The sequence below is a fragment of the Rhyacophila brunnea genome, unplaced genomic scaffold, assembly GCF_057557595.1.
Source record: "Rhyacophila brunnea isolate RB1 unplaced genomic scaffold, BYU_Rbru_1.0 scaffold_141, whole genome shotgun sequence".
Taxonomy (NCBI): Eukaryota; Metazoa; Arthropoda; class Insecta; order Trichoptera; family Rhyacophilidae; genus Rhyacophila; species Rhyacophila brunnea.
In genome coordinates this window covers 373,709-445,797 of record NW_028232798.1, presented here as the reverse complement: position 1 = coordinate 445,797, position 72,089 = coordinate 373,709, and positions in this window count along the sequence as shown.

Below are 72,089 nucleotides of genomic sequence, written 5' to 3'. Positions count from 1 at the left end.
ATCCAAAATTCTTGGAGACATAAAAAATATAAACATATTTTTTCCTGAAGGTTAATAGTTTTTTTCATAATGGAAGATTTCTATATATATGAAATTTAGTATTTAAAAATTGTGCATAATTAAACATTGAAACAGAATAATTGCGGAGAGCTAGATCCATCTCTCATTCATTTCGCTGTTTTTATACATGTTAATTACAATCGATTCAAAAAAATTAAAAATAATATATACATTACAAAAATTTGCAAACCCAATTATATTAAATTGCAAGTTTAACTATATATAATCAATTCAATATATGTAAGCTTTTGTATTTTATACTCACGAGCATGAAAAAAACACAGAATAAAAACTAAAATTACCAATACAAATATTTTGACTTGGTTTATAATATACTTGCATCAAAATGTGTAATTTGACGTGACTCTTCTTAAATGAATGGCCTTTTTAAATTTTCATGATCGTCCTCCCAATGTAAGAAGTATCTTCCTTAAAAAGAAATCAATGCATAATTTACAACATTTGAAAAGAATATTGTAGAAAAATATAATAATACTTTATGCAGAAACAATAAATCCAGATGATAGGATATCAAGATAATTAATCACACCTATCCAAAAAGGTGTCATAGGAAAATTTCCGGAAATTTTTTTTGTCATCAAGTGAAAAAATATGCTAATCAAGCTAAAATTATTTAATTAATCTAATAATACATTAAAAGAACATACATGCTATGTTTTACATAAGTTGCGATAACTAATATGTTTTAAACTTTTCAATATCATGGAATTGTATTGATGATATACACTTCCCATGATATTAAAAATCTGTCAATTCCATTATATATATCTAAAAAAATTTCTTCTAAAAATATTCAAAAATTCAATATATATTTTTTTTTGCATTGGAGAAGCGTTATATGAGCTCTTAATTAAACATATACTTATTTATTTACTATATATGAGCAATTTTGACAATTAGAACAAGTATGGGAAAATTATCATTTTAAAAGAATCAAAAATTTAATTTTAGATTACTAAAATAGCTTTTTTGATGTGATATTTCTATATATATCACATTATTTTCAATAACTTATTCCATTTTAAATCATCCATCAATCAAAAATACACTAAAAAATAATTGATCATATTTGATGACAGAAATCACAACCAAATATTTTTCAAAATATTTATCTATATATATGATTCTTTTTTTTGCGCTTAAATAAAGTTTAATACTTTCAAATTAAGAAAATTAACCATCGGGGCGGATTTAATTTTATGAAAATTTTCTCGTTTGTTTTACTTTCCTTGGTATTTTCTGGAAATATCGATACAAATAATGATGATAATGATGGTTGTAAAGAGACACCACCTATACAGCCTCTAGAGTATTCGCCTTTAAAGGTCGATTTCAGTAATGAAATAAACTTGCAAGGATATAATCACTGTACTGGTAAATATGGAGACATAAATGTAGTTACAGATGTGCGTGAAATGAATCTACTTGAAACTAGAAAAAATGAAGCACATATGCAACCGAGCCCGAAATATCCGGAAGTAATAACAACGGATGAATCTAATCGAAAAGAGGAAGATTTTGGCTATTTAAATATGGACGGCAATCATAAAAAGCCTATATCTATAATTTTATGGAATGAAAATAATTTTTTGGAAAAATTTAATGGAAAAGAGGAAGATTTTGGCTATGTAATTATGAATAGTGCCCATAGCAAGCCATTCAACACAATTTCATCAGATGAAAATAACTTTTTGGAAGAATCTAATCGAAAGAAGGAAGATAATGTTTATTTAAATATGAATAGCGCCCATATCAAGCCAATCAATACAATTTCATCAAATGAAAATAATTTTTTTATAGAAACTAATGCGATCAGCGATTCTATTGCAGATATTCAAGGAAGACATAATGTGTCTTGTTCAAATAAAACAATCCGATCGGAGGCTCCCAGTAAATTTAAATCATTTTTAAAAAGAATTAATACTTTTGGCAGAGAAAATACACCAAAAGTTAAAAACTCAAATCACGGGCCTAAAAAACGAACAGAATCCATAGTTATAAGCAAAAAAACAAGTAAATCTGATTATGATAAAGAAGTAGATGTTAAAAAAATCCCAGAAAGGGACATAATTAAAACCGATAATACTTTAAATTATGGTGTTCACAATAAGACATATGGAGAAATGCTTGAAATAAATCAGCCATCCATTAAAACCAGCTCATTAATCAAAAAGAAAAAATTTGAAAACCACACCTATTCTAACCACGAACTATTTTATCCGGAAATGTTTATCCGTAAAAAAGACGGTGTATGGGAAAGCAATTTAACGCGCTTGCCTCATACTTATATAAATTGCGAGGCTATTACTATTAACGAAAGTAAACGTGGGAAAAGTCGAAACGTAGCATTTAATTTAACAGAAGACGATGATAAAATCAATAAAAAACAAAGTGAAACAAATGCAAGTAACACTTTTGGGCTATATAACATAAAATATTTTTCTGCTCTAGGAGGCAACGAAGGTTCTGTGTTTTTTAGCAATATCGGCATTTTTAAAAATCTGATTTTGAAAAAATTTCTAGTCAGCGTTACAAATATGTGCAACAGAATATCTTTTATCGCAAACGAATGTTTCTATCGCAGATGTTCCATTCAAATGCACAAATCTGAGTCTTCTAGGTTAAAATGCATGGTTATCTTAAAGGGGGAGTATCTTGTTGATTTATCATGGGTTACGAACGAGATTTGTCAATTTAATCATCAATTGCGTATATTGCTCGGGATTTCTAAAAGAGAATTGCAACATGAAAATAATTTTACAAGTTTTATGTATGAACAAAATAGCTTTTTAAGAAAGCCGGAAAGTAAAATTGAAGATTCCGGGGAGAGTGGCATATCTATAAACACGAATATTGAACGAGTCTGTTCATTTATAGAGCCCTATCAAGAAAAATTCGAAAATGATAATGAATTTGAAGGTACCTTCTTGCGTGATTCCGAGTCTAAAGTTCAAATAAATTCCGTGGTATTGCCTATGGTTGTTGGGAAGAATTATAAAGCCATGAAAAAATCTGTCTCGGATGACTATGAATCTGGGTGTTTCAAGCATATGAATTGGCCTGTAAGTTTAAATAAGTTAGGCTCTAAACCTATAATATCTCAAAACCCTAATTATTCTTTTGAAGAGGCATGCGATATACCGGAGATTTTTGAGGAATCACATGAAAATGATTTGGAAAATTCAGCAATTTCCCAGCAAATTTGTTCTGTTGATAATACAGAAAAAAAACCAAAAATTTATTGCGAAGAAGCCGAAAAAAAGCAGGATTTATATAAAAAAGTTAATGATACTAAAATATATGATGAAAAATGTGAAATAATTAAAATTAAGAGTAAAATAGAAGAAAATAACAGGAAAGAAAGAAAAATATCGAATGATAGTGGTATTTGTGAAGATTATGGAGATTCTAGATCATCATCTCCTTGCTTTCAAATGAAGATGGGGTGTAAGTTAACCGATTGGAATATGGAGGATTATCTGGGGCTATCATTGGAATATATTGATGCCGATATAAATGATGAATATATTGATTCCGATATAAATGATGAATATATATTGCCTGATATAAAATCTCAAAGAAAGAATAATAATGAAGAGTCTTCCAATAATATTAGCACTGTATTTAAAGATTTTATTCCAAAAAGTGAATTTTCTTGTGATGATTTATCAATGAAAGCCGCTGATTTTGATTATTCCGAAGACCCCGATGATTCTAAACTTGTTAATCCTAAACAAAACACAGATAATTCATTCTTTCCAACAAAACATGAACACCACAATATATATGAGTCTGTACGGAATGTTGGTATAAACATAAATAATTGTGTTAATGACTGTGAATCATCGCAATTCAATCTTGGTATAATCGAAGGTTCCTTCGGGAAGAAAACTGTAAGAAATCACTATCAATATTATAATGATAGGGTGGAAAACATAGATAAGATAATAAAAAACGACTGGATGAAAGAACTTGAAATGAATTTTCGTAAGTTATATGATTCATGTGATTTATGCAATAGTTGTGATTCTGTAAGTAAAAAGAAGTCTGAAGGGGATTTAAAGTTTTCTTTAATAGACATTAATGATGACCTTCACCGAGGTAATACATTTTATCTTGAACTTGAGCTTGAGCTATATAGTGACAGTAGTTAATTTAAAAAAAAACGCTACTCTTCAATAAAAAAGTGTTATTTTATTTTTAAAATGAACGTTAAACGTTTTTTGTGTCTAATCAAGATATAACTTTGTATATTACTTGTGTTTATTTGTCACGGATTCATATTTCAGCCTTTCTTATTTGTTATTTCTGTTAAATTCATTTTTTTTTGGAATCTTTGTTTCATCACTGAAAATGCATTCACTTTAAATCAAAAGAGTAAAGTGAATATTATAATTTGGATACTTCAATCGTGTCTACGCTTCTGGGAGAAATTCTATCATACCAGTTATGGCTTTTGGTTTTTTTTTACTTCTTTCTGCCTTCGATTCAAGTTTTTCATCACCGCAATCAAGCGTATATGCAAAACCGAGTATTTTTTGCCTTAGGTTGGTCAATCAGAGTTTTATACATCCTTGCTGCTGGGTAATATTGCTCTCCCTATATTACGAGTCTTTATAAGAAACAACATCTAAATAGTTATTTAGATTGCAAAATATAGAATAGTATTTTTATTGTGTTAGACAGTAAAAAAGACTATACAATTGCATCAAAGGGGGTGCTCTAAATTGTACCTACGGATAAAAATATACTATAGCGGGGTAAAGTAACAAGTAAATGAGATTTTATTGCTATTTGACTCTGTGTATACTAAAACTTAAATTGATAGTTTGGAGTTCATGCCATGAATTAATATCTTTTATTTCAAAAAGTATGCCGAATTTGAAGAAAAAAATCTCTTTCTGATGATTGTACAAAGTACTTAAGTTTTATGGCAAAGATCGGATAAAACAAAAAAGTAAATGGGGAAATACGGTTTTACACATAGAATATATGATAAAATGGTAAGTTTTCTTGCATATGATATTAAAAAGATAAATTTCTCTATAAAGATAGATCTACCTTGCAAGAAATTTCAGAAAAATAAATAATATGGCACATGTATATAAACTATGTATAATAATCACACTCGGATACGCATATAAAAATCATTAGCGACCCCCACTACAGGCTTTGTATCGATGCAATTTACATGATGAAACTATAAGAACTAATTGTGCATATTTTATATCACTAGTTTAAAATATTATTAAACCAACTTAGAGAGTTTTTACACATTCAACGTAAAAGAAATTCTGTGAAGGCATCCCAAAATTCTTATAAAAACTAATTTCATGTTCTTTAGTATAATTATTTCACTTGATCATAGAAACTTAAGTTTTTTCTAATTGATGCGTATTTTTAGCTGATGTAAATCCAATGTGGCGTCTTTTTGATTGCCAATTTTTTTAATAACCCTTTTAAAAAAATAGGTGATAAGACGTAGCAATTAAAAAGAAAAACAAAGAAATTTTATCTGAAAGACTAAAAAAAAATAAAAATCTAGTTGTGTTAAATTGTATACTAAATCTTAGAATACTACCTTGCAAAAAAAAATGAAGATGGGCGGACGAAATGCCTAAAATATGAAAAAATACTTAATCCAAGGAATTAAATGAATAAAATTTTTGAGTGCAAAGAAACTGTGGTTTTATTTGTGATGATAAAATTGGATGATAAAAATAAACAGGAAATAAAGTACATGGGAATTTTGAGAAAAACATCCTGTAGGATGAAAATAAATATTAAAAGGGAAATAAGAAAGATTTTCTGGGGACGTGAAAATATAATCGGCGATAATAAAACATTCTTAGATGCGTGTATAAATAAATTCGTATGTCATGAATATAATTGAGGGCATAGATGGATGGTATGCATGTTTTAAGTATGATGGAAAGAAATTAAGAGATAGTTCTATTATGTATCGTTAAAAATAGAAAAAAGAAAATATCAGCAAATGTTTTGTAAAAAAAAAGTGTGTGTTGGTTCGTAAGTATGTGCGGATATGTGAGGAGGGTATACAGATTTATGTGAATCGGGTCTCGATCATAGAGTTGAGTAAATAAACCCTGTTAAAAGAGTTCACACTAAAAATATTGAAGGTAATTGGCACTTTTTATAATCATTGATACCAAAAAGATATCGAACAGGCAAAAATATTGGATTCCGTTAAATTTTGGCAAGGATTTCCAGAAATGAAAAATTTAATGTGATGAATATTTTATTAAAAATCCAAATTAATGCAAAATAATTTTTCAATGTGCTTTTTGGTTGGTTTTGTGTGTGTGGTTACCGCTCCAGTGCTTGGTGAGGGATGAAAAATAAGGGTATAAAAAAATATTTTAGGTCTGAGCCAAAAGACGATATGCTAGAGTTACAACCATCTTATTTTTTTTACGATAATAAGCATTTGCCCAGAAAATAATATATATAATCCTTTAACAACTTCAGATCATACTTTTAAAAATATTAACCTTGAAAACAAGCTAAGTGCTGGTACTCGCTTTGCTTTCTCTACGGATAAAAATAAGTTGTATCTTTTAATTTTTTTATTGCACAGCAGGTCCTATTTATAATTATACGTGATTTATTAGTCAATTTATTTTATTTTCTCAAAATTAAAAGTACGTGATATCTGTTTATTTGACAAGTAGAGTTAATTATTACTGTAATAAAGCCAAGTATTCTATGTTTTTAAGTAATTATTATCCAAAAAAAATATACGATATTTTCAAAATAAAATTATCTGAATAAGAAAATATTCCACAAAAAATTTAAGAGACAATTATGTTTTTCTTAATATGATTTATAGCAAAAAAGGGGGGTTTTAAAGTGTAATTAATATATTAAAAAGGGATGTGGCTCAGTTTAACTAAGTTAAATAGTATATTTTGAATTTTATAAAGTACTTTTTATGCCTAGGTTTGCCCTTTTTATCAATTTTTATAAATTAACATAGTAAATGAAAGAAAAGGTGGCGGTCCTTAATATAGAATATCATTAGATTTATAAAACTACATAATCTGCACTTTTATTAAATATTCCTATACTTAAATAACGAAATCAGATTTATATAGTTAACTTACCAATAAATCGCATTAAAAAGATTCGCTATCTGAATTTGGATGTTATAAAAAAATGCATAGTTTCAAGGCAAAAAAAAATTGCTTATACATGCATCAAATAACTTATATATTTCTTTTATGCTGAATGACTTTAGATGGGCAATATTTCTTTCATTCAAAATAGTCATTGATTTACCTATCTGAAAATTTTAAAAATAGCTAGTCCTATTTTCTATAGCAAAATGAATGTGCAAAAATGTGTCTTTTTTCTATCTCAGAAAATGATCTTTACATCCTTTAATACACAGAAAGATACTTTCTTAACCTATTACAGTTACTAAATGATCATTTTTGAACTAGTTTTGGCTAAAATGCTATAATTTGTCTTTTATATTTCATATGCAACAAATTAGATATTGATTTTATAAAACAGACACTTCACAGCATCAAGAGACTTTCATTTGTACATAAATATATCAAGGCTCCTTAAAAAAATGATTTTCATGTACGTCCGTAATGTATAAATCTAAATATAATTCATATTTCTTATTTATCATAATCGCGAACATTTTTAATAGCCCCTTACAAGAATTCAATTTACATAATCAGATCAACATTTTTAAAAGAACATATCTAATGAGCCATCAAAAAGAATTTATAACCAGACTTTACGATCTAAATAGAAGTTCAAAAAAACTTCTTTCGAATCTTATTGAGTTTAATGAATCCATAGATTCTTTAACCAACATAGTTGTAGAGTACGAGAAACTTGGAATTATGTGCAAAGAGACGTTTATTTTATACAGATCCCTACTTTCAGAGTTTAGAGAAAATCTATAAAATTAATGTTCAGCAGAATTATTTTGTTCTTTTGCCTTTTAATGGGATTCGTTGTCTAAGATTATTTATTAAGTACCCGAAATATTTTATAATTAATAAATGTGTATCTGAAAGAAAATTTTATTTATGGGCAAATTCTATCATATATATCTTCAATGATGAATTAGATTGTTTAAATAAATATTATGCGATTTTGTTTGGTAAATATACTTTATTAAAGGAATTCGTGATGTTTTCGTGTGTTAGTATCACCATGTATTGGTTTTTTTATATGAAATATGTTCTTTTTTTTACTGTAAATAATTTTATGAGTAACTTTTAAGTGAAAAAATCTGTACTTTTTATTGTCTACCAAAATAAATTTTATTTTCATTCAAAAATCGAAGCAGGAAACCCTTTTCATCTAAGTAATCCACTGTATTTTTGTTTGAAATATATTGCGAAGTGTTAGAATTATTTTTTAAAAGAAATAAACAAACGTATTTTATATTATATTTGCTGAAAAAAATGTAGAGATAGTCAAAATATTTTTTATATTGTTGGATTTAATGCTAATTTGTTTATAAATAATTTAATAAAGACCGTCATGATGATATTTTTAGCGGCATGCCACTTTTTTTAGCCCACTAAGTCATGAAATCCTTTTTTTCTATCTTTGTATATATATCGAAACAGTTATATTTATCGATTTATGATAGTTCTAACTTTTATTACAGAAATTCATCGTTTTATTTTTTATATTAGCTATATACTTTATTTTTTAAATCATCTCTTGGCCAGATTTTTTTGTTTGGTAATATTTATGGATCTCATAATTTATATGCGTATATTGATTTTGTTTATAACTATAATTTTAGTAAAACACATATTTTTTTTCAGTTCATCAAAGTATTTTTTATTTAGTTTGAACTATATTTTTTTACGAACAAAAAAACACGGCACTTGTTTTCAGTTAATCAACAATATACATATCTTTTTTTGTTTCATGTATTATGTTTTGCGAAATAAAACAAGGCATTTGGAATCGGTTTATATAAATTATGCATATATTTTTTTAGTTTATCATAACCTTTTTTTACGAAAAAAAAACAAGGTATTTGGAATCAGTTAATATAAATTATGCATATATTTTTTTCGTTTATCATAACCTTTTTTTACGAAAAAAAAATTAATTTGGGATCGGTTTATATAAATTATGCATATATTTTTTTAGTTTATCATAACCTTTTTTACGAAAAAAAAAAGTAATTTGAGATCGGTTCATGTAAATTATACAAATATTTTTTCTTTTATCATAACCTTTTTTTACGAAAACAATTAACTTATTATATCGTTTTTCTATACGTAGTAAAACATAAAAATCTTCAAAAAAACCATCATAATTATTATTGATGGCAAATTCATGCATATAATTTTAGAAACGTTACATAAAATTACATTACGCCGCCTATTATTCGCTTTTTACCCGTAATTTTTTATAATTTCCTTTAATTACTAAAATAATACCTAATATTTTTATATCACGCAATGTGCTTAGATGTCAAAAATTTTGTACATCTTAATCAGAAAGACTTGTTGAAAAAAAAACATTGAAAAAACATTTTTTAGTAGTCTATGAATAAAATATATTTATATGACATACATTAGATACGATCACATGTATTTTTTTTTTGAATTTTGTGCATTAATTTTGTATTTTTTTAAGCGTAAGTCTTTGTGATAATGCGACTTTCTTTTCATAGAATTCGATAATATATTCTAGTTGTGTAACAAGAAAATTAAAGCTATTTCTTATTTTTTGTAGTTATTGCGTATTTTTTAATGCATAATCTTTTCATACAGAAATTTTAAATACAAAGCTGTATTTTTTTTATACATAATCAAGTCATTTTTTGTTGATCATCGTGTAATAATTAAAATAAAATTGCGCTCAAATAAGAATATATCCATATAATTTGATTTTTTTAATTCGTCTTATGATGGAATAATTGGGTCATAAATTGAATTTATAGGCATTAGAAGGTCAAACTAAGCAAAAAAAATATGTAAAAACAATATGATTTGGAGATTCGCTTATATATTAATGTCTGAATAGTGAAGAGACATATTTTAAATTATAAATTGAAGAGATTAGAATAATGATGCATCAAATCTGGTCTATAGAGCCATTAATATAAAACTTATAGAATATTAAAATTATAAATTGTTAATTAAATTTTTCCATACTTATAATTTTAATATTCTATAAGATTTATATTAAAGTGATAGGAGTGCCAGAGTGAAGCAGAATATGCGTACAAACAATGGTATTTGATAAAACAAGTCTTGAAAGATCAAGATTTATTGAGAAATGATGCAATATACTGAGGCTGAATGATTTATTGGTCAAATATATCTAAAAAATTGGCTAGAGCTGTGGTTGAAAGACTTTAAATAACATAAAAATCAAAATAAGCCATAAATAGATTAACTGTTAAAGAATATAAACGAAATTCGCACAATATTTTTTTTAGTTTATTCTAAATATTAGGGGTATTCTGAACATCTTTTTTTTCATAAATATAATTGAAATAATTGAAAAATACGTTTGTTTATAATACTTATAAAAGTATATTGCACTCTGAAATAGTTTTTAAAAATAAAAGAATACACGTGGGTGTGGTTAAAACATACCACCAACAACTGATTAGAGGATATAATTGATTATATATTGGAAAATAGAAACTGATGAATATGTTTATCTATAATCGATATTAGTACATAAGTTAGCGTCTTTCTAGCAAAAAAATATTGTATGAAATAAGTTGATTTTCTGTGAAACTTATGATCTGAATTTTTAGTATTGGTTACTCAGTCTTTTATTGATTCTATACCCTATTAAAATAAATCTTGAACAATGCATTTAAGTTATAATATTATTATTTATTTATGGATTAAGTTTCTTTTTATCAATTTATACGTGGTCAGCATATTGGGAATATTGCATGAGTTAATATATAATCTTTTTTTTATATATTTAGCATATGAATGTTTTTTATATGAACAATTCACACAATTTATTGGGTTTAATATACAAATCGGACTTGTTTTATTGTATTTTTAGTATAAAAATGTTGTTTTGTATACTCAATCCCCACGATTTATTTAAATTAATATAGAAATCGGTCTTGTATTATCGTATCTTTAGTATAAAAATGAATATTGTTCCACACATAATTAGACCAGTTCATTCACATTATTATAAAATTAAGAATCCGATATTTTTGTATAAATTATTGCCAAATACTCATTTCCAGCCAAATTTTATTTCTTTTTCAAATTTATGTTGTTTGGATAAATTTTTTATTATGATTATTTAAATTTGCCTCCAAATTATTTGGACTTACTCTTATTATTATTTTATGACAAAAGAAATTTTTTTGGTCGAAATGGATTTTCAGTTCTGAAATGATGTTTCCAAAGATATAGTGAAAATTATTGTTTTCAGATCCTTTACATGTATTTTGTATCATGTGAAGTTTATAATTATGTGTTTCTTTCTTTTAAATTCATTTAAAAAATATAACCCTCAGATTTTTGAAATTCTATCTTTTTCAATAAAGTTTGTTTTTGGCTTCATTGATCCAATTTCCTCCTGTAATTTATATTTTTCCCTCCAAAATTATGATTTTCTTATTATATTTGCTATGTCCACTATTTTAAACAATTAAAGTATTTCCTTTGTTTTTACCTCCGAAATTTACAGATTAGATGATTCTATTTTGTTGTGCCCAACTATTCAAACAATATAAATAACCTCCTTATTTTTATATGTTACCTCCAGAATTTACAGATTAGGTGATTCTATTTTGTTATACCCACCTATTCAAACAATATAAATAACCTCCTTATTTTTATATGTTACCGCCTAAAATTTACAGATTAGGTGATTCTATTTTGTTATACCCCTCTATTCATACAATGTAGATAGCCTCCTTATTTTTCCAGGTTACCTCCAAATTTGAAATTCTCCCTCCCATTTCAGAAAATTACCTCCAAATTTTACATTTTCTATTTATACTATAAATAAGACTGTGGGATTCATGTGAACCTTGAATATATTTACAATTTTACCTATGCTTTAAACAAATATTACCAATGAATATTCAAATGTTCTACTTTCTGGTTAGATTCAACTTCATTTTCAAATTAAAGCGTATCAATAGCCTTTTATTTATAATTCAGCTCATAATATCTGTAGATACTTCTTCAATCACTTTATACACCCTGTTGAAAGCTTTTATACGTTTAAATGAACATGCCAAAGTAAAACTTAACAATAAATTGGTAGATAATTATTTCCGAATTTGTATGTTGTTGTCATCCGTTCATTCAATATTCTTTTAATTTCAAATTCTCAATATAAATCTAGCTTATTAATTATAATCTTCATTTTATTTTAATTTCTTATTTACCCCTTAATATAAAACCACCTTCTTTTTAAAATCTACCTCCATTTTTTGAACTATTCCCTCCATTTTTAATATGATCCCCCAACAAATCCCATATTCCCTCGCAATTAATGATCTTCCCTCCAAAACCATTTCATAATCAACTTTTACCTCTCCATTTACCTCCACCCACATCTATAAATAATCATACCCCATCGATATCATAATGGCACACGGAAAAGGAGGAAAAACAGATCCAGTAAAGACTTCATCAAAGAAGAAAAGCAGTACAACACATCGCACAGTATTTAAGATGTCCCAAATGCGCGAGATAATAAGATCATGTACCCGACTCAGAATTTCATCTTCAGCAGCACGAGCAGCAATTCACGGAATTGATTACCTTCTTAAAGAAATGATTGAAGGGGCACATAATGCAGCTGTTGGTGATCAGAAAAAGAAGATCCAACCAAGACATATTAATGCATGTATTGCTATGGATAATGAGTTTAATCATCTTGGACACAAATGGCTTATTAAGGGTGGAGGTGCAACTGGTTATCTTAAGAATGAAGATACTCAGGTCAGCAAGAAAAGCAAATAAGGATGTACTGATGAACTTACAATGTTGAAATAAATGAACTTTAAAGTGAAAATCAAATATTCATACTGTAATATAATCTTTTAACATTTATAAACTAAATTCTTCGTGATAATATCTATAATGCAAATAATTGAAGTTAAATATAAAATTTATTTGTGATTTTCTACCGATAGGACACCAATATATATTTACTTATGCCGTATATAAAACAAAGTATATACACAGAAATACGCATGACTTTTTAAGTCTTCTGTATAGAAGATTTATTGTGGAAAACCGTAAGCATGATAAAGTCTTGATTTATTGAGAATGCCTAGTAAGTCTTGAGTATAGAAGATTTATTGTGAAAGAAAGACTGTAAGCATGATAAAGTCTTGATTTATTGAGAATGCCTAGTAAGTCTTGAGTATAGAAGATTTATTGTGAAAGAAAGACTGTAAGCATGATGTGCTTGGAAATAGTATACATAAAATCTGTAATATAGAGTAATCTAAGGTTTTGTGCGAGTAAACATAAAAATTAGTCCACAAATAAATATATAATAGCATATAAATTTATCTTTTTCGTTTTGAGCAAAGTATTTAATCGACTAATTTTTAAGCAAAATATATAATTACAGATAGTATATTTAATATATATAAGGCATCACTAAAAAATATTGGGTTTTTCGTTTTAATACACACAAAGCTGTTCAAACGAAAATATTACTATTTGTGTTTATAGTCTGCTTATAAAAGGAATTTAACTTAGATTACTGCTTGATTTTTAGGCTTTAGCAATTGCAAAATTTTTCAATAAAATTTAATGCCGAAGATTTTTATATTCTTCAAACAACTAATACCATTGTTACCAAAAGAAAAATAAAATAATGCGTTGCCTTATTTACAAAGAAAACTTCGATTGAACAACTAATACAATTGTTACCAAAAGAAAAATAAAATAATGCGTTGCCTTATGGACAACTTAACTTCAATGTGTAAATCTGATAGATGAATTCATAAAAATAACACATCATATCTTGGATTTTATAAAATATAAGATTGAATAATTTATAAGATATAAAAAGTCTGTATAGCGAAATATAGAAATTGATATACAATTATTTTTTAATAATAAAGTTCAAAATATCTGACCTTATCGATAAATAAAAATGTTTTTTTGTAGTATAATGATTTTACTTTAATATAGAAAAGTAAGAATGTAAAATCTATGATTTACATAACTAACTGAAGCACAAAATAATCTTTCCAATAACATTGCAACTTATTTAACCAAGATATTTTTCACCAACAACTGCCACCCGATTTCTGTCTTGTGATAAATAATAAACATCGATGCGCAAATTAAGCTCAAAAAGATGTAATTCACGGTTAATCTTATAAATATAGTTAAAAAAATAAATTTTGATTTTTTTTGATTTTTTTAGAATTTATTATATTTAATTTAATTTTTTTAGCAACAAATACGAATAAATTTATATAAAGCAAAGATGGTAAACGTTTGGAATGAATATAAACATTATTTAAAAAATTCATTTATTCAATTATAATATTTAAAATAAACAAAGCTTAGGATCCAAGTAAACTAAAGTTTCTCACGCACATTTTGAATATATTTATAGTTTATTTGTTTTGAAAAATATAAAATTCTGCGAATATAACCAAATTTAAATTTTTTTAAATTAATATTCGTGACCAAAGAAATCATGTCGAAAAAATTAAAATTTATTGCTGATCGTAGTTTTCAACAGCCTCAAAGTGTGAAAAATACATGCACGAGGTAAATATTTCAAAATTTATGTAATTTGTATGTTTTTTATTGAACTATTTTCCTTAAACTTTTTTATGCTTAATTAAAAAAAAATATAATTTTAATTTTTTTTCTATAAATTTTAACTATTCATTAACCTATAAAATAATAAAAAAATTACAAAAAAATATATCGTTTGAATTCAATTGAAATAATGGATAAATAAAGTAAAAAAAAATTGTTGTGATGATTTGAAAAATAATAGCTCCTTGATAGAAAAAAATTATATCTGAAGACACCATAAAAAATTGAATTCATGCCAAAATATCAAGAAGTTTCAAACTAAACCGAGGCATTTATTCAAAAAATAGTAAGAGAATAATTGAGCTACAAATTTTAAAAAGAGGTGTCGTATAGAAGTAATTCAATAGAAGTAGAGATAGCCAAAAACATATAAAAGATGTGTTCGCGGCGAAAAAAAAACAAATTTTAACTGAAATTAGAAAAAAATCAAAAGATATAATACAAAAATTGATCCATAAATACACTATAAAAATAATTAAATTAAAAAAAAATTCGAATAAAACAAGACAAGGAATCTAGAAATGAAATATGTATAATTTTATGGTTAATATTTATATATATGTGGCATAAATCAAAAACTAAACACAATATTAAAGTCATACAGAATCAATCTAACATGTTTCATGACGGTCAAATAAAATATTTCTTGTAGAAAATTTTTGTATCTGATAAATGGATAAATAATGCCTATAAAGATATATTATAATAATTATGGATATATTTTTCAAACTTAAAACACACAACCTAAAAGTTATATTGAAATAATAAGAATAAAGCGTGATTGTCAATGAAAATATTCACAAATTTAAAATATATAAGAACAGAGCACAATAATAATGTAGATAAATATAGTGTATGTATTAAGAACATAAAATTGTGAAATATAAATTATTAAAACCATGTGCAGCACTGATAAATGCAAAGACATAAAAACATTCAAAAAAAACAATCAAAAAAACAATAAAGGTATTTTATTTACTATAAATATTTAATCTGTTATAATTAATTCTTATTAACATATTCAAATTGTTTTTAATATATATTTTTAACTTTTCCAAATCGTAATAAAACATAGTTTTGTAGCGTGTAATTTTATTATAGCATGTTTTCTATCTTCATTGAACGTTTTTTAATCTTTTTATATGTATACCTAGATTCATTTTCTTTTCTAATTTTAAACAACACATGAATCATTACAATTAATCATTTTTTTGATGGATTTCTGCTAGATTACAAATATATGTTTTCTAATTTTAAAAAATTGCCTGTATTCTTTAATTTCTTTATTATTCATTAAATAGGCAATTTATAATTTCAAATTATATCAAGATAAAAAAATATACTTTCTTAATTAAAAGCCCAATTTTTTATACGTAAATCCATTGTGTCGTTATTGGTATCTGAATTTTTTATCTATTTAAATTATTTTTATGATAGTCTTTTTATTAACATTTTAGAGAAGAAGGGTAGGTCAATAAATATAGATCAGGGAAAATATCAAAAAATATATCAAGGAAGATTAAACCTTACTATTTATCCAACTGAATATTATTAGAGAATAAATGGATTAAAAAAACTTAATTCACAAAAAAATAGGTTTTTTATATGTATTAAAAAACATTGTTAATATTTCTTTTTTTTACATTTGAGATGATAAGTGGGTAAACTGATGCTTCAATAATATACACCATTTATGTTTTAGGCTAAAAAAAATTGCACATTATATTGCAATAAATTATTTTAATACATCTAATCGAAATTTAAAAATCAGTTCTCAATTTAGGGGGTCCTTTATTTTAGATTATTAAAAAAATAAAATTATATTGGTATCAAAGAATTTCGATTAAATAGGCTGATATTTATGTATCAAATACGTATTTAAATATATTAAATAGATTTAAATCACATGCGTATCAGAAATTTAGTATTTCGATTCGATTTAATTTTTTTGTAATAAAATTAAAGTTGTGATTATAAGTAATCCCAGAAAAAAATTAAAATAAATTCCGAAAAAAATCAAGAAACTTTACAAAATTATTTTATGACAAATAGAAGTGTAATAAAAACATTAGTTTATAAATCGGATTTTAGCGTAAATTATCGCAAAAAAAAAGGACATATTTAGATAAGTTTAGCGAATTTACATGTAAAGTTAAAATTTGTTGAAAAGTATGTGTTATATACAATATTATCTTAATGTAGGACTATGTTTCAAATATTTAATAAATTATAATTATTTAAAAGAAGTTTACAATTAATAAATATAATGAAATTGCTTTTCGAATTATGGTAAAATATGACAGAGAATTAGATTTAAACAATATAATCATAAATAATTTATTACTGGAATAATTCATGTAAAAACTTCCTAAAATAAAAAATATTTCTTAAAATAAAGGATGTCATAGCAAATTAATATTTAGAGACATGGAAATTGATCAGCATTAAGGTATTCTAGTTTTTATAGACATAGTGAAATTTAATGGATAAATAACTAAATATTTTTTAGATAGATTGGTTTGAAAACCAACACAGTTTTTTATTGTACAAAATAAAGTTTTGAATTTTGGTTCCTTTCACATATAAAACTGTAATTCAATTCTGCACATAGTGGGTATCGTTTGTAGTGCAAATACTTAAGCTAGAATCTTCTCAGCAATCAAAGCCTGAAGGTATGATGAGTGTGTTTCACCCTAGTATGTTAACAAGAAAAGCCGTACAGGTGGTTGTTTTTTCAGCTTTCTACCAAACTCTAGACTCTAGGGATATAGTATCTGGAAGGTTGAGACGTTTATTAAAAGTACTGTTGGTTTTTTTCAAGCTATAATCTTCGATTTAATGGTTATAGGTTTAAATTTCATCTACACAAGTTAATTGTTACTAAACGGTTAATATATTCTGCTAGCCTCAAGGGTTCATTAATCAATGTACGGCGGACCGATGGTAAAATAGAAATTTTAGATTTAAACATACACACTTGATTGTGTCATTTAAATAACTTGACTTCGTTCTAAAATACATGTGCTAATAGTTAAAGTCATTATTGGTATGATAGGAGTGTTTCCTAAAATGGGATATTTAGTTTGGAGGTCAAATGAAAAATATCGAGCCACCTAATAATTATAATCGGACTAATTATAATTCTAGCATAAAAAAATATCAGAAATAGACACAGACACGAAATTGGTTTGGTTTTTCACTTACAAGATATTGAAGATTTTCTTGACTAAATACAAACAGGAAGAAAAATATGATCTTATTAAAATAATGAGAATAAAGACAAGTAGATGGAAATTTAAAATAAATAGATTAGTACATAAAGTAATTAAAGAATTAGATATTCGAATATTGAACCACTAGAAATTAATAATTACAAAAGAGAACAAATAAATACGACTATCAAGCCCACTTACAAACCTTGGGATTGAGAAAAGCCCTTTAAATAAGATTTGAACGGAGGAGAGGTATTATAGAAGACTCAGAGAGGAGAAAATAGCCGAAAGTATATATACGCTATGCGCATAAGAGTACAAGTAAGTTGTGATTGTGAACAAAAACTAAAATTATACCTTTAAATTTTGCCGTTAAATAAATAAATATATTAAACTACACTAATTATTAATAAAGTATTACAATGGATATTTAAGAAGATCAATTTATGACACAAAATAAATACAACTATCAAACTAATCTAAAGATTAATAAAGTATTACAATGAATAGTTAAGCAGATCAATTTATGATACAACTATCAAGCCACACTGATTATTTTAAAAAAACAATGAAGAATACATTATATAATCAACTATAAAGCCATGGTATAACGGTGTTTTAAAAAAATAAGGGCACATTAATTATCAAAAAACACAACAATATATATAGTACACAGGAATAATTTAAAAGTCAAAAAAATAATTAATAGATATATAATAATCAGTAACGTACAACAAAATAATTAATGCTTATCATAAATTATTGAATATAATGCCCGAATATATTAGAAATAATATAGGCCAGATAATAAAACTTATTAATGGCGATAATTTTCTATAGATGAATAATCAGTATAATAAAAAATTATGATCTGAATAAAACATCAAAGATATTAATTCGGGTTTGTTGGGTATTTATTTGGCTTAAACTAGTACACTCAAATTATTTATATATTCTTCTACCATATATCGAAATTTTATAAGTTATTATTTCGTTTTTTGGTTCAAAATATAAAATACCAATCTTCGATATTCCTTTGGAATCAAGAAATTATTCCATGTACAATAATATATCCTAAAGATTATGATAAAGATTGGGTAAATCTAACCTATAACCATCTACAAAAGTTTTTTTATTATAAATTTTGAATTTTTTATAGTGCGAAATTAAAAATTTCATGTGTTTTTACTAGGTTTAATTATTTTTTGTATTTGTAGAATGTCTAGATTTTCAAAAATATAGTAAACTCACAGTTGAAAATTACTAAGTAAATTAAGGTGTTAAAGATGCCAATTGAAGCACACAAAAATAACATTAGCAGTGGGTAAAAACTTGAAATAATGTGTCTTGGAAGAAGAAAATGTATTGTGGAATTTAAAGATGGTTATATTAAAAAGAAAGAACCAAATATGATATATTGTGCAATCTAAATCTAACCAGAACAAATTTCAATTCTGAAAATCAAATTAACCCATAAATGAAAAATCATAGTCCTTGGTTGTATTTTAAATACACCACTGTATTAAACAAAGTGTCTTGGATGTTTATTAGTCTCTGCAGTAATTTACATATGTTATAAAGATTTCAACCCTTATTTATTAATATATATGGTCTCAATTCTATTAAACTTTTAAGGCGTTAAAAATCCAGGACGAAGTAGAAGCATACATGCAAGCTCTCACACTTCGCAAGACACTTGAACCCATCTCATTTGTAAGAAGAAGAACAGTTGATGAAGATAGATCAGAGGAAAGTGTCAATTGATGCATCAAGGTGTTGTGCAATATTTCCAATAGGCTAACCACTTCTAAATTGATACAATTGATAAAAAGAAACTTAAACCATAAACAAATAAAGTCTGAATTCTATAAAGGTTTAATGGTGTTAAAATATATATTAGTGACATATAAAAATAAATCACCTTATTTTATTTAATTTTTTATTTTTACTGGCCGAATTTTTTATATGATTGGAAAAATACTGTGCACAGTTCTGGTTTTTCAAGAAAATTATAAATTTTACAAAAAATATTAGTGCACATTAACTTTATATTATAAAGATACAATTTTTACGAATAATATAACTATAAATAGGATGCGACAAAAAAAATTGTATATATTGCATACATACTGATTCTATATGTTTACTATATATCAATAATCTCCAAAGTTTTAAATTAGAATATTTTTTATGTATAATCTTTAATTAAAACAAAAAGACTTTTTTTAAACTGTAAATTCGCGCTTTATTTTATAAACAACGCTATATTATTTAATTTTCCCTGTCTAAATTGAAAATCAAACCTTTACTTAAATTTTTTCACAAATTAATGATTTAGATGAAAACATTTAATGCGTAATTTTTTATGCTTTTTTTTATTTGCTGAGTATATGTTTAGTTTAAGATAATTTTTTTTCAATAAGCAATAATTTTTAAAATAAAAAAAACAAATTAAGGCTCATTAAAGTATAAAAAGACAGGAATTATTTAAGTTAAACATATATAAAACCTTAAAAATAGTTAAAATAAAATTAGCGGTCATAAAAAAAATATTTTTTAGAGTAAGAATTATGATACATAAACAAAAAAAACCCAATATACTAGACGTAATAGCATTTTTTTATCACAATATTTATTCTTGAATGGTTTAATTTCAATATTCATTGCAGTAAATATATTTTAAAAATAATTTTTTGCATGAAAAATAAAAAAATACCGAGTTTTATTTAATTGATTAAAATATAGCAAAAAATCACCGAATGTTTTGTCCGTACTCCATAAAATAATATTATAATTAGAGAAATTAACTAAGTACTCGAAGATAATCGTTTAAAATTAATTTTTTTAGGAAGATGTTATTGTCTCTTTTGAAAAAAGAATACTAGATTTCTATATTCTGAATGTAAATTTCTACCCGTAAACCTTTTTTATGCTATTAAAAAAAGTTAAATAATTACCTAAAATTTATTTAAAACATAAATTAATAATAAAAATACATAATTTCATATATGAATACCTATTTTTTTCAATTAATTAGTATTTTATGCAGTTTTAATTGGAACTATCATGACTTTTTTTGTAGAAAACATAAAAATAATGTTTTGATTTATTTATTAGGTTTTTAATAGGAATTTTACATCGTGGCATAATTTTATTCTACTTTTAGAGGGTCGAAGTTTGCTTTATATCTGTATTTTTAATCAATCATTCGATCTTTCCTAGAATTTCAAAAAAAAAATCAAAATATAGGGTAGAGATGAACAGAAAAATTTTGTAAAAAAAATATATTGAGTTTTAAATAATATATTGGCACCGGTGCAATATTTTAATGTTTCAAACAATATTTTGTCCACAAAATCCAATATTTTCTTAAAAATCTATTTTATGTAAATGTATCATTTTTTTATCTTTATTTCAAAAAAATTATCTTGCTTGATTTGTATCGAGATAAATATACATATTAAGCGTAAAATATCATGCTTGAAAATTCATGAATTTTTTAAAACAAAAAAATAGCTGTAAGTTAAATTGTATTATATCTAAAAATGCATTTAATTTTGAGGAAAGGTATTCTTAGAATTACTTGGAATATAAATTACATTTAGAGACAAAAATTGGAAAAATACAGATAAATAGCAAAAAAAATGTGAGTTATTATACTTTTTATGATATCGATGCTCAGTTTGCAAAGATATTTATCCTAAACTAAAAATAAGGAGAATATAAACCTTTTAAAATTAATTAAATTTAAGATGTCAGAATGGTAATTATGCCAATTATTGAAATAATAACGAAACTTTTAAGAAAATATATCTTATTACTGATTCTTATGCCTTTTATTCACGACTTTTATTCGTTTTTAAATTATTTAATAGCCTGTGTATTAATTTATCTTAGACGATTTGCAAAAATGTACTTGTCGTCTCCAGTGCAGTGAGTATAATTAAAGCTAATCAAGTTACAATAGATCCCATATGCATCTGTATAGATTATACACCCTGGCATAACCTGGGGCTATTGTAGAAGCTTTTTTTGACGGAAATGGTAATTTGAAAAACACCTAGTAATATATCCAGACGATTCATAGATGCATAAAGAATCTGCTATATTTTTAAGTGACCGTACTTTATGCGATTTGAATTTAAAATTGAGTATCCAGACCACGACCTTTGATCCTGGTACACCCAATTGATTTTTAAAAAAGTTTGTTTGAGGAAGTTGTTATATGTGACGATTGATTAATTTTAAGATTGTATTAAAACAGATCATAATTGATACATTGATCAAGTAAAGAGGTTATCGACATGTACAATTTAAGCCCCTAAAGTATGTTTAAAACTTATAATAATGCCTTCGAAAATAAACGTATCGTAATTGAAATATATTTTTTAAATTTGATCAAGTTCGTATAGCGCACCGCTATTTATATAAATCTATTAATTTTTTATATTTATCAATATTCATTTATTGGACACATTAACTACATTGAAATCATCTTCTAATAAATTTTCATCCATCAAAACTATTATGAGATCATTTTGCCTTTGCGCAATGAAAGGGGTGATATTCCCGCTTCAATAGCATCATTGGCTTTTAGATATCTATAAATTTATTATGCTTTTTCAACATTCTTAAATTATTCTTTTGGATGGAAATATGTTACATTTGTCCCATGGGAGGATATTGGAATTTATAAAAAAATTTGAAGTGTATGTATAAAACAAATGCATCGTTTCAAGCTTATTTACATCGAAATAGTTAAATGAATCAATTTTATATAAAAAGATGATATTATCAAAACCAAAGTAAATAATTTTGTAGATATGTTTGATAAACTTTATTTTGTTATTATATTTGTAAACATAAATATTACTTTATTTATGGGTTAATTTTCTTTTTACCAATTTTATTTATTTAGAAGTGGTCGGTTCATTGGAAATATTGAACAACTCTTTAATGCATCTTTTGACACCTTCCCCTGATCTATCTCCATCAATGCTCTTCTTCTTTCAAATGAGATGAGTTCAAGTATCTTACGGTGTGTGAGAGCTTGCATTTATGCTTCTACTTCGTCTGGGATTTTTAACACCTTAACATATTTTTTATGGAACATAAATATTTGTATTTTAATTTTATAAAATATTATGCGAAATTAGCTGGCTTTTGTGGCCCCTACAGCTCAATTAGATGGCAAAAATACAATCGTTCATAGATATTTATTGAAAGTAAGAACTGATCATAATTTTTTTTTCAAAATATGTAAAACTGAATAGAAAATAAGAAAGAAATAACAATTTATAAAAGCAAGTATATTAATATTGAAAATTCAAATCAGAAGGTTTATTTAAAGAATATAGTAAACAAATATGAAAATTTTTTTGTTTGGATTTTAATTCTTAGATTCAATTAAAATAGCGTTTCAACTTCAAGAATAAATAAAAATTATATTAAATATAAATTCTCACAATTATTTAAAAAAAATAAGCTTAACAATCATGTATATGTTTCAACTATAGTTCAAAAAACCATGTTATTTTAATAAATTTAAACTTTCTATGTGAATCATATATTTTTCAAATATCACTTTCAATATCACAACTGCTTTCAGTACTATCATCTTCTAAATATTTCATTTGGGTAACTTTAAATCCTTTCAAAAATTGTTTTTCTGCTTTTGAAATATCGCTTGATTTTTTTTGCAAAATATCTTTTATTGTAGACTGCTTACTTTGTTCAGTTTTACACGTATTTTTTTGAAACGAAAGATTTTGAGCAGATTTCTTTGATTCATCATCCAAAGTATCTATTTTGTCTTGATCAAAAGTCTTAAACAAACTAGAATCGTCTGCAGACTTTGAGAGATCATCAGAATTCTTATTTATCCCCCTTTTCTCAAGTTCTTCTTCGACTTCTTTGACTAAAAGATAGCGTTTCATATACTCGACTCTTTTTTCCTCATCAGCCATCTCCTGAATCTTAACCTTAAGACAGTACTTAATTTCATGATCCCAAATGTCTTTAAGATTTTCTATAACTCCAGTCTTTGTAAGTCTAACACCTTTAGCCTCTTCTAACGCTTCAATAGCTGCTTTTCCATGTAACTGTTTCAACTTCTTAATTTTTCTTTGTCTTATATTGTATATTCGGATGTATTCATCATAAAACTCACGTACGAATATATAGAACGGAGTAAATCGGACATAATTCGGTTTTTGAGGATTCTTAAATCTACCCTTTTCTACAAGTGTTGCGAGACGCCTATTATATGACTTAGACTTTTCATTCTGGCTAAGACCGTCATAAATAATCGCTATTTGATTATAGAGTTTTCCAAGTGCTTCGTAATGCTTTCGTTTACTTATTGGTTCACGTTCTGCTTGGTACATACTTTTTTTCATGAATGGGCGTTTTAATTAAATCTAAAAGATAGTGAAAAGAAATTTTAGATAGCTGATATTTATAAGACCAGGAAAATTACATAAAAGTACAAATTAAATTTTTTTTCACAAACATGTTTAATCTTTGTTTAAATTTTTTATGTCACCTTTTTAGAAAACCTATATATAAATCAAAAGAAATTAAACAAAACCAATAAAAAAACATAGCACTCTGGTATTTAATTATGCATGTTAAAACAGTAGATAAAGTTTTTTTTAAACTTTATCCATAATATCCATAATATCCATAATATCCATAATATCCATAATATCCAGAAAATTGCATATAATACAAATTAATTTTTTTTCCATTATCAATTATAATATATATTCACATTTTGAACATACATTTTTGGAAAAAATAAGAATTTTTTGCTTATTTTGAGTTTCGAATTCTGAATTTTGATACAGAAACATTTATTTAACCATAAATTTTATTTTTGATTCTTTTCACATGAAGTCAATATTTTGATAATTTTCCTTACCATTAAAATATTAATATTAATATAAGATATATAATTGTATAGAGAAAAAAACGCCCACATGTTATCAAAGCGCACGGGTGTAAGATAGGCGCAATATAAGATTTTGATCTAATAAAACAAAGAACAACTTTTTACTGCTAAACAAAAGTTAAAATCAAAATAAACAGCCATTTTTTTTAGAATAAACCCATAAAAACCAACAAGAAAATTTGGTTTTTGATGAAACTCACAGTATTCTAGGAAAAATTTTTAATTCAAATTTAAATATACATAATAATTAGTAAAACTAGGCGGTAAATATTATTTACAAGAGATTATTTTATATTAAAAAATTATATTTACTGATCATCAGACACGCTTATTAATAAAAAAATTATATTGAACTCTAAATTATACTGATAATATAATAAAATTAAGGTACAGGTTTTCATATTTGTCCACTATCAAGATATATTAGAAACAGCCATGATTTTTTTGTTTCATCTTAATTGGGTTTTTTTCCCATTAATAGGTCACATATTAACAAAGCATCATATAATAGTAAGTAAATAATTATATAACTTAAGCCTTAAAGTTCAAATTACATTCTTAATTACTTTAAATGAATAAAGAAAACTCTGACATTAGATAATAACCTAAAAACGCTTTATAAAAAAATAAAAGTAGTTCTAACTTTCAGAATATTTTTTTCGAAAAATAAAATCACAGGTTTCGAAATTTTTTTCACAATGTGAACATTATTTTATTCATTATAAATATTTTATATATAAATTTTTTCTATAGCTTAAATCAGAAAAAAGCCATGTTGTGACTATTTCAATAGAAATTTATTGTAAAAATGATTATTAAATAAATATTTTTTAAGGTTTGTAAGTCTTTGTAAATCTTTAGATGAGCACACATGAATCGCTTAATATTTTATAAATATTTAAGTTTTCTATTAGAATAATTTTTTCTCACTTAAAAAAATACCATATTAAGAGATTTTAGTCAAAATATATGCTTGTAAAGTCCTCTGTTCCCATTATTATTTCATGTTTTTTTTAAATTTAATGTATTTTAAAAAATATTAATATGATCCTCATAATTAATTTATGATCACCTGGTATAAATATAGATTAAAAACACAAAAAAAACCATTAAAATCAATTTATGCCCTAATATTGGTTAAATATAAAGATTTCATTTTCATCGATATCGATATCGATATCGATATTTTTGTCTGGTTCGTAAATATTTAAAAAATACTTATAAAAACATAATTTATAGGAAGTTAGCCCCTGAAATTTACATTTGGCACATATAAGGAATAAATATATATCAATTTTTATAAATTAACATCAGATTTTTTTGCTAGACTTATATTTTTTTAAATCTAATATTGTTAATATTATTAAAATTAAAATATATAGCGGATCTAATAATTTATTTGCTAGATCATTTAAAAGTATTCAGGTAAGATCATTTAAAAAGTAAAACGGCACGAACGTCAATAAAAACGGCATATAATATCGTAGAATTTATATAGAGACCCAAGAAAAATGCAGCCCACTACTTTATATTCAAGTTTTGCACTTATAGAATTTTAATTAAAAATTCGGTAAATCAGAAGTAACTGCCATTGATTTTATTGGTTTAAAGCGTTTGTTTCAAGATATCTTACCTTGAATATGTGATAAAATACCAGAAATAGATTTAAAAAGCGTAAATAGAATCTAATTCCGATTGAGTTGATGATATAAAAAGTAGTGGTGATTGAGTGAAGCAAAAATTTTACCATAGAATTTTAAATTTATACGAATAAAAGTTCTACCCGCCTCACGCTGAAGCTTCAATAAATTGATAAACTATTAATTAATGTACCTGGGTGAAATGAAATAGCAAACACAATGTGGCCGAATCTACGTAAAAAGCTCAAGGCTTTAAAAATACACTTTATTGTGGCGCTTAAACAACTTGAATTGATTCACGTATGTAAATAAAGCAATAAAAATCCTGCTGATATAATGAGAATGTTCCCCCGTACCGGTGAACTGTTTGGTGTGATCAATTACGTTATTATTTTGTCAATAAAAAACAACAGAAGCTTTATAAACCTTTAATTATTGACACCTAGAAGGTTATTTGATCACATTAACAATGATACAGCTAAAAAAGAGGTTCTAACCATAAAAGTAGATAACATTAATATTTTTTTTTCAAATTTTCATTAAATAATTGATAAAAAAATATTTGTAATTAGGCTTACTAAACATGATTATTTCTTAAGATGAGTAATTTTACTTTTATGCCGGGGTTTATCAAATTTTTCTATTGTAGAATGTTTAACATTTATCATACTGTTTTAAACATATTATATATTTAAGGTATAATTTCATCCATAAATTTTCATGTTTGCACCCGGTAAACTGTATATTGCTCTATATTGCAGATTTTCAGCCTGTTCTTTTTAAATACATCATACTTAAATTCTTCCTAAATACATCATATGCGCTCAACACTTAAAAATTATATTTTTTTCGTAATAATATTATTTCGCTTCTGTTATCATCCCTAATTCTTAATATACGACTTATGGTATCTTGTGGAAACGCTATACCATGTTATGACACATGTTTTTATTCTTGTTTTAAATTCATATTCATGATAATTCATAAGCTAATGGATCTTATTTTCCCTGCCTCTCATTTTAACATTGGTTAGGCTATCGATACTTGTTCTTCCTATTCCAGCAAAGTAATCGGATTTTTCTTTGTTCGATCACAAATAAATTTAATCGATCGTACAAGAATTTTATATTTGTTTTGATCCTATTATCTAATTTTATCACAGTTAGTTCATTTTATATATTTCTCGAACCGAGTGTTTCCTTATTTTCTTTGTTTTTTTCAAGTCCAATTTTCTGCCATGTATAAAGTGTATGGATTAGACTATTTCTTCGTGTGATGTCATGCCCAAGTATCTTTTTGAATCTTATGGCTAAAATATATACGGTTTTAAAGGCACATTCATAGTGCTTGTACTTTACTTCACTTCACTCCGAAGAACATGAATCATCCTACATGAGGCAGAGTTTTGCTTATATTTTCAGCTTCGCGTTTCCAATTTATAACCATTTTTATGAGCCGGGCATATCAAGAAACATTTTAGTTTTTATGCTAAGATGTTTTTGATGTATTGCTTTTCTTTAAATTTACACAATAAATTTTCTTTTTGTAAAAGCTCGATTAAATCTATGCTTATCTTTTTATACTATATTTGACCAAAATAATTCGCAGATCAGCAACAAGTGTGTATTACAATTATTTTTTATTCTATAAATTGCAGCCCGTATTTGTGATATTCTTTATCGTTGCTTAGGAACGTTTTAAATTATAAAGCATTTTTTTTCAATATGTATTTAATGTTGGTGAGCTTTCTACCCAGTTCTTCACGTTTTTAATATAATCTTACTTTCGTGACTGTTCAAGATGTAAATATTTTTCAATCAGAACTTAGTGTCTTTGGTCATCTATTTTTAATAAAACTTTCAGTTCATATTTAAGAAGACCTATGAGTATTACATAGCGAGATCACTGGCTCTTCAAACGATTCAAATAAGTTTATGACATGTTGATCAGTTTTGACAATATTTGATATTCTCGAGACTATTTCGTACATATATTCTCAAAGGTTTGTGGTGAATTTCAAATTATACTGTCTTATAGTATACATATATATTGTATCCCTCTTTACCACCAAAAAGAGTGCGTACTCTCTACACATGGTCTCATTTTTGCAGATTTTGATCTCTACTCTTTTCTCTTATAATATCTTATCTTTTCTTCTATTATCAGTTTTAAGTCTTCTGGACATTTATAAACTGGATTGATATCTTCAATGAATAGGAAATGGTTTGAATTAAGGAAGACTCGATTATTTGTATATTAACGAAGGAAATTTGCCATTTAATAACCAGTTTTAGTGGTATACATATTTAATGAATAGAGATAGAGATAAACCATATATTTATAATATTAACTTCCACACACTTATTGCTGAGATCTTTATTGTTATGCCGCACATATATTCTGATTAGCCTATATCGCATCTATAAATTAAATAATCCATTTTAAGTGATTTCATTTTTCAAGTACAGACTTTAGAAATAAATTGCTGATTGAGCCATACATTTTTTTCATAATCCACGTAATAGTGAATATATTAGAATATATATTTTGAAAGCTGTGTTTATTTGGGCTTGCTCATTAGCTCCTCCTCCTACCTGCCGTACGGTATATAGTTGGTTTTCTGTAAAAATGGAGTGTCTTTCTGCTTATAGCTGTGGTCTCATAGTTTACATAATTATGGAAAGGTTTTAAAGACGCACCAATTTCGATAGGCTTAAACACAGTTCATTTATACATTCTCTTATGGGCGTCAGGTATGTGAATCTTTCGTAGAAATACACCTTTTTTATTTTTCTTCTTAAACATAAATAATTAATAATGTAATAAATAAAAATTTTCATATATTTTTAATTTCTGTATGAAAAAGGTATTTATTCCGTGGAGACTGCATATTTTCAGTTGGCAAATACTACACAATTTTTTCCAAATTCTTCTAGTCACAGGAATGATATTTTTGATTCATCATTCTCTTTGGAATAGTGGAGATAGTTATCGTATTTCACATCAATATTTGTTTTTCCCCATATTTTCTTATAGAAATCTATAATTCGTTTAATATCTGCTCTTATCTTAAAAATTTCCCAAGTGGTCATCGCGTGATGTAATTGTCTTCTGTTATTATAATTAGTTATTCACCTGTGTATATTTGATTTTTTGTAAAATCCTGCTTAATCTAATTCTTTTTATTCATATTTTCTCGTTTTTAAGATGCAAAACCCCTTCAATGTCGGCTTTTTTATCTAAGATTTTATTATGCAGTCTCATTAATTTTAACACCATTTTAATTTTCCTTCGGTGCATTTTATTCTTGAATCTAAACAGCCCAGCCGATCTGAGTTTATTTCTAGCAGAATTTTGCATTTTTCTCTTTTATTTCCATAGCTACTTTTTTCTCGTGTATTTTTTTTTATCATTTTAACATGCTCAGTTGAACAGATTTAAGGTATTACGTAATTTCTATCATATTTTGCACTATTTTTTCTCGTTTAAACTTTATTAATATTTTCTAGAATAATCTTGTTTAATTTGTGAAACGGCATTTTCTTGATTCTTGTAAAATCTCTGATTTATTGCTTCTGTCTGTGCTATAGAATAAATTGATTTGCACTTAAAGTCTTTTTATCATGTACCAAATTTCTGTGGTGGCTCAAAATTTTTATTTCCTCAGAGGCCTCACGATCGAATTTTTGAAGCGGCTTCTGTACTCTATTTTTGTCCAATGAATTTAGTTTCCGATATCTTTTTATTTGCTGTAAAGAAAAGTTGTTATTGAACCTTTCGTTATACTAAGCTGCCAGTTTTTGTCAACCGAGGCGGTATACGCACAAAACGTAGAAAGATTTAAGAATAACACCCTTGAATGTCTATGTATTCGGGCGAATTGAATTTATGAAAGATTGTATCTATGTGTGTATTTTAGAAGTATGCCAATATTTTTTTATAAAGTCATTAACATTTTATTTTTTTCTTATATTATCTGATTTACCGGATTAATTTGGGTGGTTTATATGTCTAGTTCCCTTGTACAGATTTTTCCATAATACCATTAGATATTAGTTAATTTTATTTTATTTTATTTTTTTGGAGGAGGGCTTAATTTATGGTTTAAATTTTGGTTTTTGCTCTCAAGCACAACTTGCTTCATTTCCCACGCGCACAGCGTAGTTATACTTTCGGCCATCTTCTCCTGTACGAAGTCTTTTTTAAGACTTATCTCTTTCGAGATCTATTAATATAAGGTTCTTATATAATCCCAAGCTTTGTATATATGCCTCGATAGATTCATGACCTCTAGCAGCTTCTGGTAGTTTTTATGATACTACGTTACCACACCGTCTCAAGTTACAACATATGGAATAATTCATGTCTTGCACTTGTATATTAATGGCAGCTCAGATGCTAGCAGATCATACTTTCTCAATTTTAGTGTTTTTAATAAAGTACATTTATTAATTTTTCAAAATTTAAAAGATGCGTAAAAGTAAAAAAAATTAATTAAATGCGTATCAATAAAATATTTATAAACTAATATCAAAAAAATGAAATTTAAATGAATATCTATCCCTTAAAAAAAAATCAAAAGGAAAAAAACACATCTATAAACAACAAAAAAGACAATAATTCATTTTACGTCTCACCTAACAATAAAATACTCATTCTCTAAAAATAGCCTTGGATTTTTTATATTCTAAGATTAGTTTGGTCGAATAAACTACGTTTTTAGTGCAGAAATATAACTATAAAATATAATAAAAATATTTTGGGGGTTTTCAGCTTCATAAGTATATAAAAATTATTTTTTAGTATTTTGATTTTTCAGGAAAAGATCCCATGATGATAAAAAAAATTTTAAAGTTGCATACTCTGTATGAATATAGTCAAAAAAATTTTTAAAAGCTAGATTTTAAGTTTTTTTTGGTGCTAAACTCATTTCTATTGCACGATATACATATTATGTATTCTGTGAGTAAATTAGACACAAATACAATTTTTTTTTGAAAAAAGATAATGTTTATGTGTTTATTTTATTCTCATGTACCAATTTAATATTATGTTGTGCATTTAAAATTTAAATCACTAAATGAAAATATGGGTGATAAATTATTATTAGAAGTGAATAAACTTATATGAAGAGATAATAATAAATTTAAAATTTTAGATATGTTGAAAATAAAATATTGAACTATTTGCGGCACAAATAATATGTGAAATGTTATAATTTCCTCAAAACTTAAAAAAAATTAAAATGCCTAGATCGCGAATGGCGTATAAAAGTTCCACCAACATGAAAACGATGAAAATAATCAATAGAAAATTTAAAAATGTTTAATAAAAGAAAAGCATGAACTAATTACGACCCTAAATTACAAAAATACATGGTCACATATTTTAAATAAATTTTGCGGATTTTTATAATGGATAAAGGAATTAAATTACAAGCATTTTATATATTTAGAAATTAATAATTTTTTTTTTGAATTAAAAGCTTCCCACTATGCATTTTGAATTCAATTTTTTTGGAGGGATAAAATAGAAACAAAAAATCGCGATTAAAAGCTATAAGTTCATTTTTTTCGGCCTATATTTGCATCTTGAACCTGGATACTGTAATTATGGCACCAGAACTAGTCAAATTCAACAAAACTTGTCGGATAAAAAAAACATAAAAATTCGAAAACTTTTGCTAAATCATGAGTTACAGAATTTATAGACTACATGACTTAATTAGCCATTTTGATGTATTTAATCTTTAATAATTTTAAATGACACATATCATTTGAATTTTTTTATAAAAATCAATTATAACATCAGAATATTTCATCTATTAGAAAAAAAAACATTTAAATTTAAAGCTATAAATATAAAAAATTGCCAAAATTTAATGATAATTTGCTTATTACGTTTAATAGCTAATTTTCAGTAACTATATATTAAATCTTTTATCAAAGAAATACATTTTTCATAAATAATTTTCCCCCCAATTTTTATTGTAATTTTATTATAAATTGTTGTGTTGCAGTTTTTTCCATAATTTCTTCGCTCTTGTATAAATATATAATCAAAATTTGAAATAAAATTCTCTAACTCTTCAATGAGTTGTTTAATTTTTTTAGAAGACTCCGAATGGTAAGAAACATCAACTATAATATAAAAATATTTCATGAAACACTTAAGTGTTTTTATCAACCTCAACGGTTGACAATAAATATATGAATATTTATTCCTTCTTCTAGAATTTATGTATAAAAAAACATAGGGAATTCCGGGCGGAGCCTCACTATATTCCCTTAAATGTATTTTTTTACACGAAATACCATTATTTGCTGACTTTATACGTTTAACACATTTTAAGGGATTTTTGTTGTTAGTATCATTAAAAATTTCTTCAACTGGAACACAGAATAAAAGTACAAATAAACAAGAGTCAACATGAACGTGATTGTTTAAAGTTATTTTTAAATACATTTCTTCGTAAATTGTTTTCTTAAAAATTTTATTTTTTCTATACACAGTTTCAGCCATTTTATAATATAATTTATAGAACCTTTTCTTCCAAAGAAACTCGGAAGAATCCAATATCAATTTTCTCAAAACGTATTTCAATCTAAAAAAATTTGATAGTTCCTTTTCGCTAGATATCCGTATTTGCATGTTAAGATTATTTTCTATTATATTTTTTACAATCGAGATCCATATTTTAATATAAAAGTAATTTTTAAACGTGATCCTATGTGTTTTTTCGCATGAAAAATAATTTTCTTTGCTTGGATATCGATCAAATATTAAAAACTCGGGCAGTAAATTTACTAGAAAGCGATTATTCTTGATTTCATTTAAGTAAATGGAAATTTCATTGATTATTTCATGCGTGACTGTCATTTCAGTTTTTATTCTAGCCGGATAATTTTTTGATAGTATTTCCTCATAATAGATGTCGAAGTTATTCAGCGTCTCTTCTATTGAAAAGATATAGTTTTTTAAGAATGTATCAATTCCTATTTTATTGAGATTCATTTTTTCATATATATAGTCATTTATTGTAGACAAAATATCCCAGTCGAACCCAGAAGAAGTGTCTACCTCATAACTAATATCAGTATGTAGGTATTTGGGAAAACAAGAATGAATAAAACTACTAATTACAGGAAAGTGATTCCATTTTACTGAAACACTGGAGAAATTCGAAATATTACCATAAGTTTTTTCAAATTCTTGCTTCTCTATAGTTTTTAATTTTTTCGAATTAGAAATCAGCGCGGGTCTTTCAGTTGAAGCACAAGTTTTCACTAAACGTCTTTTTTTTGAATTCTTCATGGTTATGCGATTATTAGGATCAATTATAGTACCTTCAACGTCTCCAGGTGAATATATTTTTATGGGTGTATTTGAATTCGATCTTAAATCCGTGATGTTTTGCATTTTATAACTATTCAATTCTTTTCTTACTATAGGAAAGCCTCTTTGTTGACTATTTATTGCTAAATTATTGTTGGATGAAACAGAGACGCTATGATTAGACGCCGTTTCTTGAAGATTTTCCATAGCGACTTCGCAATTATGTGTGGTTTTTGCTAGTTCTTCGCTACTAGTAACAAATTCCGATGAACATATTTCAATTTGGGAAGATGTTGAATCACTATCAATTTCAGTAACAGGTTGACATCTTTGAGGTGCTGAGTTTTTAGTTGTTCCACCGTCAAATTTCTTATTATGTCCTTCTTCAGCTTCTGTTTCTTGTGGGATATCATATTCATGGGAATTCATTGATTCTTCTGGTGACTGATTGTCAATCGTATCGTTTATATGCGATCCCGAAGTATCGTGAAGTTCTGCAGGTACAGTTTCTATTTTATTTTCAACGGGATTATTTATATTTGTGGTTGAACCACAATGTAGGGATAAATCTTTTTCTAAAATTCCAAAATCCGATATAAACTCTGAAGAGAACAGAAAATCAACATCAAGCTCGCATATATGATCGTCTATAAATTCGCCTAGCAAATTATCGATAGACTCGTCATTTGAATCTTGTAAATGTTCATTAACGTTTGTAATACTTCCAAGACAGGCGCTAAAATAATAGTTCATATAAATCTTACAGAAAACTCTAAACATTTATTTTTATTTATAGGGGTTGTTTATTTTTAATTACCCAATTCATCTTATTTAAAATTTTATATAAGAAAAATATAATTAACATAGAGCTTCCCAAATATTCATATTATTTGTAAAAGTAAATGTTGATAGAGATAAATTACTATATAAAAGAATATATTTTAGCGATTTAATAGGCAGATTAGCCCTCTAATCAATTATGATTTCATGCATCATACAGATTCATTGTGATTTATAAATAGTCCCGAAAGAAGAAAACAAAATAATATTAGTAATTTTAAAATATTTGATTTTCATTCAAACATAAAACAATTAAGCCCGAAATAATATATTTTAATCTCTAATACAGATTTATGACGAAAAAATCACCAAAAATACGTCCAGATTTAATCTTTATATACATAGAACAGGAAATTTTAGAGGTGATTCTGTTTTTATAGTTTCTTAGATCCTGAAATACCATATATATGGTGTTTATACACTACATAAAAAGCCCCAATCATCTATGCTTGGTTTGAAAACCTATCGGCGAGAGTATTTTTAGAAGTATTATGTTTTCTTGCGGGCATATTTTATGTATAAACTTTAAATATAGATTTTTTGCTGATCATTTCTAAAATAATCATCAATCATGGTTTCTTAGTAAAATTCCTATTTAATGGCACTAATTATAAATTTAACAAATTTACATATTAGCAATTATTCATTAGGTTAATATCCACATATTTTATTCAGATCAAAATCTGGTCCTGCAGTGTATTAATTTCAATTTTTGAACATTAAAATATCATTTAATTGAAAAAATTAATTCAATACAATTAGAAAGCTCCAATAGTATAATTATTAGATTTATTTCTTGTAAGAAGTTTTCCGATAAATTATTATCCTTCATTTCGATTAAATATACTATAAAATCATGCCATCTCGAAGCAATATTTATACCTTTTTGAATTACAAAATTTTGTCCCGTAATAGATGCATGATTAAATTATTCAATCACAGTATATTCTAGATATCTATACAGATTTATTTTTTCTGTTTCTCTTTGTTTTTTTCATAAAAATTGGTTTTTTAGTCGTGCGGATATTCGATTTAAAATAATCAATTTAACTGATTGTAGGATCAAATAATCCATACGATTTGGGTTTTTAATGACCAAAATACATATTTATACCGACAACACTGAAAACAAAGCTAGGCAGACCCACAGTAAAAGAAAGCTTTAGGTTTTTAAGATAAACACGATTGTGGCGCTGAAACAACTTGACTCAATTCTCGAACCCAAGTGCAAGTAATCAAATCCATAATGGTATATGGATGTTTTCCTGTAGAGGCGACCCTATTTACATAATTAAATTAAAATTATATATCTATTAAAATCAGTTTTATGACATTAAACTGGTATATCTATCATATGAATTATAAAATTAGCTATAATTTATTTTTGCAAGCCGAGATTTAATGTAAAAATAAAATAAGAAAAGATTATTTTATCATATGTTTCAAAAATAAGCATAAAATTAATCAATAATAAAGGGGAAAAATCAGACTGATCGCCATGTATAATATCAATTTTGTTCTTTTTGTACATCAATTAAAATATATTAAAAATAAGATCAACGTTATTTTCTCCATTTAATTTGTTGTAGAACAACATTTCTCGCAGTACAGGGTTGTGATTAAATCGAAAAATTGCTGAAAAAAGAAAATTTAAATAATTTCATACATGAGAAATGGTTGCTTCAAAATTTTAAATCGATGCAGGAATTTTTTTACAAATTAAAACTGTGTGGATATACATTAAATAGTTGCAAATACGATTCCCGATAATTAGTCTTTTTTCAATATATCTACTTCTTAACAAGTGAATCCTAAAAATACACAACAGGATATATTTTAGGGCATGATTTTGCAAAAACAAATTTTTATATATAATATTCTACAAATAGATATGGTAATTATTTGGGTTATAGCTTAATTTGCGCATTTTTTATGCATTAAAGTAGATCTGGACAGATTAAATTCTCAATAATCCATAATTTTATCTCCTATATCAAATATTAAATTATCACATACTTTGTATTTTAGCAATAAAACACTAGGATAACGTCTTTTCCACACATATAGTATTTTTAAATTTGTAGAATATTCGTAATCATTTTGGCATAACAAAATTTTATTTTACATTTTTTGAAGACATGGGCTAATTCGGACCCCTTAATTTGACTATATAATTATTTTGTTGATCATTTTATTAAAAGAAAGAATAATAAAAAAAAGAAATATAGTCAAAAATTAAAATTAAGTCTGTTAATCCTTAAATAACCCTACTTTTAACGTAACTAATAGAAAAGAGATACCATAAAATAATCATAGTTTTTGGATTAATCAACACAGTTCCAATTTTATTCTTTTATTTTTATAACCCTAAATTATATAAGAAGGGGAAATAATTGAATAGTATACCAGCCAAATAGTCTAGAGTTTAATAAAAATGCTAATATGCTACCTAAATTTATTATTGAAAAAAAATATTGTATATATTTTGAGTTGATGAGACCGATAGATTTCGGGCACAAAATTAAATATATAACCTAAAAAATGAAATTTTTTAACCATTATTTCTGATGTTTTTAAATAGATCGAATAAAAAAATCTAAATATATTTTGAAATTAATATTATTAAAAACATATTGATGCGCCAATTATTCTTTTTTATCTATATTAATGAATTATATATTTTCAGTTTTTTGATTATAATAAAGAAATCTGATTCGATTACTTTTTAATGATATTGTTTCTAATTTTACACAATATCTTTCTTGAAAGAATAAAAAGTTATAAATATCGAAAGTGGAAGAATATTGGGTAAAGCAGAATAGCTCTTCGGAATGATTTACGGTTGATCTATATTAAATGACTAAAATAAAATAAAAATTAGCGTCGCAAGTAATTAATAAAAGGAAGATATAAATACTTAAAATTGAATTTGAAATTTAGTATAATTAATTTATAGAACGAAAAAATATAGTTCTTTAATTTATAAAAACTTACTATTAAATATTTTTTGTTAGACACGACAACCTTATAGGCTTCGACAGTAATCTAAATACCCAATAAAATCAAAGATAAATGCCGTTGTCAATTTTTTTACACGATAAAAAATGAAAATAAATAATTCAAATATGTGTATAATAGTATCTGATTTGATTCTTTCGGATCCAACAGAGGCTGTATTTATAATTATTACATAATACTACGACACTATCATTAAAAAAGGTTTTAAAAACTACAAAATGTACAAATTTATTTTCATTAATTTAAAAGTATTTTTTAACACATATGATTCAAATTTTTTTATCAACGGTTTAAAGAATAGTTTAAGCAGCAACATTCATTTGATTTAATATTTAAAATACGCTTAATGTTTTATATTGTAGTGTGCATAATATAATTTATCAACCATGTAATATTGCGTAGACCTGTGTTTTAAAGTGACAAGAGTATTTCTATGGAATATAAATATTTTCTTTTCGTCAATAGTTTCTTAGTGAAATATATTTCCAACTCATAAAAATTTTCCCTCTTGTATTTATTTATACATTTATTAATTCCTCTAAAAATTTATTTAAAGTAATATAGAGTAATATTCCACTTTTTTTGTTGATTACTAAGACTCGAGTTAAAAAAATTTAAGTTATGTTTTTTAATTTTTATTTTGAGCGCATTGTAATTAACAATTATATGGAAGAGAGTATTTTGTGATACATCGATAAATACACATTTAGTTTGCGATTTTTTATCTCAAAGCAAAATTTTTTATTATTTTTCTAATATATTTATTCCCAAAGATCTTGAAAACTTTCATATTTTTTTATTAGCTTTAATCCTTGATTTTTTGACATAAATTTCAGGGTTTTAGTTATAAAGACCCTTAACACTTTTTTTAAAATTTTTAAATGTGTAATGTCGCCAGAAATGCCTCCGCTATTTATAAGATAATTTAAGTGATATCATCTTTCGATATTTTGCAACCCTTAATTTCGATGAAGCGACAATAGAATCATTTGACTTGACTTGAGATGAGAAATATAAAAATAAAAATAAAAGGCTGTAACAAAAATTTTTTATAAAAAAACATTCTGGTGATGTTTTATTTTGCAATGTGGAAATTATATTAATTTTCAGTTTAAGCATAAAACAAAGGAATAGGAATTTAAATGAAAAAATTATAAATTAAATATTTCTTTTAAATAATTAAAATAGTGAGATTTAATGATTTAGATTCGACCAAGTGAAACGGGAATAACTTCTGGTAAACATGACCATGATAACATTAATGGCTTTGATTGCTTGAATTTGCGTTTTAGAATCGATTAAAGTCGTTTCTTCACCTAATAAGGCATTTTAAATATGAAACTTTTATTTTACAGTGGGGAAACTCACCAGTGTTCTCTGTGCTCCTTGCAGCCAGGCGGCATAAATTGCGTGTTTGTGTTCTAAAAATGCTCTTATTGAGGTTTTTTTCAAACCTTCAATCATTTAAATTGAGGATTATGAAGTTGAATATATATAGCACTTCACCATCAATACTCTGAATATTTAGGGAAGATTATTCACTGTAAGCGAAAATATAATAAAATTTCCCATTGCCCTAATAAAATGCATGATAAAGGCAATATTAGTGAAAAAAATTATTATTTTACGGATCAAAAATCATAAGATCTAAATCCAGAGTTTTTTTTAGAAGTAAACTTTAAATTTTTGCCTTATAAAATTTGAGTCTAAATAAAATATAATTATGATATTTTTTTTGTATTTTTTCACCAATTCTTTTTTGATCTTGATAAAATATATAAAATCATGTTTTCTGCCCCTATACCCCCCTTCTTTTTTTAATTATCTTGAACAAGCTTTTATAGTATATTTTATTCAGTTAGTAAATTATATTTAAAAAATATATTTAGTTCGAATGAAATAATATACACGTGATTAAAATAAAAAGTGAGCATGTATATCTAATTTTCTGTGCATCAGTAACTTTAAATTTTTTTAAATTGAAGTATATTGAATTTAGTCTCTAATTTAACTAGTTATTAAACCTGTATTGTTTAATTATATATCGTAAATTTTATCTCAAGAGTCCTGTATATCCATATTTGAATTAAAACTAGATAATTATGAAGAAATATAAATAATTTATAAAATTCAAAATATTTTGTGTTTCCTTGATTATGATATCATTCCAAAAAAATAGTAGAAAAAAAATTAAAAAAATGTAAAAGACACAAATATTGTTTTTTTTTGATAAATTATTTTTCGTTTATACGGTTTGAATAAATAAGAAAAATGGCTATCAATTTTATTCCATAAGTGTGTTATTCTATAATATTTTATTAAATACCACTGAATGAAGCAAATATTTAAATATTAAAATTAATTATATAAAAATATATAATGGAATTTTGAAAACGCAATTTCTACTTTTGTATAAAATTTATAAGACATTTGAATTTATGTAAAAAATCACTTGATAAGTAATAATTCATCTTAGATATACGTGAATATAAATCAGGATCAAAAGGCAGAATGTTCAGTTTTTAATAGTTAAGTTGATTTAAGATGATAAATGAAGCATAGGGCCTTAAATAATCCATCCAAAATACCATTATCAAGATATTTTAAATATCATAAAGGAATTCAACAATTTTTAAACACAAAAACTTTTAATTTCGTTTTCAACCTGGTATTACGGATTTAAACCAACCCGGCTAGAGTTTTCCAATTTATATTCAATCACTAATCAAAAAAATGCTCTTTTAAAAATTTATATTTGTCTTTCTCCATAAAAATATTCATATAATCCATTTTTATGCCTTTTAAATAATATGAAAAAGCTTATTTATTGGGGCTTTTATTATTTTCGAGTAAGCAATAAATTAGGAAAATTTCTAGAAAAATGTAGATATTAAAATGGTTTTGTGTATTATATACAATCAACAGTTTTCGTGAAACATAAATATTCCATTATTTATCATCTAAATTTTTCTATAAAAACTAATAGGATATTTGAGTTCGAGCACTGATATCTTTCAAAACTATAATTCCAACTATGTGGATTTCTATTTCTATATCAGTTTCTGGCTGCATTCACAGAAATATTTTCTATGCTGCTAACAAAAATCAGATAAAATGAAAAACAGACGAGAAAAAGAAAATAGAGAATAAAAACGTCTTTATTTTTTTATTGATAAAAATCCTTATTTCATTTTTTTTCTGTTACAAAATGATATATTTTATATTTTTATATAAGGATAGAGATTATTCATGCTTAAAAAATATATATAGTGACTTTAAATCGTGAAAATTTTTGTTTAGTGTTTATAAACCTCTAATTTGATATCTTATGTGATTATCAATGCTATTTTATAAAGGTTTTGTGCATTTTAAATACATATAACAATGTAAAATAATTGTTTATTGCAATAAAAAAATATTTTAGGCCTTAAAAAGTTATCATGATATAAATTGAATTATTGACAAATATGATTTTTTCGATCGATCCTTCATGAATATTTTAAGAAAAGCCTATGATCAAGATAATTTAGATAATAAATTTCGCAGTAATAAGGTCAAAATATCTTTATTGTTTTTTTCTGAAAAAAAGTAAGATCAAACGAAAAATAATTCAGACTTTTTAAAGCTATTTTTATAACGCAGGGATAAAAATGTAACACTTTTTTTTAATTTTGGAAAGGGGTTGTTTCATATAATAAAATAAAGACCGGGTAAAATACTAAAAGAATCAATTAAAACAAATAACTTCTGTATTTTGTAACATTGATTTATTATATTTGCAAAGAGTAATCATAGAATATACTTTCTTAAATTAAAAACGTATGCAATTCTACTACAAAGGAACTTTAGTTATTAATTCATTCAATGAACCAAATTAAATGAGAATTTCAGAGGTTGTACTTTTTTTTAGCCCCTTTATCTGTATTTACTTAAATTTCTTGACATATAATATATTAATAGCCCTTATTTAGGGGAAAATTATACCAATCAACTAAAATCTTTTTTTATAAAAATAATTTTCGATTTTAATAAATTTTGTAACAGAATATTAGCGGGCTTATCATTTTTCTAAAATTTAGAATGTTTAAAAGCCATATTGTTCCCCAATTTATTAAAAAGCCCTTATACGATCATAAACGACAAGAAATATGTCTATACATAACCCAATTGGTTCCATCTGGTGAAATTCCCAAAAAATCGTTATTATTTCAAATTTTGGGTATATGAAATATTTCAACATGTTGTTATCGGGTATTGCACTTCGAAAAGAATTGGTCATTTTCATCCATTAAATTTGTAGCAGTTAAATTTTTATTAGAGTAATTTGTAAGAATTATTTTTAAATCGATTTTTGTTTTAAATAAGCATTACGATCAAGAAGTAAAATCTTCTTGATCATTTTTACCATCAAAATTCATATAAATAGCTATTAAGCCTCATAAGAATTACTTGTTCTATTTATCAATCATTTTCAATTAAGATTATCTATATTTACAGTATAATCAAAATTTTGGAGGAATATTTGATGATTTTAACTTAGGATTTTTTATTTAAACGAAAAAATTGAAAATATCATGAACTAAACTGAGAGTGTTACTGGAGGAAGGGTCTTTAAAGATTTTATCAAGAACGTTGGGTTGGATCCTTCTAGTTCGAAGTATCTTTTCTGATGTTGTGAGAAGCATTTTTGAATATAATATACTTGAATTTTAAGAGAAACTGGAACCACATATTTCATTGCTAAAAAAATATATTACTCAACGTCACCATTTTAACATTATAAATAACAGTGAAATAAAACGCCTATATAATTTACTGTTTTTGCTGTATTAGATTCTTTAATAGAAAATTTATATTTTAGCACTATTTACATGTCAAAAATAGTCTCGAATTCACTTGTAAAATACCTTTTTATAAATAATAGCGAATGTATTGCATTAAAAATATTAACCAATTACATCTTCCTATATCGTTTATATGGAGACAAAATATCGTTGAAGCGTTGTCCTGATATGTAAAGAAATTCGAATATTTATTTTAATCTGCCAATGTTCTAAGTACTTACATTTACCAATGATTTATTTCAAAAGTATAATAGCTCATGGGAATTTTCGTAAATACCTTTTCTAAATAGCCGACCTAAATTATTTATCATGTTCTAAAGGTTTAAATGTAAATAGAGCATTATAAAGATTATATGAATGGTGGAAGCAAAATTAATATTGTAAAGGTTTTTTGAAACTTAATTATTGTGGAAAATAGATGAAAATTTGCGTTAAATCTTTGCGTAATTCTAAAAATCGTAAATATTACATTTTGACAATGAAATCAAAGTTGCAACCTCTATTCTCATGTTATCTATTTTCTATAAATTCGAATACCTTTTGCAATAACTAAATTATATATAGCTTTTTCCGATCCAAAATTCCAAAGATTCGTTATAATCCATCATTATATTACCTATTTTTAGGGCCAATATGCATAATAAAGAAACAGTTTATATTTATATGCGTACCGAACAGATAAATATAATCCATGATAGTTCATTGATAATTATAATTATTTATTTTTATTTTTATTTAAATTCTGTGTTTTGTGTTATAAAATTAAAAATCAGACCATAAAAAATTGGATATTTATCAGGATTAGTGGCATCGAAATTTCATCGCGTTATCAGTATAGTTGATATACTTTGAAGGAAAATATCAATATAGAGAAAAAATTATGGAAGTTTACATTAAGTATATTAACATCTGTATGATCTCTTTCGGCTTTTGAGAGCTTTAGCAAAAACTAAAATTTATTAAATTAAAAATATATGTCTATACATGTTTATATAGAAATGGGGCAGTTTATTTAAATATACTTAAAATTGATAATTCAATTACCAAATATAATATCTAATATTCGGCGTTAATTAAGTAAGCGAGTATACATTAGCAGCTATTATGTACAAGAGAAATTAGAATAAAGAAAAATTGGCGTATTAAAAAATTTAGTAGATTAGAAAAAATCTATAAAGTGAACAAGTCTATGTGTTAAAAATTGATTTTATAGATTTTTACGGAGAATAAAAAGCATAATCATAAGATTTTCAGGACCTATGATACAAAAATATAATCACAAAGCCAGATAATCAAATTTAAATGGGTTTATTAAATTTTCTTACCTACTATATCATGGCATTCTATCGAACCATCAAATAAAGGATTCCATTTATTTTCAGCTCTAAAACACCAAAAAGACACTTTTTTTTTTAGAAATGTGGAGGTTTATAAATCTTGTGATTGATGATAATATACACAATATAATATTATAGCGCTTAATTTAATGCAATATAAATTACTTAATTATATAAATTGATCTAATATTTACTGACATACAATTATAAACTCAATGCTTCTGTTTTATATCTTACAACCGGAAAAATTTCATATTAAATTTCTGTTACATGAATCACATTTTATTAAAAAAATATATCTGATAGGGTAAATGATACTTTGTAAATTACACATAATGCACAAATAATAAAAATCAGATGCATATTTTGATCATTATATTTACAAAGTACCTTAGTAAATGATCCTATTTCTTATTTCTTTATTACTCATGAATAAAAAATTTTTATCTAATTTAAATAGAATTGAAGCATTTCCTGGAAGAAAAATTCATCGGAAATTTACCATAAACTTTACAACATTTTCTCTTTGAAATTATAGAACAAAGGGTTTATTTTTTAAATAATTTAATGATATGAAAAATTTTAGTAAATAACATATTTAAATTTATAGGTTAATTTTCTAAAATGTATAGGCACAAAGTATATAGCTCCCTTGAGCATAAAATTAGCAAAATTCCATCTTTAAAACCAACATAAACATTTAATATTTATTTATAAACAATTGCGTTTTTTTTTCTTTTTAATTCAGTATGAACTTAAATATGGCTCGTTATGTATATTTGGAGGACTGTTTTTTTATGAGCTTTATAGTTAGACCATTTAAAAACCTTAATTTAAGGTTATAGATGACCATATAAAAAATATTTACAGATATTTAATTTTTAAAAGACTTTTCGGTTTACTTTAGTATTACTGACCTTGTTTTATAATATAATTTTTATGTAAATATTTCAATTTTATCAAAGATTACAGGATTTTATTTGCTAATACTTTATACAGACAATAGATGCCCTAAATGCTCATATAAAACTATCTATTCTATTGTCTTTTCGTATGTTATAGTTCAGCATTATTTTCAGAGCAAGTGAGAATTTATGTGTTTAAATTGCTTACCAATAGAGTTTTTCAGATTTAATATAACCGACCATACAAATTATAGAATCTAGTCCAAATATGAGGAAATATGCCAATTTTAAACTATTTATTACATATTTAATCACAATAAGGCAGAAGATCTTAAGAATATGATCATAAAAATTCAAATTAACTTTGCCCATAAGGTTTGCTGCCATTTTTTTTTCTATTTGAATTTAAACAAAAATGCTTAAATCATGAGAATTTTTAATGATATTGACGATGATTGTCGATCTCTTAGAGCCATTACAAGCGGATTTGCTCATTTTAATCACAAAGTTTGATATATAAATTATAAAATATTTGAAAAAATCTTTTAAAAAAATATAAACAATATTTTTTTCTTTGGATTAATTTAATACACAAACAATAATATAGTTTTATAAAAACCCGAATTTCTTACATTGGCTAGGTACTGAGGCTAAATATAGCTTAAAACTGGAAAATACATGATTATAGGCTTGAATATATGTTGCGGAAGTGAAAATGTCGGCTAAAACCGCTATTAGTATATGGCTCGAATAATTACAATATAAATGTGTTTTTATCAAGGTTATATTATAAATGATAAAGTGAAAACTGCGAATATATAATTATGTGATGTTTATTTGGTTTTTTTTTGTTGTACCATAAAATTATTTTTTTTATAAAATTTGCAATTATTATATTCTATATTAAGAAACACAAGACTCACATCTGAAGCGAAAGAAACAAAGAATAATTTCAAAACCTAAATAAGCATGTATAAATTTTTGTGGACACAAAGTATTTCTTATAAAGAAAATTGGAAGAGAAAATCCATCATATAAACATTCTTCATATTCCAATTAAAATTTAAATGGTTGAAAATCACAGAGCTTAACATTATAACATTGCAAAAAGGGTTGTATATAATTTATTGTAATTTTTACACAGATACTTTGCATAAGGAAAACTTCTTTGTACTGTATTTTTTCGCTGTGATCATTTGAAATTAATCTAGAAATCAGCGAAGTTACATTCGGACCAAACCAGTGAGCGCATATAGAGATAAAAATTTCATCTTTATGCATTTATATAAAAGTTTATCCTGTTATCGATGCACCCGAACGCGTTAATATATCCATTAGTAATTAGAAAATATTCCTCCATAGGATCAGCCAAATTTCAGATTTAATTATGATTTTAGGACAATTAAGTGAACAAGTCGGACATAATACACTTGAAAATATGTATTCCTTAAAAATAGAGTGTAGCAATAGAAAATGTTCACATTATACGAGCTTTAAATTTAGTAATTTTTGGTCATTTAAAACAAGCGCAAGATGATTATTTTTAAATGATTCTTTATAATAAATAAAACGTTTACAGTACACTTTAATGACCTTGAATTCTTGATGTAAAAAGACAATCATATAAAACATAATATTAAAGTTGACATTACTCTGTTTAATTATAAAAAAGATAATAGAAACATATATTTTATGACATGAAAATTCAAGGGCAGTGAATATCTAGAGAATTCGTCATTATTTTACTCTGTAAAATTTTTTAGATTTATAAATGATGGATAGTAAATTATAATTTTTTGCAGCTATACAAAAAAAATTCTAGGATTACAGGAAATAAAAATCCAACAGAAATTTTTGAACATCAAAATACCTAAGCATAAGCATTTATTTAAAGTGGTAACTTTTATCATGTAAATTTATTAGATCTTAATTTCATTTTTGCTTCTAATTACAGATAACAGATTTCAAGGTTTCATGCATTATTTATAAAAATAAATATCATAAATTGAATATTTTAATTCTTTAATAGATCAAATATAAATTTTTGTATTTTTTGTCATTCTTGTTTAAGACAACTATCTATGTAATCACATAAATAAATTAAAAAATTTTCCGGCACACAATACGCATATTTGAAATTTATTTGTGTTAATAATTCAAAATATATATAAACTCCAGTAAAAGAACATTTTTATTAATGATATTATATTATTGTTTATTTTACTAAGATAAATATTTAAATTTGCACCGAATAGTCAATGTATATAGCATAGTTCAATTAACAAATTAAGTTCTATAATGTAGTCTAATGGCGAGAGAGGGTTAATAGAAAACAAGCTTCAACATATTTCAGATATATGTACAATGAAACATCAAAAATATTATAAATAAGTTTTTTTTTTTGGCATTCAAGGCTTCAAAACTATTGCACCCTTTACTACTAAAGAAAGAAAAAGATGGGTATAATAGGCGCTTGAAATCCATATATGTAATAAATTTAATCGATTGATTTGTTTTTTATTTTTAAAAAGCCTTTTTTTTTTGAAATTATGTAACTTACCTCTCTTTTATATTATATGTTCCACATAACTATATGTATGATTTCAGAATTTTATAAATTAACAAGAATTTAAACGAATCTTGCATGTTAATTCAAGAAATCTCAATGCACATGCATATGTACCATTAGAATTTCCTTTATTCATATTATATATTAGAATACAGGCTATATAGAAGCTGAATAATTTTATTTTTCGCCAATAAAAAGGTACTTTTTATTATTATTCCTTTATTCTTATAAAATCACCACTGAATTTGTTACAATCATGCTAATTTTTGTAATTATCTATCTTTCGCTTATATTTGAATTCAATTATAGGATACTTATGAATTATATGACCATAATTTTACATATTTGTTCTAGTAATAAAGAGGTTAAGTTTATAATTAAGTATGTAAACTGACATGATAATAGGGATTAAAGAAGGTGAATTTTAATTAAAAACAATAAAATGATATTTAAGGCATTGAAAATTTTTTTATATTTCGTATATTTTCATGAAAAAAGATGCTGATAATATTCGAATATACCTTTCTCTTGATCATATATCTCTTCGTTATTATATTTACAAAATTATATTTCGCGAAAAGACTTATTAAATGGCTTCAAAAAAATTGCTTGAGAATGAATATTATTTAAATATGTCGGGTGATAAGTATGGTAATCTAATAAATAGTTTTTATATTAAACAAGAGATATTAATTTATGATATATTTTTTTACATCTATTTTGTAAAATAAATGACTTTTGTGAAAGGTGCTATAAAACTAACAATATATAATATATCTATTTATACATCTTCCTGGTATTTTATATTTAAAAATAGTTTTTCATTGAAAAAGGGGCTAAAGGATGAAAAATTCAGAGTATATGATTAGTTACAGTTGTTTCCGAGCATCTAAATTTATAAATATCCCTTTAATTCATAGATTTACAAAAAAAATATCAATCTAATCCCATCGATTTTTATTTGATCAAATAGACATATATGAATTTTGATTTATTTTTGATTGCCCAACGAAAAGGATAAATTTTTATATAACTAAACAGTTTTTTTTATTTAAGGGTTAAAATTTAATATCAGTATTTATTCTATCTCTGTGATCAAACAGCCCATTAGAAATATTGCACGACTCCTTAATGCATCCTTTGACACCTTAACCAGATCTATCTGCGTCAACTGTTCTTCTGTCAAATGATATGAGTTAAAGTGTCTTGCATAGTTAAATATTTATATATGATTATATATAGTTCCGGTTAACCAACCAAAAAAAGAAAAAAATGGGCACATTGTAGTTGAAAAATATTTGTAGGTAAAGCATTTTCAACTCATCTAGTTTTTTAATCCATGACATAGTTTACCGACTAGGAATATTGACCTCCCCCTTAATGTATCATTTGACATCTTCCACAGATCTATTCATATCAACAGCTCTCTTTTTCTCAAATGATATGGGATCAAGTATCTTTTGAAATGAGAGAGGATGCATGTATGTCTTTAATTCGTCTAGAATTTTTAGATCCTATATATAAGTTTTTTTATGTAAACGAAATTTTAAAAAGATTTAGGAAAATCGAAATTGGCCTGCAAACTTACAAGAAAGAGATTTATTCTGTCTTGATAATTACTTGTTCATGAAATAAAAAAAACACTTTAAATCATATTAATTCGTATAAATTTAGTTTGAAAAAAACCAATATAAATCAAAGGAGGGTCTTCAGAAATCCAATTTAACTTTTATGTAATATTGAAAAAAAACGATTTACCATATATAAACAAAAAAATAGTATTATTGGTAAATACAACATTCCCAAACTATTTAAAAAGTATACGGTCCATATAAAAAAATGACAAAAAAGATTAGACTAGGACCAAAATACTCCTTTCTGCTAGGTGGACTTGTGTTCGTATTATCGGCTATAGTAAGCTTGATAGCATTTTCAATAATAATGAGACGGAAGGAAAATGCTGAGAGTTTAGGTAGAGAAGGAAGTGGTGCATATAGGAGAACATCGAGTTCTACACAACATTCGAATTTTTGAGATATAGATTCCGGTGGTTGATATGAAATTGCAGATATAAATTCATTAAACTAATAGTTAGATAAAGAAAATATTAAATAATTTTTTGTGTTTCTTTTATTTATAATTATTTATACATGGTTATTTTTTGTTTTTGAAGGCAATAAATTCTAATTTATAAAAATGAATGAGCAGTGCCTTTTGTTTATCATAAATTACAATCTAATTACAAATAAGTTGCGTTTCATTTAATTTATACATGGCTATTTTTATGTGTTTGAAAGCAATAAATTCATATTTTAAAAAATGCATGAGCGTTGCTTTTTATATATCAATATGAACAAGTTTTTATAATGTAATTACATATAATATTATCATATGTTCAACACTGTTTGACTATTTCGATTTAATTATCGTTTAATCAAATATGAAAATATGATTGAGAGATAAAGATTTTTAATTTTTATAAAAGTCTGGATTCATACAGAACAAGAGGAAAAGTTGTACGTAAATAAAATTACATAATAGAGAAATTAAATTTCTTACAGGAGAATTAATCAATACAAGAAGATTTATTTTGTTTTTATGAATTTTAGAAGAAAAATTATGTTATATTAATAATACTTAAATCTTACAAGAAAAAAAGCACCATAATTTTTTTTAAAAGCAGAAAAATATGAAGGATGAACGAATTTAGATTTAAAAAAGACGATTTTTTAAATTTGCTTATCTAGCTTAGGCATGAATAATAAAATATGCCTACACTACACACAGAGAAATTCTATAATCCACTGTTTATTTGGCATGAAGGGGCCATAAAAACACAGAATTTTTTTGATTATGTTCCTTTTTTCATACCATTATATATGATAAGTTTTTTCAAAAAAATATATCAATATGTATCTCATATAAATGGAGCCATTAGGTATTCTACCAAAATATTCACCATGTGTTCATTTTTTAATAAAAGGAAATTTATATAAACTGCCAAGTGTTATATAATAAAAAATTATTTGTAGATTATTAAATCTTTGAATTTGGCATATGGATCAAATTTATGACAAAAACTACCTTTTAAAATAGTATTACTCGTCAAATGTTTATTATTAATTATTACTAATTTAATTTTTGCTAGATTTTATATTTTACTACTCACAGTTAAAAATATTCAAGGGCGAATTTATATTTTTAGTTAATAGAAGAAAAGTTTCTGGCAAAGTATTTATTATTTTCAAATACATCATTGTGTATATTAATAGAAAATATTTTATATTATATTGCATTTAAAAAAATGTTAAATATGATTTTTATGGATTTGATTTAAATATTTTTTTTCAGTATAGACATAATAAAAACGAAAAGTTTGTCTTTAGATCCAATTATTATGTCCCTGCCTAGCAATGAGATATATTATCACATATAAAAATAAAATATAATCCACTTCTATTACACATAAAAATAAAATAAAATATCATACACTCTACTATACACCAAAATATAATACAATTTACTTCTATTACACATAAAAATATAATCCACTTCTATCACATATAAAAATATAATCCACTTCTATCACATATAAAAATATAATCTAATTTATTTCTACTATACATAAAAATTAATGCAATTCACTTCCATTACACATAAAAATATAATGTAATTAACTTCTTTTGTACAACAAATAAAATATAATTCACTTCTATTACATATAAAAATAAAATATAATACACTCTATTGCATAAGTAAAGATAAGATATGATTCGCTTGAATAGATAAAAATTATTTATTTATTTATTTTAGGGCTAAATTATTCGTTATAATTTTTGTTTTTGTTCTCAAGCAAAACTTTCTTGATCTCTGGTGCATACAGCATAATAATCTTTCGGCTATTTTCTCTTCACAGAAGTCTTCTTCAATACCTCTCATCCGCTCATGACTTATTAATTCAAGGGTTTTTTTCAATCCCAAGGTTTGTATATATGCACTAATCTGATTAGTTACTTCGAGTTCTTACTGATATCTTTTATAATATTGTTCATATAAAAATCTTATATAGTACTTTATTGATTTGTGGGTTAATTTTATTTTTATCTATTAAGACGTAGTCAGCCCATTGGGAACATCGCACAACTCCTTGATAGATCTTTTGACACCTTCCCCTGATCTTCTTCATCAACTGGTCTTCTTCTCTCAAAATAAGATGGGTTTAATTGTCCAAATCAATGTAAATATAATGAATTATATATCAATTTAAATGCAAAATGAATTTAAAATTAATGTAAATATGAATTAAGTTAAAGATAAATCTGATATAAATACAAATAATTAGAAATCAATTATAATAAAGATGAATCAGATATAAATACAAATGATTCAAAATCGATTTAAATGTTATGAAATAGAATTCTGTTTAAATTTCCGAAAAATTAATGTAAATAAAGATGAATCGAATATAAGTATAAAAAAAAATTTAAACATGAATGAGATATAAATTAATCATAAATCAATTTAAATAAGTTAAATTAGAATTCAATTTATATCGATTAAAATAAAGACAAATCTGATATAAATATAAAATTAATGTAAATTATTTTTTATTTATGGGCCATATTTATAGTCGTAATTTTATTTTTTGTTCTCAGGCACATATTGCTTGATTCTCTGTACGCACAGCGTATTTATACTTTCGGCTATCTTCTCCTCTCCAAAGTCTTTTTCAATACCGCTCCTTCTTTCGAGACCTATTAATTCAAGATCATTTCTCAATCCGATGTTTGAATATATGCCTTAACCTGGTTTATGACATCTAGTTCCTTCAGGTACCTTCTATGATATCGTGTAACCATCCCATGTTATAACATACAGGATAATTTTTGTCTTGCATTTGTATATTAATGACAGTTCAGATGCTAGCAGGTCATATTTTCTTAATTTTTCGTTTTCAACTATGTTTATATTGTCAATACTTGTCACGCCAATTTCGATCAGAGTGATGCAGTTCTTCTTTTTGTCATATACAAAAATTACAGGTCTGTCATTCGATAACTTGATGTCTGTTTTAATTCTTGTATCTACTTTGATCTCTGCGAATTCGTTTTCCATTATTTCTTGTACAGAGTGTCTGCGTATTTTTTTTGTTTTTTTGAAGTTGTATTTTCTTGCCAGCATAAAGTGAAGACATCTTACAATCTCATTGTGTCTTCTTGTATAGTCATGACCAAGCATTTTTTTACATCTGCTTTCTAAGTGGTCGACAGTTTTTATTGAGTCGTTACAGTGCGGGCACCTTGATCTATCTCCAAAGAATATGTTCCTATCCTGAATAAAGCAGAATCTAGCTTCTTCTAATGGTCTGATATTTCCATATTGTAGCCACCTTGAGGATCCTAATATTTCAAGCGATGGATTTTTATGAACATCAAAGAGTTTTTGATGTAGTGTTTTTTGTTTTATTTTACACAATAAACTCTCTTTTTGTTTTAATTCAACCGCAGAAAGATCTATGTCAACGAGGCCATATTTTATTCTGAGGATTTCATTTATTACGGATAAGTGGATTGCATTTTTAAATTTAAATATTGCGGCTTTTCTTGGTGATTGTCCTTTTTCTTGGTTTAAAGATTTATATAGTTTGTTGAGTATTCTTTCGGATTTAAACTCAATATTTTCCAATCTGATCCACGTCCTAGTTCATTTCCTTTAAGATATAACCTTTATTTATTAGAAGGTTGCAAGAGTACACCATTTTCTATTAGTATTCGCCTAATTTCATCGTCTAGCTTTCTAAAGTCTTCTGGTTCTAGCTTTAGTAAATCCACGTAGTAGTTTATCACTGATATTGCATATTCATTTATCGCCTTTATTTTGTTTTTACCATTTAGTTTTGTTTTGCATGTGCTTTTCACTCTTTCTAGCATTTCTTTTCTATTTTTATTTATCGTTTCGGGTTTAGTTCTCGATTTGCAATCTTCCAATATCCCGAGATATTTATATCCATCTTTTTCTTCTAATACTGTGGCAATATCTTTGCAATTTATATTGATAGTAGCTGATTTGGTCACGTTAATTTCCATTACGATACATCTGAAAAATTTGGTTGCTTCATTATACATTAGTTTTAAGTTACTTTCTTCTTTCGACAAAATCTTTAAATCGTCAATGAAAAGGAAATGATTAGTTGCAAATGCCTTCTTATCAAGGTTAATGGATATTGATGGAAACTTTTCATTTAATTGGCGGCTTAGCGGATCCATACAAATAACAAACAGTACTGGAGATGGACTATCCCCTTGTATAATCCCCTTTTCAATTTTTTTCTTCAAAATTTCTTCCTTGTTTAATATTAGAGGTAACTTCCAGTTTTTTGTTAGTTTAGATATAAAGGAAATAATCCATTCTTGTATGTTAAGATTTTTTAAGCAGGACAGAAGATACTCATGATCGATTGGGTCAAATGCTTTTTTTATGCCGAACCTGTTACGTATAATTCATTATTGTGCTCACTGTTTATTGCTACGTTTATCATTACCTGTTCTTAGCTCTCTGTACTCTTCTGACCGTACCAAGTTGGTTTTCCGATAGTAGATTTCGGGAATTCGACGTCCTTCTGTAATATCATTGTGACAGCTTTAGTTGTCAATTTATATAAGTTTGATATGCTGGTTATAGGTCTGAATTTTGATCCATTTAAAACGTCTTGTTGGATATGAAGTATGTGATCCCAGAGTAGAACCAACTTTTTACCTCTTTGTTTTCAAGACATATTGATTTTACGGTTTCATATAATATTGGGTGCAATTTTGTAATTTTTTTGATGAAGAAGTTGTATATACCATCGCATCCAGCAGCCTTCTAGTTAGGCAGGTAGTTGATGATCTGAAGAAATTCTGTTTCAGAGATAAAAACCATTTGTGGTGTGTTTTCCAGCGCGTTTTTGCGCAGGTAAGTATCAAAGTTCAATATTTCCGTGCTTTTGTCCACATACCTGACCAGAAATTCACAATGCTTTCCTTATCTGCCTTAATTTCCGGTTTTACTGTATCTGTCAATGCTCTATAAAATTGTCTTCTGTTGACTTCGAACTGGGAGTTTGTTTTTGTAAATTCTTTTCTTTTCTCATATTGCTCTATCTGTTTATTTATTGTCCTTATTCTATCGTTATTTTTAGTAATCACTTCAAGGACATCTTTTTTTTGTCAAGTATTTTGTTTTGTTGTCTCATGACTTTTCTTAGAAACCTTGTCTCACTTTCTGAGAGTTTTACTAAAATTAATGTAAATATAATGAATTAAAATAAAGACAAAAATAAAATTAATGTAAATATAACTAATTAAGATAAATCAGATATTAATATAAATAAAGATGAATCAGATATTAATATAAATAAAGATGAATCAGATATAAATATAAATGAACTAAAAATAAAGATATATCAGAAATAAATATAAATATAATTTGAAACGACTTAAAGAAAAATGAAAAATAATGTAAATATTAAATATTTTTGAATCAAAAATCAAATTGAAAGAAGATGAATTAGAAATAAATAAAATAATTAAATATTTATCATAAATTTATCTAATTATATTTTTAAGTAAGATCCACTTCAGAAGAACTATCATAAGAGTCAGTTAAAATATCTTTACCCTCATCAATCAGCCTATATGATTTTTTAATTTTCTTAATCTTTGCGTTTCCCGGACAACTGTAAAACAGCATCTTTTTCTCTTCCTTTCTTTCAATCCGTTTAAGTAGTCTTCGCATTTTGAACTCAAGATAAGAAAAATAGTTCATTTTATCAGCTAAAGCCCTCAGTCTTAATTTAAATTCAGGAGAAATAACATTATTCCACAGTTTAACAATTTCATCGTCCAAATACCCATGATTATTTTTTTCTGGGTAGATAGACGCCAAAACTCCATTTTCCATTCGATTCTGATGCAATGTACGCAAATTCATCTTTTTGAATTCCTTTGCCAATTTAGCATCATTAAAAAATATACTTATAAATATTTCATAGTCGCTATAAATTATGTATCTTCCTCCTTTACATAACACCTCTTTTTTTATCTCTTCTTCTGCTCTCTCTATCTTTTTTAGATGATAGGGCTCTATTGGCTTGAACTCTGAAAGAAATTTGAATGCATCGCTTATTGATTCATATAACTCCGAAATTGTTTTGTTTGTAGCCTTTCTTATTTGATCGTTATATTTCGGTTTAATGTGTTTCATTTCTTATTTCTAGGATAAATGGGAGTTAAATTCAATAAAATTTTTTTTAGATTGCTGGATTCTTTGCGTTTTAGACAATATAGAGGCTAAAAATAATTATCCAAAGTTAATTTACAAATCTGAATTCGATAAGTGATTATATAAAAATACATGACCAAATATTTAATAAAATATAATAAAAAATCAAATGATTTAAAAATAATTAAAAATAGGCATCAAATTATAATTCAACAAAATAAGTAATATAATTCAATACATTTTGATTCATTCTGTGGCCAGTTTGCTAGGAAATACAAAGATTATTGGGGATAAAATTTGCAAACAGAAAGTGTATAGCAAGTCGTACATGAAATCTACGTTTATAAAAAAAATATTTAGTAAAAGAAGGTTTTATTCTTCATTCTACCACGAGATTTATTAAAAACCATACCAGATATGGATACATAAAAATATAAATATACCACAAATTTGACTTTTAAATGAAGTTTGTAAGCTTACTAGTTATTATAATATATAAATTATATTCAAACTAAAAAGTCAATTTTACAATTATTACTTGTATCATTTATTTTTTTAAAATCATACTAGACTAGCTAAATCAAAAATTACGATTTAATATCGATTTTTGTCCAACAATAGAGTAAAAATAAACAATTACTTCGTTCCGAAATCTATTTTAGTTTTACATCTTCTACATACCGGAATAATTCTACAATACACAGCAAGACAAATAGGGCAAATAAGTCCAAAACTCACAATTTTCCCATGGCAAACACATTCAACAGGACAAAACCCAATAGAATTAAGTTTTTCACTCTCATCAGTACTGAACAAATCAAGAACAAACGTTAAATCAGCCACATAATATATAAATCGACCACCCGTTACCAAACACATTTGTGTCAAAAGGGAAGATTCAACAACACTTAAAACATCAATTCTAACACCCATTTTGTGTGCTGCATGCGAAGACTTAAGCAAATCAATAAACTTTGTTTGTTCTTCAAGATTCAAAATCAATATCCTTTCACCACTGTTAATAATCTTAAGTTCTTGAGAAATTTCATTGGTAGTAAAATTGCCGCTTTTTAACCTGTTTTTGTTTATGGTACACAGCGTATAGCTAAGATCTTGCGACAAAGAGGTCGGAGAGTCTTTTATTATACTGATTATAGTGTCTATATTGGATTCGTCAGAATCAAATATAATCTTCTTGTTGTTTATTATTTTTATTTGGTTGGTGTATGATAGCTTTTTAAACGTACTTATTATCAGAAATAAATCGTTAAGCAGTTTCTCTGGTTCATTAAATTCCTTCCAGGCCTCTCGATTTAAATCTGGAAGTATGTAGAGAATCATTTTAGTGGGTGCTTAAAAGATAACATAATATTAAAAGGGTATTGTATAATATAACACAAAAGAATTAAATCTAGATTGCTGAATAAATTATTTTATACAATCAAAGATACTATATTCAACGTTAATATAACTCTAGGTGCATAATCCATTATTTTATATAATTACGGATACTTTATAAACTATTTGATATAATCAAAGACAATAGATTCATCGTTAATAAAATTCTAGCAGCCGAATCCATTATTTTATATAATTCTAGCAGCCGAATCCATTATTTTATATAATTCTAGAATCTGAAAACATTATTCTATATAATTCTAGCTACGGAAAACATTATTTTATATAATTCTAGCAGCCGAGTTCATTATTTTATATAATCCTAGAATCTGAAAACGTTATTTTATATAATTCTAGCTACCAAATTCATTATTTAAAACAATTCTAGCTACCAAATTCATTATTTTATATAATTCTAGCTACCAAATTCATTATTTTATATAATTCTAGCTACCAAATTCATCATTCTATATAATTCTAGCTACCAAATTCATCATTCTATAAATTTAAGCTGCCGTGCACCATTGTAAAATTTTTAGATACTAAAGTTCTAGACAAATTTACTCGTATATATATTCTTTTAAGAAGTTCGCTTATGGCCATTAGATACTTTTGCTTATCTAATTAACTACCGCGTCTGGTACTTCACCTTTCTTGTTACCAATTTATCTCCGTATATTAACCTGTTTTACCAGGCGGTATTCGATATGGAGGGAAATGTGATTCTATCTACTTTCTGTTGATGGTCAATTATACCGCTCTACACTTACCCATATCCTTGATGAACAGAAGAGGCTAAATTCAATGTTTGATCACGTTTTTAGCGTTATACACAGCAACTTATTAATTTTTACACGGCTTTTCCGTCTTTTTATGGTTTTACTTTCTAATTTCGATAGACCGCACCCTTGCAGGTATTTCTCTATTTGAGTAAATTCATATGAATCCGGGATGCGTTGCGGTTGACAAAAGGTCACAAATCAAATCGTTTCTAAACTAAGTGTGTGACCAAACCCAGTTGAAAATGATAAATTCATTAAACCAATCATGAAATAAATATTTGCCGTTTTACATAAAAATTAAAATAATTTGAAAATTTTCAGTCGTTTATGCAAAAATAAAGTATAAATAAATTTTAAGGCAATAATTGATTAATATTTTCAAAAAGAAAACAACAATTTTTAGTATTATTATCTCGGAAATACCCATGCTTGATATAAATACTAAAAAATTATTTTAGCCTGGCCTGATCCTTTTAGGTACAGAAGCTTTATTATCATGCTGATATAATTTTATGAATGGTTTCTTTTATGCTAATACCTAGCAAATAGGTATATTAAACGTTATTTAAACCTAAATTATTTGAAAATACTGTTTTACATGTCTTATCTTCTAATATTTAAAAATAATCATATGCAAAAAATATCACATATAAACACAAATTTTACAAGATAACAGAGACATAAGTGTAAATTATTCATTATGAACAAATAAAAAGTATTGAATTCATGATATAAAATTTTTTTGCTTATAAACTACAAATCTATAATTAAAGACACTTTTTTATAAAAAAACTCGGATATAATAAATATATGCTAAAACAATGATTATAATGTTAACAGTTCGTATCAATACTATACATAATAGATAGTGGCGAATTTAAATATATAATTACGAGACAATAAAAAATCTGAAAATAGTTAGAATAAAGACAATTTTACACATTTTTTGTGACTTGCTATTAAAACTTTACAGAAAATTTTTTCTTTGCAAAAAAAGATATAGAAGTTTTTAAAAAAGTTTAACGAATTTTAGAAATTAAAAAAAGAATGCAAAAATAGTAAAACATATTCCATAAATTATTACTTTGAAATATAATCCTTTTTACTTACATTGATTTAAGCAAGCAACCTGCGGAAGAAGATTAAAAGTGGAAACTTATGTACATTTTCTCCTTCTGAAAAACTTAAAACACTATGAATCTTTTTGGAAGGATAATTTAGTACTGAATTTATCTCTTTGTAATAAAATTTGATATATTACTAAAATATTTTAGTAAGTTTACAATGTACCACAAATTTTCATTTGCAAAAAGTACAGAGATAATATCATCACATTTAGCAAAAATACAAAACCCGAAAAATCAATATATTTTTCAAGTTTATAAATCATATGTTTTTCGTTGCAGTATTGTAATTTTTTATGTCAAGAGACACAATGCAGAAATTTAATACACACTTTATACTGCATCCGTATAGATTTATGTTCAAGTGTTCAGAGAAGCAAATTATTTTTTTATTTTTAAATTATTGCATGGTAATTTGAATAGCTGATTTGTGCGATACATGGTCCTAAATTATAAGTTTTTGATCCTGAATACCAACAGAAACAGAATAATTATAAATAAAAAACAAAATAAATCATAAAAATAAAGAAGAACATAAAACAAAATAACACGGTTTTATGACTTACGATTTGTTTATATCCAGAAAAGGGCTCAAAAACTACTACTACTAAAGCCATTAAATTATTAATTAGTAAATCTTGCCAAATAATAGCTATGCCGATAGAGCTACAAAAAGTAATAAACTCAAATTTAAAAATATTTGGAGTTAAACCCCAAAAAGTATAATTGTACGGCGCTAATATTTATTTAGAACATAAGCTTAAGTTTATATACTTAAAAGTGATAGGCGAAAATTGCACAGAAAAAGCGAATAGAACTCGAAAGTGATTGAAATATCTAATCAAAGAAAATCTCCCTATAAAAAATAGAAAATAAAGAAGCATCTAACAAATATTTAATTATATATCATATATTAACGTTTAAAAGATATAAATATCTATAATTTCTAACCTACAGATTTTAAAATTTATTTGTGGTTAGGCTTTACAACATTTTAATTTTAAATAAAGCAAGCAAGCATTATTTGGTTTATAAAGCAGGGGAATAATAAATATTTGTGGATTAAATAATTCATTTATCTATAATTAGTTTTATATCATTAATATTTTCAACAAAACATAACTTAGTTGGCTCTAAGAGAACAGCAGATTAATTATATATTTTCTGATTAAATAATTCATTTATCTATCAATTACTTTTATATTTTTACGCTAGTCAACTAAAAATAACCTAGGTCTCCAATAGAAAAGCAGGTTAATTATATAATTGTGTATTAATAATTCATTTATCTATCAATAGGTTTTATAATTTTACGCTAGTCAACAATAATAACTTTAAGTGGCTCTAAGAGAAGAACTGGATGATTATATATTTGTGTATTATTATTGAATTTGTTTATGGACTAAATTTCGTGTTATAATTATCGTTTTTTCTAAAGCGCAACTTGCTTGGCTTCCCGTAGGCACAGCGTATTTATACTTTCTAAATTTTCTTCTCTCGAAATCTTCTTCAATACCCCAACTTTTTCGAGGCGTATGAATTAAATCCCAAAGTTTGTATATATGCCTCGATCTGGTTCGTGACTTCGAGTTCTTTCTGGTGCCTTTATGATACAGTGTAAATATCTAATCCCAGGTTATAACATATGGGATAACTCTGTCTTACACTCTATATTAATGACAGCTCAGATGCTAACAGATCATACTTTCACAATTTTTCGTTATCAACTATGTTTATATCATAGATACCAGTCACGCCAATTTTAATCTGGTTGATACTTTATTATTTTTATCATATATAAAATATCCAATCTGTTTTGTGTATTAAATACTTCATTTATATTTATATATGGGTTTATTTGTATTTTTTACTCTTTCAAAAAAAATTAAGACTTTAGGTGACTTCAAAATTAAAAGTTTTCGCAAATATTTTTTATCAATATCATCATTTCACAAATCTTTCAAAATCAATATTATTTTTCAAGGCATACATGCTGAATGATATCCTCAATTTATATCGCGTAAGCATATGTTTCTGCTTTAATCGGAATTCCCAGCACCAAAATTTTTTAAACAATTAATACAATATACTATGTTTGATATAATAAAATTAATCAATCCTATTTATGCTAAAAAAAATCGATTGGTTAAAAATTAATAATGCCCACTATCCACTTTATAAGAGAAATAAAACAGTAAATTTAGTTCTTTCAATATAAATTACACCACACGCAGTTTCTATGCACGAAAAAACATATAATTTCGTAAATTTACACCAATTTCACATTTTCGATAATTTTTAGTCATCAGTAAAAATTAAAAGATTATTGATTCTAAAAAAAGTTGATATTTCATACAACCATGATTTTTTGGAAATAAAATTTAAATAACACAAGAGACTGTGGTTATCATCCAGTTTCTTCGTTCAATGTTTTTATAAATTACAAAAATTATAATTTACACCCACAAACTACATCACCCAAAAAAAATTAAACATGTGTTTTGTTTTATGTGAATACAGCTTATAATTTTCGTGTTCAAAATTCTTATACGAATTAGTATTTATATTATTCTGTTTTATTTTAAAATATGATATTAAAAGTATTTTGGCCACACAGTTTACATCCCTTTGCATAAGATATAAATAAGCAATCACCAAAATTTCTCAGAGTTGCAATAGTTTAGTGACGTAAAATTCGATTTCGATTATTAAAGTTTTAGATCTTCTACATAGAAAACCTTTAATAAATTACTAAAAGGCAATTAGTGCCGCCTAGCTACAAGGGATACAGCAAACACTGTTAGGCCGAACTACATTAAAGAGAGCGTTCTGCTTTAAACACACAATGATTGTGGTGCAGAAACGTTTTTACTTGATTCCCGCTCGCGTGTGCAAGTGGAAAATCTATTACTGGTATGATGGGGATATTTCGCCGCAGCGGTGATCCGATTAAAACTTTATCTTTTAATATTTTTTTTACAAAATTTCGTGAATTTAATTTCATTACATGTAATAATTTTAATGTTAAGACGTCTATTACATATATAACCAGTTCAATTGACATTTAGACCATGTATATATGCCTTTATGAAAGAATAAAGTGTTAAGATGTCTAATACATATATAACCAGTTCACTTGACATTTAGACTATGTATATATGCCTTCATGAAATTATAAGGTTGATAAGACCTTAACATTATTTATAGAATCCTTCTAACAGGAAATGTTGATAATATAATATCGTATAATTCTAGGGTATCTTAAGGTATGAGCACGAATATAATTTAAAACCCATATTTTAGTTTTATTTTCCTGTGTCGAGTTTTATTAGATTCAACTAGTCACAGCTAGGGCATAAAAATTTAGATCAAGATCTTTGAAAAGTGGCTTAAAAGATTATAAAAAATAATGTAATATATACCTACAGACATACAAATATTAATGTAAAAATAGCTTAATATGGTGTGAAACTTAAATATAGACGATAAATATACAATATGAGATACATTTACAGTATCTATTTCATGATTATAAATTATTTATACATTATATAATTCAAAAGAGGCTGCTATATGTTCTATATAGAAAATATAAGCACAAAATGCCAAAGAAAATTACAAAAAAACTGTTAAATAAACATGGAAAATCGACATTTTGGGATTATGGATATTACCATGATAAAAACAGACATGAAAATTTTGCACTTTGGCCTGATACATTATAAATGATATATAAAATATGATTATACACATAAAAATCGGAATAAAAATATCGATAACTTGAAGAATAAAAAAAATAAGAAACTATGAATTTTTTTGCTTTGGAATAAACTCTATACAAATTTAAAAGCACACAACATGAATAATGTTCTACATCATAATGGTGTTTTTGTTTGATCTTAAAATATCATAATTCATATATTAAGTAATTGGGAATGCTAATTAATACGAGGGCATACTAATTAAAAATAGAATTGAGGAAGATGCTTGGATTAATATTTATTATAAGAATAATATGTTTGAAGGAAGTTTGTGAACTGGATGGAATTAAAGCAGTAAAAAAATTTCATGATTTATTGCTTTATTCTAGTTTTTATTACCAGAAAAAATTTAATGTTGTTAAGATACAAATAGTCTATATATGATTTTAATTCATTGTTACATGCACAAATTTATGTGATTGTTTTGATCTATAAAACAACCAAATTTTTTCTTAGTTGAATGTGTTTTAAGATAAAATAGACCTATAAAATACAACCATATTTTTTGATTTTGAAAATAACGCAACTATAAAAATTTAATTAGATAAGAGAGTTTATCTAAGATATGAAGTACAGTTTATTGATTTTATATTCATAAAATTGATCTAAATTTTTCAGAGCTAAAAAATCATAAAAAATAACGCAACTATAAAAATTTAATTAGATAAGAGAGTTTATCTAAGATATGAAGTACAGTTTATTGATTTTATATTCATAAAATTGATCTAAATTTTTCAGAGCTAAAAAATCATAAAAAATAACGCAACTATAAAAATTTAATTAGATAAGAGAGTTTATCTAACATATGAAATACAGTTTATTGATTTTATATTCATAAACTTGAACTAAATTTTTCTGAGCTAAAAAATCATAAAAAATAACGCATACTGTAAAAATTTAATTAGATAAGAGAGTTTTTCTAACATATGAAATACAGTTTATTGATTTTATATTCATAAAATTGATCTAAATTTTTCTGAGCTAAAAAATCAAAAACGATTTTATCTGAATTTTTATCCATATGATCTGGTTCTATGTTCGCTTTTATGATAAATATGATATTTTTAATTTATCAGATCAGAATTCTTTTTTGTTGAATATTATTATAAATTATATAAAAGTTCTTTTTTTTTGTTTTAGAGAGAACATAACTTTCGCTACACATTGTCTTTGTCAAAATAATAAGTTTTCTAAATCCCAAGCTCAGTTTTTCTTATTGATTTTTGCGCATTTAAGATTTCAATGACTGGAAATTGCATTTGTTCCATAAATATTATCTTATCTTATTTATTTATCGGTATATTGATTTTCAGCTATTTTAATTTGTTCAAGCAATACTTTAGATCTCTCTATATATTAGATTAGCTTTTCTTTATAAGTCTTTCAGACTCATCATTTTTACAATCTTTCCTATCCATCTGCTTTCATGACTTATTGATTCAAATGTTTTCTCCAATCGCATTCGATTGTGCGTACGCTTCTGCTTCAGTAGGCATTCATAATACATTCAAAACATTATCTTGTAAGATATTTTAATTTATTAAATTGTATATTTGATTAAATAATTAAAATATGATATTTAAAAAAATTTTAAAGTAAAATACAGTTTTGAATATCAATCATCAAAAAAATAATTATTTTAAAAATTATTGCTTAATTAAAAATAAGCACCGAAATGGAATTTGTGTCAAGTTACTATTGCAGAATAAGAGATATTTCTATAATTTTCATATTTAATGAATTTAACTAAAAAATAATCAGGCTTTATAGGAATTGCAATAAATTTTTGTTATATTGATTTAAATATTTTGATCAAAATTAATTACAATTTCTAAAACTTCCCCCTTTACAATTAAATGGCAACAGGATATGGCTATAGAAATCATAATAGAAGTTTATTTTGGCCAGTTTCAGCTTTGATGTTTTTAATCTTATTTATAGCGTTTATATTCATAATTGGACCCGGGCGTAGCTTTGATGATAGTAGTTTAACAACGTCATCGTCTATACATCCAACTTATACGATAAATTCATCAAGGCACAATATACCAACAAATAGACATCACTATAGATCACGAAGCGTACCCACGCATAGTTGCACAGTTAATCATACATTCTCAGGAGATACACCCCGGCAACAGCCAAGTTTTTATGATACAGGAAGTAGAAATTATGGAGTTCCAGTAAGCTCGTACACGCCTATTTCCACAGGGGGTCAGGGATACACGCCTATTTCCACAGGGGGTCAGGGATACACGCCTATATACACAGGGGGTCAGGGATACACGCCTCTTTCCACGGGGGGTCAGGGATACACGCCCCTTTCCACGGGTACAAATACCAATAGGCCTATATACACAGCAAATAGTAATAGTGTTTCAAATCCTCCAAGTACTGGAGGAGGTCAAAGCGGTTTACCTTCATTGAGATGAACATAACCTTTGAATTATAATAAAGCACACCTATTTTTAATTTTCCGCTAAATAAAATACAAAATAAAGCAGTAACATTTTTAAATATTTCAAAATTAATTGTAAGTTCATTATTTATAATTCCAAAATAATTTCACAAATAAGATTTTTATTTATAATAGCATATTTTCTCTTTTAACATGTTGATTTATAACCTAATATTCTAAAATTTAAAAGCGTGAAATAAAGATGCTGACTAATATTAAAGAAAAATGGCGTGGAATGTTTAGTCCGATATTTCGATAAACTATAATTTAAACCATAATATTTTATGAAAATTTACTATACGTTATTTCAAATACCCTCGAATAAGACGAAATTTAATAAAATAGTTAATATTTGTGAATAAAACAACGATGTCTGTTACTGATAATCGCCATATCCTAAATTATAGAAAAATAATTAATTGAATTCGCTATATCATTAACTTTTAAATAAAATCAATATTATATATTTCCGAAACTTTTAATACACATTGCTGCTTTATGAATTTTAATTATCAAAATTCTTTAATTATAAATGAAATGCAATTTAAAACTTTCTTTTCGACATCAATATTTTTAAAAATATTTACAATCAGCTATGCACATTGGAAAGTCATTCGTTTTCCCCCATCTCATCTGATTTAAGAGCATCAAACTAATAGATTAAAACATTTCTTATAAAAATATTTTAGATTTAAAATTATAATGTATAAAAGTAAAGCCTATAAAATATGATAACACAATACAAATTTATCAATTGAATTTTATATAAAAAAGCCTCTATATACCCGCTCATAAATCATAACCACCAAAATTGTGTATAAATTATCATCACCCTAAAGATATAAACAGAAGGGAAAACATATGCACAAATAATAGTACCGAAAAATACACTTGGAATAATTATTTTAGATAGAAGAAGATGCATCGAGTATGATTGTAAAAAATGAAGAAGTGGAAAAAGCATCATCTAAACCTCTCTATAGATAATTCTAAAGTTTTACTGGAGCAACTATAAAAAGCTAAAAATCACATCGACCCATAAATAAAAATCAGTTAATTCTCTCCCTAAAAATTTTATACCTTATAATTTTAAACAATAATTTATAAACCCACAAACACTATATTTATAATACAAGTTATCGTAAATTAAATTTTTATTTTCATCATTGTGGTGTGTTAAATAGCCACCAAGCATAAAAAATTTTATAAAAATTCAATTTTAAAAAGAAAAATTATATGACCAGTTATGCAAATAAATTCATGAAATATTAGCTTAATAATCCAATTGGACATTTTAAACCCTGACACCTGCCATTAGTAAAAATGTTAATCTTATTTACCAATATCCAGCCCACATATGGACATCTATGCCTCCTTATGTCAGTATATAGAGCTACCATCTATCATATTTAAAGCTTTCATAGTGGTATAAAATATTTTTGATAAAAATATAATACTGGCTCTTATGAATGAATAAGATCGAGTATTTCATAGAGGGTTTATTTTCCAAGTACCATCTTTACATCATAAAAAAAGTGAAACCACCGTTTAGGGCAATTTAATAAGATTAAAGTTTTCTAAATATTTCGCATTTTTTTATCTAATTATATTAAGCAAGTTGTAAAAATTCGTGATCATATTGCTTTTAATACGAATGAAGTAACACTGATATTCTTTGCCCATAAAAGTTGCTTATAAAATAAAATATTTACAAATTATTTACTGCACAATATAATGGGAGAGAATAAAAATAAAAAATACTAGGCATATACCAATATTATTATAGATTCAGAACATTATTTTTATACATAATACAACAGTACAAAGATTAATTTTTTCTTACTTAAAATTATCATAGAAAATCAACGAATTACCACAAGAAGTATGTTTAAATAAAGTAAATTCGAAAAGCTAACATTTTCAAAAAAATTTTAAATTTATATTATACATTTTATATTGGAAATAATATTATTCGCAATAAATAAATATAACAACAGATCAAAATGAAACTAATACAAATTAAGAATGTATACGAATTTATCAAAGAATTTATATATACTTTAGAAGATATGCGTCTAAAATTTTGATTTTTTTTGCATCGACAATCTTATAGGAGACAAAAAATTATTATAATCACATAGAAAGAATGCTTTATAATATTTATTTTATATTTATAGAATAAAAGTTTAAACATTAGAATAGAAAAGTTGGTTAACTCGATTTAAACGGCAAAATGATCGATAAACACAATATTTTTTTTATAATTCTATTTATTGCAAAAGTAATAACAAAAATTGTTTAATGAAGCAAAAAGTAGTATTCCATATTTTTTTTTTGGATTTTGATTAATGCGTAATCGTAAATTTTAGGGTAGATCGGATTAAAGTCGTATAAATTATAGCTAAATTTAATATTTGACATATAAAAAATCTACTTAAATTCAAAATAAAGCTTTAAATTCGTATAAGAATTTCCAAAAAAGGTAGTATGGCTACAAAATTAGCTTTTATATTTTTAAGCATGAAAAATAAGCTTTTTTATTTTTAGGGTATAAATTTTAAAACCAACATTTTTAACGGTTAAATAATATCTCTCTACCATACTTAAATTTCTCAGTTCATTTATTAATTATTTTTAACCATTTATTTGTGTTTATTTATTGATTTTATGATGAGTTAAAAATATTTAAAGTACTTAAAAGCTAAATTATTTTACTTTTATAACAATTCCTGGTAATGTATCGATTCAATTATTTTTTAACATGATGAATCAAATTTTTTTCAACAATAATCTAGTTGTTTAGAAATTTACGATCTTAGTTTCATGAAAATTTTTTACTGTTTGATCATCGGGGACTTGGTTTATAATATATATTAGTCACTTCGAATAATGCACCTTTAAATATTTTCAGAATTGGAAAATAACATGATAAAGCAAAAAAGATAATTTTATATAAAAATTCATAGAACATTTCTTTTTTATATTGGTAAAACGATTTTTCCATTATATTCAATAAATCAGCGTTTTTCATATTAAAGTGAACATATAATGAAGAATGATTTATTCGCTGAAAACATTTGCTGCATTTCTATCATTTTATAGACGTTTAATTATCTTAAGCAATTTTAATTCTTCTAATTAGACCAAATTATGCTTAAAAAATACAGATAAGCATATTATTTAAAATATTTTAGATGAAAATCATACGGTTAAGATATTCTTAAAAACAAATCGGTGTAAATTCGGATTTTTTTGGGTAAATACTCTTGAAAAGACCATTGGATTTTATATTGCGTTTTTCCTTAAAAATATTCATCATATCATATTCGATATAAAATTTATTTGTATATAATCAGAAAATTGTGAGCTTTAGCCGAGGTATTTGCATATATAGCATTAAATTCTATATTTTTTTTAGCTGTTAAATTATAAATATATAATATAATTTGTTAAGTTTATCTTCATATGCAGTTTGATACTTTTAATCTTTTTTAAAACTTAAATTATACAGATATAATCGAATTCGTCATGTTAAACTCCATATGCAGATTGATACTTTAAATATTTTTTAGCTGTTAAGTTATACATATATGACTGAATTCGTCATGCTAAACTCCATGTGCAGTTTGATACGTTTAATATTTTTTTAGCTGTTGAGTTATACGCATATGACTGAATTTGTCATGCTAAACTTCATGTGCAGTTTGATACTTTTAATATTTTTTTAGCTGTTGAGTTATACGCATATGACTGAATTTGTCATGCTAAACTTCATGTGCAGTTTGATACGTTTAATATTTTTTTAGGGTATAATAATACAGTAATAACTGAATTCTTCATATTAAACTCCATATGTTGTTTGATATTTTTAATATTTTTTTAGCTGTTATATTATACAGGTATAATTGAATTTATCATGCTGAACTCCATATATTGTTTGATATTTTTAATATTTTTTTAGCAGTTAAATTATGCAGATATAGTAAAGAATAGTCATTTTAAGCACAATATACACTTAAAGGATTTAAACTATGCTTTGTTGGCTGTTCAAATCATATATACATTATTAGATCATCATTTTACGCATAATATACACTTAAGGGAATTAGCTCTATACTTTTTTTTAGCGATTTAAATCATATATACAGTTTTGTATCATCATTTTACACCCAATATACATGGAAACCTTAAAATCAGACATTTTTTTTTGGCTGTTTAAAGCAAATATATACCATCGAATTCGTAATTCTTAACACAAGGCCCTTTTTTACACAGCATAAATATAAAACCTTATATTTTACAGAATAAATTAAAAAATTGTTTGCAATGAGACTTTATCAGATCGAATACCTTTAATTTTTTATATAATAACGATATGCTCGTGTACCTATGATTAGATTTTACATAAATGATTAAAGTATATGTTTAGAAGACACTACGATTTCTTCAATTACAAAATAACTAAAGTTTTTTTCTGTAGGGAGTTATATGAATTTAGAAAATGAATTTTAATACTAAGATATGGGAGAAAGGCATTTGATGACTCAAAATATAGAAACACAGGTAATGATAATATAATCTTCTTTTTTATGATCCATAAAAAAGAATAATATTTGATAAAAACTACCTATTTTAATTCTTAAATATATTTAGATAGGCAATATAAAGTCTTTTATAAAATTAAGGGGAGAAAAAAATTTTAACCACAAGAGAACATATTTTTCGTATTTTTTTATTCCTATTTAAGCAGATTGAGAGTTTCTTGAACTTTTGACCCCCAGTTTTCGATGCGCGTTTTCATGCTACTGATTTCCTGAAGAGTCAAAACCCTGGGAGCTACGTAATTAAGGATTACAGTATCTTTTTCACCATCAATTTTACCACCAATGATACCAAGGCCCAACGCTCTTACAATAAGGTAAAAAGAAACAGGCCTTTCAATATTCAAATATTGGGTTATTTCACCAATTCCAAAAGACTTATTAGTTTTACTAAAACAGAAGTTAACTAGCGCAACCAGATATACCTTCTCCCGTAATTCTTCATATTTATTAGGAAACAAAACTTCAATAGCATCTTTGTTTTGTAGAACATAATCTACATCCCCACCCATAACCTTTTCAAATATAAGTTTTAGATTTTCATCTTTCAATAACACATAACTTGGATTAATATAGATTCCATTAAAATTAAACATTTTCCTGCTTAACAAGGAATATTTAACCAATTTATAAGCACAAATTTCTAAAGATTCATGATATTTGTCGCACCTCTCATCTTTAATATAATTTTCAATATACTTTTCAAGATAAAAAACTAGATCATCATAGTTTTGCACCATTTCATAATATCGATAGCACATACGATAAAAGTACATTTTAGTCTCCCCATGAAGCTTTGTCACTTTGGTTTTATATATAAATTCTTCGACTGTTTCAATTTTATTTGAGTGCACAAGACATTCATTAGCTTTAATTTGGAGCTTAAGTATTTCTCCAGATCTTCGTTCATGGTCATAATCGTTCGATTGGAATAAATTTATAAGGTTTGAAACTAGATTTAAACTCGTTTCTGGGTCGATTACATTTGCAGCAGTCATTATTGTTTCTGTCAGTGTTCCTGGATGTAATTTTTCAAATATTGGTAGAACTCTGTTGTAAAGAATGTCTATGGAATGTTCGCATTCTGTAGGCATGCTATTTTGAAGATATATGCATATATCGTACCAAAGTTCTTGTTTAAAGAGACCGTCTAAATAATCATTATCTATCATCTTTAGGGATCAAGGAAATTTATATTAACAAAGAGAGGATGGTATTAATAAAAATATTTGTAGAGTTGGGGAAGAAAGATAGATAGAAAGCATTTCAAAGAAAAATATTCTTAAAATTACTACTGTAGACTTGAAAAGTTCAAAATAGAAATGCGAATATACAGAATGATAAAAAGAAAATTACAATTGATAACTTGAAGAAATAAATATAGATAAGCATCTTGAAAGAATGAGCAACCAAATTTATTGGTGTGAACTTAAAAAAAATGTTAATCTATAAATGACATCCCGATAATTATATTTTGGTCTGAAGAAACAAACATATAAAAGCATCTAAAAAGAATGATACAAATAAAATTATTATTATGAAATCGAAAAGTTTAAAGTAAAAAATAAACCAGAAAAATTATATTAAAAAGATTATTTTGATGACCAAAACACTAATACAGAAACTACTTTAATAATTTTGCAGAAAAAGTCAATGTATGATAAAACTAAAGTTAGAACAAAATCGATACATCATAATAGTTTGATTTATACACTAAAATTATAAATATTTTTGTTATAATACAGAAAAATGATGATATTTTTTAAAATTTTATAATAAGAAGAATCACAGTTATGAATAATTGCATCTTTTAACATTAAATTAAAAACTTTACGTAAATTATACCAGATACAATTACAAATTTTGTAAAATCTAAATATTTTAGAATGATATTGATGTACAAAAATTATTTCTGCATTTTGAAATTAAGCCACAAGAATTTTTTAGTGAATTTTAGGGAGTATATAATATTCAATGGCCATAGAACTAAATCCAAACTTCGAAGATGGTCAAACGATTTAATAATTAGCCTTAAATTTTCAATTTAGATGATCTATGGTTCAAATAATCACAAGCAAGGCGTTTTTAAATTATTAAACAGGTAATTATTGCCGCTAGCCGCGAAGGATATTTCAAAAACAGCAGATCAACACACAGCAA